The sequence below is a fragment of the Onychomys torridus genome, chromosome 17, assembly GCF_903995425.1.
Source record: "Onychomys torridus chromosome 17, mOncTor1.1, whole genome shotgun sequence".
In the NCBI taxonomy this organism is placed as follows: Eukaryota; Metazoa; Chordata; class Mammalia; order Rodentia; family Cricetidae; genus Onychomys; species Onychomys torridus.
Window position 1 is genome coordinate 16,251,992 of NC_050459.1, and position 72,089 is coordinate 16,324,080.

General features: G+C 41.6%; 2 protein-coding genes across 2 annotated transcripts; one reads left to right on the plus strand and one right to left on the minus strand.

Annotated features, from left to right (window-relative positions):
• Positions 1-17,195: 17,195 nt before the first annotated feature.
• Positions 17,196-19,591, minus strand: LOC118569169 (beta-defensin 106A-like). Its single transcript, XM_036166894.1, has 2 exons — positions 19,531-19,591; positions 17,196-17,371 (listed from the first exon to the last, which is right to left on the minus strand). Exons 1-2 carry the CDS (start codon positions 19,577-19,579, stop codon positions 17,196-17,198), a joined length of 225 nt encoding a protein of 74 aa, XP_036022787.1. The 5' UTR covers positions 19,580-19,591.
• Positions 19,592-22,039: 2,448 nt separating this feature from the next.
• LOC118597638 (beta-defensin 12) lies at positions 22,040-24,455 on the plus strand. The gene is made up of 3 exons (XM_036209251.1): positions 22,040-22,124; positions 22,477-22,518; positions 24,331-24,455. Exons 1-3 carry the CDS (start codon positions 22,055-22,057, stop codon positions 24,453-24,455), a joined length of 237 nt encoding a protein of 78 aa, XP_036065144.1. The 5' UTR covers positions 22,040-22,054.
• The last annotated feature ends 47,634 nt before the right edge of the window (positions 24,456-72,089 follow it).

Here is a 72,089-nt window from a genome sequence, read left to right on the forward strand (position 1 = left end):
CCACTGTGCCGAAGTTAAAACAACAGAATTATAGATTTCTTTTTCCCAGAAAGTCATCTCTAACTACAGGCTTTAGCACCTACTGACAAATGACTGCAACTTGGGGTTCTCATTTCCTCTTTTCCCCTGGATTCACATACACACATTCAACTCCTCATTGGACATCTGTGAAAGCTTTAGAGTTCAACACACCCAAAGCAATCTCTCCATGCCCTTTCTTGTACTGTGTGAGTAGCTTTGATTAACAGAACTCACCTCTACCCATTGTTCCTCCTTCTTCATGCTCACCAGTCCTGTGAACTCCATATCTACAAAGTCCTCTGATTTGTGACTTCCTCTCACCTGTTGCCTCAACTCTAGTAATGATTGATTTTCTTCTTCTCCTTCTCCTCCTCTTCCTCCTCCTCCTTCTTCTTTTTGGTTTTTTGAGACAGGGTATCTCTGTGTAACAGAGTCCTGGCTGTCCTGGAATTTGCTTTGTAGACCAGGCTGACCTCGAACTCACAGAGATCCTCCTGCCTCTGCCTCCCAAGTGCTGGGATTAAAGGCATGCACCACCACCACCCAGCTGATTGATTTTCTTCAACTTTAATGGCTGCAACCACCTCTTCCCTGGTCTCTTTGCTTCTCCTCTCTTGTTCATTCTTAATTCTGTTGTTAGGATGAGCATTGGAAGGCTCTTGACATCCTAGAGCACGTGCTACAACTTCCTCTTATTTAGCAGCCCATGGTTTTGCCATCTGTTTGCCTAGACAACATTGCACCAATCCCTACAGAAGCACACCTGCATTTGTGGGTCGACCTCCCTTGCAGGTGTGCTTAGACTCTCCCCATTTAATATTCTAACCATCCTTTCATGTCCCTATACAGTTGTACGAACTGTGACCTATGTTTAGAAATTTCTGCCCCCCCCAACTTAGCAAGTTCCTAGTCATCTTACAAAGCCTTCTCAGATTTCCCCAGGAGCTACTTCTTAATTCTCTACTACTACTGTCTAAGATACATCCATGTTAAAGCATAAATACCAATGTGTTATTTGATATATGATGACTCTTGTTTATGGCTGGCTATGTCCTCTGGTCTCCAGGCAAACTTTATTTATTAACATACAAATAAAATATCACCACAGGGTCATCTGTACCATGTCTCCTGAAACAATGATGCTCATCTCATCCCATCCATACTGTCACCTCCCATCATATTTACTCAATATTTCCCAAGTAGATTAACTTGCCTTGTTCTTTGGTGTTTCACTTACCATGGTAAGGGGGAGTGCACAGAGGTAAGCATTTCACTCTGTGATGCAATAACTGAGACCTATTTGTTCCTTGCCCAGGAAATTCTCCTTTGGGTAAACTGGGAGGTCAGTGGCTCGGTGGTTAGCAGACAGGACACTGGATAATCCTTTTGAAATTAAGGATATTTAAAACTCTCTGTTCAGTAATTCAAAAGGATGAAACATGTTTAAACAGTTAGTAGGGGTTGACAAGAGGCTGGGGTTGAATGAACTGTGAGGGTCACTTGTGTTCTTTATGTATGTATTTATTATCCACATGTGTTGGGGGGAAAGAGTGGCATGTGAAAAAATTTGTCCAAAAAAAGTGGGTCTTGGTACCTCACTCAACTACAAGCAGCTTGTTGTTGGCTTTTTATTCTTTTGCTCTTTTGGATGGCCCACCACTCAGATTCCAAATAAATCACACATGGAGGCTTATTCTTAACTATAAATCCCCAGCCTTAGCTTGGCTTGTTTCTTGACAGCTTTTCTTAACTTTAAATTGCTCCATCTGCCTTTTGACTCTGATATTTTTCCTTTTCTTACCTCTATATATCTTTCTTTCACTCTTACTCCCTGGCTGGCTGGGTGGCTAGGTGACTGGGTGGCTGGCCCCTGACATCCTCCTCTATGTGTTCTCATGTTCTTTCTTTTTTTCTTCCAGATTATTCCTTCTATTTATTCTCTCTGCCTGCCAGCCCTGCCTATTCTTTCTCCTGCCTTGCTGTTGGCTGTTCAGCTCTTTATTAGACTATCAGGTGTTTTAGACAGGCATAGTAACACAACTTCACAGAGTTAAACAAATGCAGCATAAAAGAATGCAACAAATCTTTGCACCATAAAAGCCAATGTTCCACACCATAAACAAATGTAACACATCTTAAAATAACATTCTAAAACAACCTCAACTTTTGTCTTGGACATAATAAACGTTCTTGACAAGATTTCCTAAGTCTAAAAATCAATGTCCTCTGTATAACATACAAGAGTGAAGAGGAATCCTTTCTCTTGGATAGCTAATGCCACCAGCACATCTGAGAACACACCTCATTGACTTCTCCCCGAAAGTCCCACTGGGAAAATGGGCTCTGTGCTCCAGGGCTTTGATGTCTTCTCGCCAACTCCAGACTTCCATACCCAAAGTGATGACTGCAGAAAGAATATGGTCCCCAAGACTAAGCCACTTGCTGCTTTACCTGTAAACAGCAGGACCACAAAGAGGAGGCTGACAAAGAAAGGAGGGATGTCAGTTTCATGGCTGCAGAGGAGACTGCAGGCAGAGGAGGGCTCCAGGAGGGTGTGCAGCAGCTGTAGGCTCTCTTACAGCTATGCTGGGAAAGTGGGCTGGGGCCCTCCAGATAGAGTGCACGCCCACAAATATCACCAGAAGACGTGTTGTTTCCCACACTGTTCCCAGAAGAAACTTTTGAGTCATGTGTTTGTTTGTTTCCTCTTTTCTCTCCTTTTTTAATTTATTATATTTGTGATTTAATTTTACACATCAGCCATGGGTTCCCCTGTCCTCCCCCCTCCTGCCCCTGCCCCTACCTTCCCCCCAGGCCCTCCCCTCCATTCTCATCTCCTCCAGGGCCAAGACTCCCCTGGGGATTCAATTCAACCTGGTGGATTCAGTACAGGCAGCTCCAGTCCCCTCCTTCCAGGCTGAACAATGTGTTCCTGTGTAAGCCTAAGGTTCCAAACAGCCAGCTCATGCACTAAGGAGAGGTCCGGGTCCCACTGCCTAGGTGCCTCCCAAACAGTTCAAGCTATTTAATTGTCTCACTTATCCAGAGGGCCTGATCCAGTTGGGGGTTCCACAGCTTTTGGTTCATAATTCATGTGCTTCCATTAGTTAGGCTATTTGTCCCTGTACTTTTCCAATCTTGGTCTCAACAATTCACACTCTTACAGTCCCTCCTCTTTCTCAACAGTTGGACACCTGGAGCTCCACCTGGGGCCTGACCAAGGATCTCTGCATCCATTTCCATCAGTTATTGGTTGAGAGTTCCGGCATGACTGTTACAGTGTTTGGCCTTCTGATCACCAGACTAGGTCAGATCAGGCTTTGTCTCCACCATTGCCAATAGTCTACAGAGGATGTATCATTGTGGATTTCTGGGGACCTCTCTAGCACTTTGCTTCTTCCTGTTTCATGTAGTCTTCATTTATCATGGTCTGTTATTCCTTGTTCTCCCTTTCTGTTCTTGATCCAGCTGGCCTCTCCTGCTCCCCTAAGCTCTCTTTCCCTTGAATCTTGCCCTTCATTACTCCCACTATTGTCCATGTTGTTCATGTAGATCTCATCCATTTCTCTGTCATTGGGTGATCCCTGTGTCTTTCCTAGGGTCCCATTTTCTAGGTAGCCTCCCTGGAGTTGTGTAGCAGTCTAGTCATCTTTGTTTTATATCTAGTATCCTACTATGAGTGAATACATACCATGTTTGTCCTTCTGAGTCTGGGTTACCTCACTCAGGATGATTTTTTCTAGATCCATCCATTTTCCTGCAAACCTCATGTCATTGTTTTTCTCTGCTGAGTAGTACTCCATTGTGTATATGTAACACATTTTCTTTATCCATTCTTCAGTTGAAGGGCATCTAGGTTGTTTCCAGGTTCTGGCTATTTCAAACAATGCTGATATGAACATAGCTAAGCAAATGCCCTTGTAGTGTGATTGAGCATTCCTTGGGTATATGCCCAAGAGTGGTATAGCTGGTTTGTTGGGGAGATGGATCCCCAATTTTCTAAGGAAGCACCATATTGATTTCCAAAGTGGCTGTACAAGCTTGCATTCCCACCAGCAGTGGAGGAGAGTTCCCCTTGCTCCACATCCTCTCCAGCATAAGCTGTCTTCTGTGTTTTTGATCTTAGCCATTCTGACAGGTGTAAGGTGGTATCTCAGAGTCATTTTGATTTTCATTTCCTGGATAATTAGGGATGTTGAACAATTCCTTAAATGTCTTTCAGCCATTTGAGCTTCCTCTGTAGAGAATTCTCTGTTTAGTTCTATAGCCCATTTCTTAATTGGACAGTTGGGCATTTTGATGTCTAATTTCTTGAGTTCTTTATATGTTCTGGATATCAGCCCTCTGTCAGATGTGGGGTTGGTGAAGACCTTTTCCCATTCTGTAGGCTGTTGTTTTGTCTTGATGACTGTGTCCTTTGCTCTACAAAAGCTTCTCAGTTTCAACAGGTCCCATTGATTGATTGTTTCTCTCAGTGCCTGTGCTACTTGTGTTATATTTAGAAAGTGATCTCTGGTGCCAATGCATTCAAGACTACTTCCTATTTTCTCTTCTATCAGGTTCAGAGTAATTGGATTTAAGAGGTCTTTGATCCACTTAGACTTAAGTTGTGTGCACAGTGACAGATATGGATCTATTTGCAGCCTTCTACACGTTGACATCCAGTCATGCCAGCACCATTTGTTGAAGATGCTTTCTTTTTTCCATTGTACATTTTTGGCTTCTTTGTCAAAAATTATATGTTCATAGGTGTTCAGGTTAATGTCAGGGTCTTCAATTCGATTCCATTGGTCCACATGTCAGTTTTTATGCCAGTACCAAGTTGTTTTTATTATGGTAGCTCTATAGTAGAGCTTGAGGTTGGGGATAGAGCTTTCCCTATTTGCAGATAACATGATAGTATACATGAGTGACCCCAAAAATTCAACCAAGGAGCTGATACAGCTTATAAACACCTTCAGCAACATAGCCGGATACAAGGTCAACTCAAAAAAAATCAGTAGCCCTCCTATATACAGTAGACAAACAGGCTGAGAAGGAAATCAGAGATACATCACCCTTTACAACAGCCACAAATGATATAAAATACCTTGGGGTTACTCTAACTAAGCATGTGAAGAACCTATATGACAAGAACTTTAAGTCCCTGAAAAAAGAAATTAAAGATGTCAGAAAATAGAAAGATCTCCCATGCTCATGGATAGGCAGGATTAACATAGTAAAAATGGTGATCTTCCCAAAAGCAATCTATAGATTCAATGCAATCCCCATCAAATTACCAACACAATTCTTCACAGATCTGCAAAGAATAATACTCAACTTCATATGGAAAAACAAAAAACTCATGAGTGCCAAAAGAATCCTGTACAATAATACAAACTCTGGTGTTTGTTTGCTTTCATGAAGTAAGTAATATTCCTGAATGCTTTGGGTGGCCTTGTTGAATAAGAGGATCCAGGAAAGTAAATTAAGATGAAAGACATGGAGAGGCAAAATGAATGTTATTAGCACATCACCAATTTCCTTAATTACTTTTCAGTGGCCTTAAAGGCATCAAAACAGTGATTAACATACAGCTACCGTGCTGATTCTGTATTATCTGTAGAACATGTTTGTTTCAGAGGAAAAAATATTGTACATGAAAATATAAGACATCCCAGCTAGGAAAGGCTCCAGACAGTCATAGCTGTTAAGAATTTTCATGGCTGCTCTTCCTTCTCTTGTTCAGTCTCTTTTCCTGTCTCTTTACTCCTTCTTTCTCCATCATCTTCTTTGATCCTCTCTATTTTCATTTTAAGTTATCTGAATTGTGGAGATTTGCCTGTGTAAGCAGTTACTGTTCCTTCTGAGTCTTAAGGATATTTGAGGACTGTGAATGAGACGAAGGCTAGCTCTGGCAGGCTAAAGCTAGGAGGAGAAAATGTTCTCTTCCCCTTATCTGAAGTCACAAGTTACAAATGCCTAAGTACACAGAAGTGGCTTTCTGCTGCAGAGCATGTTATTTTCAACCTGTGTTGCTTAAGCTTCCTTTATAAGTTAAAATTAGTGCAGAGGACAATGAGATAGCATCTGGCCAGAATATCACCTCATGAGACACTTAGAATAGCTGGAACATAGGGTGAGTGCCATGTTATGCCAAGTATTGTTTCAGTAAATTGCTTAAGAACATAATGTAAGATCGAAACATAAAATAAGGAAGTGGTTGGTAAGATTCTTTGTATTCACAGTGAATATAAGTCTGATACTGATAAAGTACAGCATGCAGTTGCATTTGCTGCCTTTGCTGTGCATCCCCTGTGTCCTGATTTCTGCAAGACCCTTAACCAGGGACCCCAACACACTAGACATTGATGTGAATTATCTTTATTTTTCCTTTCCTCTTTCATTCATTTTACTCGTTGGCACCTCTTAGTGATGCTGTTAGATCCAATTCAATTCTGCAGAAAAATGTCTTACAGTCGAGCCCATGTTTTGCTTGTAGTGATAACCACACAAAAAGCTCTTCTTCCTTTTCTTTTTCATCTTCTCCCCAGGCAGGTGCTTTCATCCTGCTGCATCCCCACAAGCATGGATAACCCAGGAAACAGGATCCAGACTAAACCAAGTAGCACAGGCTTTGGGTCAAGAGGTATCTTAGTCATAAAACATCCTATGTATTTTGCATGGAACCTGTACTTTCAGTTTTAAATGGGTGAGGTTATTAAGTATAGAGCAAGCAGCAATAAATGAGTAAAAATAAAACAAAACAAAGAACAGAAACACGGTAGAGCATTGGAGTAGAGACTTACACACCATCCAGCAGAAACTATCTGAGAAAGCCTCAATCATCAAAACTCTCAGCTGCAGGATGTGACCGAGGGAATCCCAGGCACAGCATCTCCTAAGACTGCCCCTCTGGTCCCCACTATTCCAATGGCTCCTTCAGTTCTGCTTTAGGACTTGCTCTGGGAATGTGAGGGTGACCCATAAAGATTTTAACCCCCACATAAATTCATAACCAATTGGAAAATTGATAAAGCATGCTAACTCAGGCCTTAGTGGATACTGAAGCAGAGGCCAATTCAATTTATGGTGATACAAAATTGTTTAAAGAGAAATCACAGTTTTAGATGGGAGAGTGGGATACACGAAACTAGTGAAAATTGGAAAGTGGTCAGCCTTCTGAATGGGGGTATGAAGCAATAATAGTTGCCAGGTCAGAGTGTGTTGTTGGCATTGATAGAGTAAAAGGAAATCAAACTAGATTTATATGACAAAGCTACCTGTAACATCAGAAACTCCTGGGAAGGGTCACTCTAGCAAAACTTTGCGAATGTGTCTCACCTACACAGACACTATTTTTTTTTTTCAACAGAGAAAACATCTTAGGCTATTTGTATAATTGAAAATACTTATCATGGAATAAAAGTAAAAGTAGGCAGAGAAAGAGATAGCAACCATAGGCATCTGAGGAAGCAAAAAGAATGCACAGGAGTAAAAGCCCTGAGAATAGGAATGCACGCAAGTTTAGCAATGTTACACAGTAAACAGTGACTTAGGTCTCTGGACATACTCAACACTGTGCAGCTGCAGTGTGGAGATGCTGCTTTGTACGTGACATCTGATTCCCTGACCCCATTAGATGGTGTGATGTAAAAATGAGAGACTTTAGTACTAAAAAGGATGTTATAAGTTGCATATCCTTGGCTTGGATTACAATATGTAACTACATAGGTGAGAAGATTTTCAATATTGTCACCTCTTTGTTGCCTCCCAGGTGGCATCTCAATTAATTCTAGAAATGTGAATGGGGGAAGGAAAAAGTCTAGAGTAGCTTTGCTTGGTCTCAGCAGTTTCTATAGAATCAAGGTTGGCTTTTAAAAAGTTACCCTAGAAGAGACTCACAGGAGAGTGAAATGAACATTGCCATGTGAACTTCCTTGTCTTGAGATTTCAGATTGCAATGTGCTAACAGAACCATGAACATTATAAAGAACATATCCATAAGGGCACATGGGGCATTTTGGGAAAAGAACTTGACGTATGTGGAAGACAAAACACAGATAGTAGAAGCCTCTTTGGAAAGGGAAGTCAAGGGGAAATTCTTAGGATAGCAGTAAGCAAATTTACAAGTTCTGGCTTGCAGAATTAGACAAAGGTGGACAAATAATATCAATGGGTGTTCTGTTTTTCTTCATTTTTCATGTATGCAAGGAGTCCAAGAATGAACCCTCTTTTCCACTATGAGTTTGATCTGCAATGATTTCAGCCTTCCTAAAAGCTCTGCTCGAATGACTCATAAAGGGGCAGAATAAACCCTCTTATAAGAATTCTAAGAAATAAGAAACTATTTTTAGGGACTAAAATCCTCCTGTTGTTATAAATTTAAATAAGTCTGTTGAAGCTGCCAATTCTAATGAAATAACCATAAATTTTTAGACTCAAAAACTGTCTTCAATTTCTCACCCACTGTTTTCTTCATTTCTTTTCTTTGTTCTCCTCTTATTGACAACAGATTTTTTTTCTCATAAAATATATCTTGATTATGGTTTCCCTTCTCTCTCTACTCCTCTTTGTTCCCCCCCACCTCCCATCCCATCTGGATCCACTCCCTTCATGTTTCTCATTAAAAACAAGCAGCTTCTAAGGCATAATAATAAAATTAATAAGATTAAAAAAAAAAAAACCTAACACATCAGAATTGGACAAAACAAGCGGAAGGAAAAGAGTCCAAGAGAAGGCACAAGAAACAGAGACCCACATGTTTGTCACTCAGGAATCCCATAAAAACATTAAAATGGAGTATATACATATGTATATATGCAAAGGACCTGTCTTACCCACCGTTTTAAGAGCAAACAGAGACTGACAGAGCAAGTTGCTTGTCCCTTGTGTGAACTACTGATGACTAGATCCAGCTGTGTTGTGGTGCACACCACGGTAACTCAGTGGACTTCCCAGGTAAGATTAAAGAGAAAGGGGGAAAATTCATTTAGAAAAGTATAAGACTTCATGGAAGTAGGATGGATGTGGCTAAGGGAGGCTGGGAAGAGGAAGGGTAGCAGAGGGGTGGGATAACAGGTACCCAGACACCAGCTAGAGGCATGGAATGAGCTCTGGTGTTTGATAGTATAGTAGGGTGACTGCAGTTTACAAAACTGAATTTGTGTTTTAAAAAGAACTAAAAAGAAATGTTCTAAAGTTTTCAACCACTCAAAAAATTCATGCTGAAAGAGAGAGAAATGCTAATTGCCCTAACCAGCACACAATATTCTATATACCTGATCCAATTAGCACCCTGTACTGACAAAAATATATACAATGTGTATGTTGATTTTAAAATTTATTTTTCATTTTTTTATTCTTCTTTCATATAATACATCTTTACCTCAGCCTACCCTCCCTCCACTTCTCCCCAGTGTCCCCCCCCCACCTTCCCTCTCCCCCAGATCCACTGCTCCTCCTGTTTCCCTTCGGAAAACAGCAGGCTTCTCAGTGATATCACTGGATGTGTATTGATTTTCAAAGAGTAATGATGTGGGAGTCACAGAGGTGTGGACGTAGTTTTCATGAGAATGGACTCATTCCTCTCTGTGGATTTGGTTCTTTTGACGTCCTTTCTTGTGACAGGGAAGCATGTTGACCTTTGTTACCTCTCAATAGTTAATGCGTTTTCCTCAGTGCTGGTCATGAAACAGTTCCACTCCCTGGGAAAGCCCAGAGCCTCACTTGTTTTTCTCCTAGAGAAATGTGTTATGCAAACGAAGCCTTGGAAGTCCTTATGGCTTTGTTAGTACCTTGCAGTCCCAGCTGAAGAGTAAGAAAATCCTATGTGAACATTTGCTTCCCTCATCTGAGTCTTAACCAAGACAAAATCTTGAGCCCAAGCTAAGACTGACATTCATGGTTTTCATTATTTATCAATTGGGAGGAGTATTTGTGACTCTTCTGTGGCTGTAACCAAATACCTGGTGAAAAAACAGCTCTTGAGATTTATTTTGGCTCACAGTGTGAGAGGCTGCATTCCAGAATGGTGGGCAAGATGTGCTAAACTCATGGCCAAGGAAACGTTCAGCTGGAACTTCCAGCATCTCAAAGGAAGTAGCAGAGAGCAAACTGAAGGGCCACCCTGACTGACCACTTCCTCCACCACAACTCTACCTCCTAGAGGAATTCCTACCAGCTGGGGACCAAATGTGCAAACACACAAACACACAAGCCTGTGGAGGACACATATAGGACCTGGATGAGGACTGCCAATCTTTAATTTCTCCTTTTCACCATTTCCTCCTCCCCTTTCCTCCTTCCCCATGTATAAATTTTAAACTGAAAAGCATACAGATTCAATTCTTCTCCTTCTCCTCCTTCTTCTTACTATTATTATTATTACTTTATAAAGTAATCACTTGGGGAATCTACTTTATTGGGGGAGCAAGATTTAAGATTTTAACCAAATAAAACATAATAAAATAAAAAATCATATCAAAGTTAAACAAGCCAAGCCAAAAGAAAACTAGAAGAGCCCCAAGAGAAGACACAAGAATCAGAGATCCACTCCCTCATGAATTCAGGAATTCCAGAAAAACCTGAAACTGAAAGCTATAGCATATATGCAAAGGACTTGGTACAGACCCATGTAGCTCTATTATCACTGCTTCCATCTTTGTGAGTTCACGTGAACTTTGTTCAGTTGTTTTAAAGGGCATTCCCCAGGTGTTCTCTATTCCCTAAGTCTCCCCGACTCCTTCCACCTTTTCTTCCATGGGGTTCCCTGATTTCTGAGGGAAAAGATTTGATAGAAACACCTTGTTTAGAGCTGTATGTTCCAAGGTCTCTCTCAGTTCTTCTTTTGGTTGACTTTCACTGGGATTGCTTCTGAGAGCTGCTAAGAATTGCTGCCTTTGGATCTGTATTTTTGGAGAAGATAGGCAGTGAGGCTATTGAGTTTCTTGTTGTGTACATAAGGCATTGAGTAAACAGCATTGTTTCCTGTCAATTGTGGAGCAATATGCCTGATGCCTAGGTTCCTTCTCTACTAACAACAAGATGATGGGAGTGTAATTCTTCCAGTGCGGATAGTGAGAATTCACTGAGATTAACAGAGAGAATAGACATTAGGGGATATAATCCCACTCCTAAGAAATCAAATATTTAAAGGGCACTTATGAGACAATCAGGATCATTGGAACCCTGGTTAATGATTAAATTATATTCTCATCTCATCTACTCATTTCCCACAAAGTGCAGGGGGCTGGGAAGGCTGACTCAGATGGACTATTTGTCTTCATTCTATTGTTGCATGTTTTATTTCATTGTGGAAAGAAATTTTTCTTATTTCTCATGCTAAGATGTTGGGGCTCTCTGTCAAGGTGCAGTTTAGATCATATGCTTTGGGGTCTGGAAGAGGCACATGGTTGGGAGGGCCTAGAAGAGGGCTGTCACTAAGCCATGAGTGGCCATGTCAGAGTAGGGGGCAATGAAGACAGAGGGAGGTAAGTGGTGATGAGGATGCTAAGTCCTGGCTCTGTGACTGGACACAAGTCATCTTACTGCCTAGAGATGGAGATGACCAAGAAGCTCTGTGACCTCAGAGGAAAAAAAAATGAAGCTTCGAATGATAGTGGACATAGAACAGACTAGACAGGGAATGTGGGCTTCAGGACACTACTGGACTGAATTTCACAGAAAGCTTCTGTATGTATTTACTCAAAAAGGAGAATGAAGGTTCAAAGAAGGAATATGAGGAACTCTCATTTATTCAGCAATGTAGGCACAGAAGCTCAAGCCAAAACCCGATTGCTGTAGTTCATAATTTACCAATGTATAATGGAAGAACACAGCATATACAGTAAGTAATAGATAAATCCTTGCTAGAGTCAGCCAAATTATACCAGGTCTGAGTCTATATAGCAGGGTGCACACCTGTACATCCAGAACCTTGGGTGAATGTGAGGGGGCTCACCATATGTGGGGCCACATTTTCTCACTCACCTGCACCCAATGTTATCTGCCACTCTTCTCCCAATCAGCTTCCCTTAAAGTGCATTTCTGAGTGAGGCACACAGACCTCTCTGTCCACAGCAATAGTTTTGCAAGAGCATGTGGTGGCCCTGGAGGAATGCCCATCCTTAGAGTTGAACTTTGACATACTCTTTTTTGTGTGGTCGAACAAACCTTCAGAGCCTGGGAAATCTGCTGTGTGGCAAGGGAGGAAAGATCATACAGATTATTGGAGTTAACACTGCTGATTTATTCTTGGCACAGTTGGATTTGTTGAATGATTCTGGATTGGTGACATTTCTGTTACTGTGACAAAACACCATGTCCAAAGGCAACTTAAGGAGGGAAGGTTCCTTGGTTTATGGTTCCATAGGAATGAGAGTCCATCATTGCAGGGAGCAGAGCAGCAAGTAGCAGGCATGGCAGCAGGAAGCTGAGAGGTCATATCCTTGGCCCTAAACACAAACAGAAAGAGCAAACTGGAAGTTGAGTGAGGCTGTGAACTCTCAAAGCCAGCTTCCACATGTACTTACTCCACTGAAGTAGCTCTCTCTAAACTTCTTCAAACAGCCCCAGCTGGGGACCAAGTGTCCAAATGCCTGAGCCTAGGGGGGACATTCTCATTGGAACCACCATTGACTCCAAGAGAGTTATTTCCCTTCACTGTGCTATAGAGTATCTGGGCTAGCTTTTATAGAAGGGGAATTCGTGCTGCTTCTAGGTGCACATAGTAGCACAGAAGCCAGAGATTGATAATGTCTGACTCTAACTCTAAAATCCCCTCAGTGGGTCTAAGCAGTAACTACTATTTTTGTTATCAATAAACTCCTTCTTCTAGTCAATACAATGTGTTCCTCTTTATCTTGACATTCTGACATGATAGGCAGTGCCTACTATCTTTGTTATCAATAAACTCCTTCTTCTAATCAACACAATGTGTTCATCTTAACCTTGACATTCTGACATGATAAGGAAGATGATCAAGCTTAGGGTGCAGAGCAAAGCTGCCCAGAAAGACACAGATGTAAGAGGGTACCTCATTTCCACAAGTCACCTGTACCTGTATCTGCCCTACAATGGAGAACAGTTAATGAGTCTCATCACCCAAAAGCCCAAGAGTAATACCTAAACAGGTTCCTAGAGGCTGCCTATGATGTCTAGGAATCCTGACTCCTACCTTGCTTAGTTTTCTTTTGTTTTCTCCTTAATCTAAGCTTCATTGCAGGAGGTAGGTAGGTCGGCTATGGTTTACAATGTTCCATGACTCACTCAATGAAGACAAAGAGGTAAGTGCTATGGCTGAAGTAGCTTGCTTAATCTCTCAAGATTTATTTTCTTCAGTTGTTGCTCCAACTTCCATCTTCTTCAGCCACATGTGTTCATGGCTGAGAGTTCCTTTTTTTATCTGGAGGAAGTAAAAGACTCATAACTAAGAACAGTACAGAACAATAATGCCAGGGTTGCTAGGGAGAAACAGAAGCAGGGGGAGGACATTCCCCAGCATGGGGAGGAGCTGGATTTATGGATAGTGTGTCTTCAGGATACTTAAGACATCCCAGGCCAGCATTCCTTGATGGCCACACACCAAGACACAGAGTAGGGTAAAAACTTTAGGAGGGCTTCAGAGTTATCACCCAAATGTCTAGGGGAGCGAGTTTTGCTCTACAGAAACCCCTCAATTATTTGTTTCTTCACCTAAAACAAGAACCAGGCTAGATGATCTCTAAGATGCTTTTAAATTCCAACACTTCATGATTCAGCTTCAATTGAACTGACGTTTAGTGGCTCCACATAAATTTTATTGAGGAGTGTGTCTTATAGAAGATAGTGGTGTGGGTAAATGGCGTTGGCATCCATCTTTCCCTAGAAACCTATGAATCAAAAATAAAGAAGTAAAAAAAAATGTACTGTGCCAAAGAAAAGTGATCTGGCACATGAAGGTTATGAATGCCAGCAGGAGTTGTCAGTGCAATTTGGGGATAGAAAGCACGTGAGATAAGGATAGAAATTACTGACAGTAAGCCCATGTTTGGACTTTTTCCAAGTAGTCAAGAAAACAGAGGCTCCCATTCCAACCCACAAGCAAAGCACATGACACTTAGGTGCCTGTCATTTGCCCTTGGGCAACATTCCAGATGATTTTACCTTAAGGAAAATTAATGGAGTATTTTAGAGAAAGTATAAATGCCTGACCTTGGAAATTGACATCCTTGAACAGTTAACTCTCCTCATTCTGGATCACAGATCGAACCAGCAGCACATTGCTCATATGCCTTAGCTGAAGGGAGCATCTGTGTGTCCTACAGAGGAACTGTTTATAACTGCCTCCCCATGCAGTCAGAGAGCAAACAACTGGAGATCACCAAATCACCTAGTTGAGGACTGCAATGAGCAAGAACTAGACAAATAGAATTGATTTATTCATTCATGTGAATAGCTTGGAGAGGTGGGATGAGGTCCAGAAGGCCTTAGGATTGCTGAAGGGAGACCCCAGAGCAGAGATGAGCACATGTCAGCACACACGCCCCAGCCCTGCTTTCATAGTGTTCTTATGTACCAACCCAGAAGCAGCTGGGGAGGTGATAGTGCTATTCATTCAGCAAATGTGCATCAGGTGGAGGCTGCCTGGTGTGCTATTCACAATAGACAAGTGGGAATTCTTAAGAAGCATTACAATGAACAGTCTTGAAAATATGTAGGGAATGGGTTTTATCTGCTTTGCTGTGTAAGGGAATGAGCCCCAGAAACACAATATTCTGGCTCATAGTTCAGTGGGCAGTGGCATTGTCTTATCTACTGCCTTTGTGGAAGAGACTGTTGGGTTGGAGAAATGATGTTTTTAATGAATATGCTCACCAACACACCAATATCTTTGTGTGTGTGCATGTGCAAATGCATGTGTAAAATATCCACAAATGAATGTTATAGCTAGTACAACAAAAAGGAAAAAGTCAAATGTATATAAGTTTAGAATAAATTGCTCAATACCCATGTGTTTCTATAGTTTCTGTAGTTTTCTTTATTTTTATTTTTTTTAGTTATATTTCAACTGATGACACAGGAAATTACTTTGAATTTTGTATTTGTGAAGATTTATTTTATGTCTTAAATAAAATCTATTTTGGAAGAAGGTTCTGTGGGCTGCTAAGAAGACTACGTTCTGAAGCCGTTGGATGGATAGTCTTTATGTAACTTGATTCATGGTGCAATTTAATCTTGTGGTTTCTATTTTTAATTTTCTTGTCTGGATGATCCATATGTTGGTAAAAGTACAGTGTTGAAGTCACCTACTATTATTGTGGATCTATCTGCCCTTTAAATCTTATAGTGTTCATCTTATGACATTGGGTGAATTAAAGTTCCATGCATAATTATTTACAATCATTATATCTTCTGGATTGTATATCTAGATTGTTCCTGTTATTGATATAGAGTGACTTTCCTTATCTCTTCTAATTTTGTTTAAAATCTTTGCTGTCATACTTGTCTTTTGTATATTTCTTTGTAATCCAATCACTCTCTCTCTTTTAAATGAGGGGTTAAAACTGCTAATGTATAGGGTTCCATTTGATAGGTATTCACTAATTTTATCCATATTAGACATCTACTGGCTTCTGAGTTATTGTAACCCTGTCTGATTCTTCTTTATGTCTCAATTCTTGATCTGTTCTTTTAGCGAGAGTTGTTCTTTCCTGAGCTTTTGTGTTTGTGTGGCTCTTTCCTTTCTGTGTACAGTATCCCTTTCAGTATCTCCTGTAGTGCTGGTTTGGTGACTATGAATTGCTTTGCTATATGTTTACTGTGGAAGGTCTTCATATTTCCTTTGATGTTCGAAGTTTAACCTTGCAAGATACCAGTCTTTGTGGGCAGTTCTGTTGTTTCAGGGCTTAAACTAAGTCATTTCCTGCTCTCCTAGCCCTTGCTGCTCCTGCTATTATTTATTCTGTTATCTGCCTTTGTAAAAATCCCTCACAACATTAAATGTCTTTTCTTTGTTCTAGTCCTGGTATTTTAAGTATGACATGATGTGGATAGGTTCATTTCTGGCCATGACTATTAGAGTTCTAAAAGACTCATATGCTTGAATGTCATTTCTTTCCCCAGATTTAGGAGATTGTCTTCTATAATTTTATTGACTAAGTTTCTGTACTTTCAGCCAATACTTTGATTCTGTCTTCTGTACCACAGATTCATGGGTATAATCTCTTAATAATTTCTCATGGGTTTTGAACGTTGCAATCATGAATTTTTATTGCTATGTAAATGCAATAATTCTTCAACTTTTCCGAGTATCCTTTCTTTTTTTTCCAGAGCTGAGGACTGAACCCAGGGCCCTGGGCTTGCTAGGCAAGTGCTCTACCACTGAGCTAAATCCCCAACCCTACTGAACTTTTCTTATTTGATTCGCTGAGCTTTCCTTTCTATGATTTCTACCGTGTTACTGTCTTGTTGCTTTTCAAAGTCTCTAGATCTCTGATGACTTTCTCACCCAACTTGCTGATATCCAACTCCAGGTTATGAATTTCCCTTTTTCTGCAATTTTCTGTTTATTTGAATCTGAAGTGAATTTATCAATCATTTTAAAATGTAGATTTGAGTTCTTTGCCATTTTAACCATCTTAATGTTTGAATTTAACCACTTCAGAGTTGTGAACTTTTAGAGGAATCATGCTTCCTTGCTTTTTCCTATTTTCCTTTTTCATATTTCTCATGTTTCTAACTTGTAATTTGTGTATTGTTGGAATGAGGATCAACTCTAGCTTTTACAGGATCACATTTGTGAATGGTCTTTTCTTGAGGGCTTAATCCCTAGCATCACTCGGGTGAAAACAAACCACCATAACAGCAATAACATCAAAACAAACCAGATGTAAAAATACAATTAATGCCAACTACTACATTACTGATAACCATAGAAAATAACTGGCATCATAGAAGTGGGCTGTTTCTTACTTTTCTGTGTGTACCCTCTCTGTTTCTACATGGTTCTTGGCTGTTGTATCACCTCTTTGGGACAATGGCCTCACAACAAAACTATAAAAGCAAGGACAGAGGAACCACAAAGTTTAGCCATTCTTGGACTTCTGAAAGAAGGAGTTGACAAGCTGAAGAAAAGCAGCCATTTATTTTTATTGAAGTATCTGCTTCCTGCAGATGCCACAGCCAAAAGACAAAGCTAGGGCATCTTTGATTCTCTATGAAGTCATGTCTTCAGCTGAGTCATTGCCTTTGATCCTTCCGCATGGCTGGACTATCGCACAGCACTTCAGAGTCATATGACAGAGAGCAATAAGTTCTTCATTTTTTTGGCAATAACCCGTGCATCTCCCATTAAGCTTGTTGCATTTCTCAGTGAAAAATGCATTCTTGGCTACACAAAAGAAGAAATCCCCCCGCCCAGATTAATTCTTTTCCAATGTGGCTAATTATTGATACATGACACCACCAACAGTCTCTTTTCAAGCTCTGGCTAAGCTTCTTAGTCCTCCAGTAGACGAGTTACTAGCAGAAACATTTTCTATGTGATGTTTCTGTCTTTCATCACACAAGGTGAAAGAGCAGAAAGGACTAGCTAATACCCAGATGGTTTTGATTGGGACTTTGGAAGACAGAAGCTGACATTATTTTATACAAATCTACTGGGAAAAAATACCAACTCAACTCATAAATACTTTCACAGACAGGAACTTGTCTAACATACTTTAAAAAGTTGCTGCTCTGTCAGAGTTGAGAACAAGACCTGAGAATGGGGAGATGGGCCATGATTGGTATTAAAAGTGGTAGTTATATACATAGGACAAAGGTTTAATGGAGTAGTCAGAAAATAAAGAGGCCTGTGGCATATCCAATGCACAATTATTACTTAATATTTTTCTTGAGATTCTAGTCCTTGCATTAGCACCTTGTCCATAGCATTCACAAGAGCAGACCACCGCCTATTACAAACAGACAATCCATCTTACCAGGATCAAAATCTCAAGTGTTTCTGACTTGAAGTATGTGCAGTAGAGGTATCCAATGTATAGAGATTCCATGTGATATGAATGCATGATGCTGCTAATACAAATTTATGCAAAACCTACAACCCAGAGGGTGACTACTCTCAGACATACTAGCCATTAACTACTGTGAGAATATCAGTTCACAAGTATTAAGTGGCCCACATTTCAAAGCCCCTTGAACTCTGGCTTTTGCTGCAGTATTCAATACTTTCTCTGCTTTCCTAACATAGTAAGGCTATGTCAGACTAGGACATAGCCTAGTAGTTCTTGTAGCATATCCAATTCACAGTGATGAACCAGCAGTTTTTGGAACAAAACATCTTTGCCTATAGCTTTCTGATGGGTCTAACTGGAGTTTCTGCACATGTGGTACATTTGGTACAATAATTTTATACTGGATAATCTTGCATTTATGATAATTATGTCATACATATGAGTGATCTTAATACCTCTCATCAGCCTCCAATGTTCACATCAGTGCCAGGAGGATGCATAACACACCACTCATCCACTGAGGGTCTAGGTCTCCATATCCTGATGCAGAATCCACTCACATGGATTTGTCATAACACAGACCCGGGGCACATACAGTAGCAACACACATAGGCTGGTACATCACTAGTACCCAGAGTAATGTTAGATTCTCTTTGACTCCCCAAAGTCCTTTTATTTCAGCTCCCTGGAATTAGGAAGAGTCCCTGTGCCTTAATGTTGGGGAGGATATAGTTACATCTTTTCAAACTTGCCAGAAGTGTGAGAAAGCACAGAGAACTTGAATGTAAGAAGGATAACTCACACAGCTCTCACTGTGCAACACAGAGTACCAATACTGCCTTGTCTGTATGTCCCTGAAAAGAACCCTCACCTATCTGACTGAGTCTCTGTCTACAAATATAGTTATATTTCAAACCAAAAAGAAAAATATCTCTAAATTAAAAATAGAACAGAATTTTCCTTAAAAGTACTGGCTATGGAGAACTAAATGCATTTTATTATCATGAGTCTACAACACAGCATCAATTTTTAGATATGCAGTTAACAAATGGCAGTCTCCAGTGTGTTCTTTTGTCTGATGCTATGATGGACATGGATACATAGTTCTATTATTTTCTTTTTCCACATCTTTTTTAAATATCTTTATGGCCTATTTTATTCAATATTTAAAACACATTTTAAAAATCTGTTTTTTTATTTTTAATTCCCCCTTTAATTTTTTTGTCCATTATTTTTGTTAATAATCATAAACTCAGGCATCAAAAAGCACCTCTCTTGATGTCCTTTAACTTATTTAAACAGCTTTTCACAGGTGCTCATGGAAAATGCAATGTATGAATACATGATTACTGATGAATAGGTGAGTCATTGTAGGAAAGTTACCTTCTGCAACAACTGTTCTCTTTCAAGGCCAACAGACCAAAGGTATCCTTACATACTAGGATTGATCACGCCTGGGCATTTGAAGGATAGACCTTGTGTCTGGGCTAGCACCTCAGATCACCCTCCCTATAAACAAGCTTACTTTCTTTACCTGGGCCCAGAAAGAAGAGAACAGCAAAGAGAAAGAAGACTGTCTTCATGACCTGGAGGTCTGTGAGGGGTCAGCAAATGTCCGTGGGAAAATGCAGCAACACCCACCTTTATACATTTCTCCAGACTGAACAGGGTCTTGATCAGTGAAGCTTATCAGAATGAGTGAACCCATGCCCTGCTGCATAGAGCTCACCTGCCTCAGTGGGTGTCACTCAACCTACAGTTGATTGTTGTTCTTATGGTTCTGGAAAGTTCCCAAGAAGGAAAATAGGCTCGAGAGGAGAACAGAGGTGGGCAGAGATGGATGAGTGGGTGCAGATGTCATGGGAGAAAAATCTGGAGTCCAGTCATTTGTATTGATAATCCTGACCATGTTCTCAGGTGTAGCAAGAGTGTAAGTATATGACAGTATTCAGTTAAGAACTGATGCACTGTGGTCAGGTGGGCTCTGAACTCCAGATTCAATTTTTGTGAGCTGTCCTCACTGGGCAAAGAAGTAACCTAAGCATGAACTCTGTTATTTGTTTTTAAATTCTGGACTTTGTTGTATGCAGCCCATTTCAAGTGTTACTTACATCATCTTTCATTATCTGAGGGCGTTTTTTTTTTTTTTTTTTTTTTTGTTGTTGTTGTTTGTTTGTTTTCATTCTTTTTTTTTTCAAATTTCACACAATATATTTTGACCATATTCTTTCCTCCCCCATAACTCCTCCCAGATCCTCCCCACCACCCAGCCAATTTCATGTTGTCTGATTTGTGTTGTCCAACTACCCTGGGCACAAGGCATGCCTTGGAATGTGGTTGATATACCCAGTGTCACTCCAGTGACAAAAACTGATTTTCCCTCTTCCAGCAGCCATCAATTACAAATAAACAGCTTCTCATCTGGGACTGAGCTTTGGGCCCACTTCCACTTCAACATACTTTATGTTGACACTTTATCTGGCTTAAACTAGTGCTGGTTTTGTGCACGCTTTCAGTCTCTGTGAGTTCATATGTGTATCATCAGCCTTAGAGTGTATGAGGCAGTTCCTTTGAAGCTGACTACTACTCCTAGTGCTTGCAATCTTCCCACCCCCTCTCCCACATAGAGCCTTGAGTGGAGGAGTGTGCAAAAAAAAAAAAAAAAAAAAATTCCCGTTAAGAGCTGACAGCTCCAAAGGCTTTTACTCTTTGCACATTGTACAATGTTGGAGGTCTGTGTTAACTACCATACAATGCAAGAAGAAGCTTCTCTGGTGAGGGCTGATGATCTATGAAGATGTCATTGGGTGGCATATTACTATGCTCACTTTAACAGAGTGGTTATTCAAGGGTATATAGAAATATGAATGTAATAGTAATAATCATAACTAGCCATTCTGCTAAGCACTTCTATGCCATATGCAATGTTCTCAAATGTCCCATGAGGCTTATATCATAATTCTAACCCAATTTTAAGGATAAGGAGGCTGAGGTTTAAAAAATTATCAATTTATCTAAGGTGGTCTACTTGGTAGGTATCTTTCTAACTATATAGTCTACATTTTTCGTGTGTGTGTGTGTGTGTGTGTGTGTGTGTGTGTGTGTGTAGAGGGAGAGGGAGAGAAACCCTGAGAATTTAATATAAGGCTTTATGTACACTAAGCAAACACTTTACCACAGTCCTCTTTCTATATATTTTAGATAAAATCTCACCAAAGTTATACAGGCCTTGAACTCACTGAATTAAATGTAGAGCTCAGACAAGATGTCAGCTTATGATGCTTCTGCCTCTGTCTCTGTAGCAGCTAGTTTGCAAACCTGTGACTTGAGGCCTACCTCTGCCTCCAAGACTGATGACCAGAACATCATGTAACTATAAGCATCAAGGTGGCAATAAACAGGACACAGTTTTGGAGAGTGACATGAATATTCCTTTTGATATCCATGTTTTTAATTATTAAAGATTCCTGTGGTTATAACTGGCCTGTGATGTGATGTCTGACAGGCACAGGATTCAAAGACAACTTAGCAAAAGGGTTGTTACTCCTCACATTCTCCTGAAACATTTACAAATACATCAATGAGAATGAGAAGGGTAAGTGTACACATCTGTGGATTGCCTTCCAGTCCCACCAGAGCTCTGTGTAAGCAGCATGAGCATTCAAAGTACTTCTGTGTTGGGATCATACCAGATCCCCAGGACATGCTGCAAAGGCAATACATGTGCTTTGAAACTCAGGAAGATATGGAGAACTATCATGATCCTCTCCCCTAAATTCCTGCAATAGAAGTGTGCATAGCCCTGGGTTTTACCAGTCTTGAACAAACATCCACTCCATTTACAAGCTGGTCAGGTGTTGAGGAATAAGACTTTGCAGGCTCCAGCAAATAACCCACTGCTCCAGCTCTTGATCCTGGCAAATGGGGCATGCAATTGTGCTTTCTTTATTGATTCACCTCACTGACCAAGAACATGACCCATCACTTTCAAATATAAATGCTTTCTTGTCCCCTCAAAGAAGTCCTGGTCCTGTGTTCTGGAGAATCTTCCCTCAAACATGGCCCTGAGCAGAGAAATGTTTTATTTTGCTTTTGCTTTGTTCTTCATTATAGTCCAACTGCCATCAGGTAAATAAATAAAAGCTGATGGGGTTTTGATGGGTGATGGGGGAAGATCATGAAAACCAATGGTTCTTCTATGTATCATCCTGAAATTGGAAGTAAATTTCTCCCCAGATATTTCTTGGAACTGTTCTAATGTATCCTAACAGCCATCTGAATGGAGCTTTCATTTTTATTTTATTTTTGCTTGGTATATTAGTCTTCCTAGTTCAGGAGTGTTCATCTTAAGACTCAAATAAAGATGGCAGCCATAACATCGGTAGTTGCTCATGAATCATGTCACATGTAGGAGGGTTTTATATAATGTCATTTCTTGCTTTAATATTCTTTCCTAACATGTATTTTGCTTGAAATTTAGGGTCCTGGGCGGGACTTGAGTATTCCCAGTCATTTCCAGCAGGTAACTGATCTCTCTTACCTGTACTTTCTCCTTTTCTCTGAGGGATGCAGTCCTAGTTAGTGATCTTTGACTGATGAAGCCGAGAGGGGGAGGGAGTTGTGAAAGGACTGAGTTCTGGTCCATTGGCTCCAACTTCTCTTACTTTTATGTTCATGACCATATTTAGATTTTTCCATTGACTTTCCTATTAACTTATGGTGCTTATGTTCAACCTCATCCCCCACCAACTAGCACTATCCAAAGACCATGGCTTCCTTCATCTTACAACCTAAATTGAATGAGCTCTGCACAGATGCATGCCACTGGATTAAGGAGGATCAAGTAGAATGATGAAGATGATTTAGTGATAAATCACCTTTTTTACAGAAGAGCTGTTTATAATGGTTAGCCACAAGCTTAGGGTGTGCACAGGAGGTTCTCTTCCATGGGAAGACAGCACAATATACACACAAAAGAAATATTAAAATATTCTTGGACGGCTGGAGATATAGCTCGCTGGTGAAGAATACGTGCCGTGCAATGACAAGGACTCTAATTTGGATTCCAGAACCCACACAGTCTTGCTTGAGCCTGTAACGCCATCACTGTGAGGACAGAACTAGGAGGTTCAATGGGACTTTTTTGTTATGTGCCAACACAGCTAGAAAAAGAAAGGGCTAAGGTTCGAAGAGAAAGCCTTCTTCAAAGGACTATATGCCTTCTTCTGGCTTCTGTGTGTGCACACACATGGGTGCATCTATGTCCATGCACACTTATGAGTGTGCCCCACACATAAACCTCTCTCTCTCTCTCTCTCTCTCTCTCTCTCTCTCTCTCTCTCTCCCTCCCTCCCATAGGTGTACATGTGTACACACACACACACACACACACACAATTGGATAGATTTAGACAATATTCCAGAGTGAGGAATATGGAAGTCATGGAGTACTGTCTTCTCTAGGCCTCAGCAAACACACATGGATTATGCTATTTAATCATTAAAGTACCCTTACAAATAAATACTCAACAGTACAGACATTATCACACAGTTAGTTTGCTTGGCCACTAGGAAAATTAAAAATGTGCACAGGTATTTCTAGTATGTCCCTCAGTTGAATAGGACTAGGTAAGTCAAAAAATGTATTGAAAATACACAGCCATTACTAGGCCCAAACAAGAATTGAAACTAAAAATTTTCATTCCAGCTTCAAGGATTTAAAACCACAAGCTATCCCTCTTGTTTTCAGCTAGTAAATTTTCAGTAGGATCATATGTGCATTTAACAGCTCTGAAAAATAGATATTATTCTATCACTTATACTAGAACCATGAAAGACAATAAACACCTGGGGGACATGGACGGTGATTGCCTCTGTTTTTAACTTTTTTCGACTCCACACCATGTAGTGCAGAAGCTATGGGTTAGTGCTTTTGTGTATGTGTGTGTGTGTGTGTGTGTGTGTGTGTGTGTGTGTGTGTGCGCACGCGTGCATGCATGTTCATATATGTGTGGAGGCCAGGGGTGGAACTTAGATGTCATTCCCCAGGATCCATCCACTTTGTGTTTTTAAACTCAGGTTGTCCACTGAATTTCCAAGATCCAAATGTTTCTGCTTCCCTAGCTCGGATAAAGCCTAGGGTATCAGACTCAGGTCTTCATGCCTACACAATAAGCACTTGACCAACTGAGACATCTCCAAAGCCTCTGGGCTAATTCTAGAAAATGCTCTTATAAGCATATATGCAAACCATATGCCTGTTTAGGTGGCCTTAGATATACTACTTATTCCCAGAAAGTTCCAGCGAACATCTCAGCAACTCTTTCCTGGCACAGGTGAATTTGCTGTGTGTGAGACATGCAGGCTCGGTCGGGGGAAATGCAGGAAGGCATGTCTGGATACTGAGAAGATTGCAGGAAAGTGCAAGCTGAACTTCTTCTGCTGTCGGGAGAGGATCTGAACACACTGACCAATGCTCTTTGGGCCTTAGACCCATACTGAATGGATGTCCAAGGCAATACATTCTGTGGCTTAACTGGGCCACAGTGGTCACGATTCAGTTCCCTTCTCATCTCCCCTTTGTATCTATGCTTTGTTTTATTTTTAAGATGATAAAAATCAAAACAGCAATGAATGCCTTCTGCTCAATCTACTTCTACTTTACATTTCCAGAATACTTGTAAGTTAAATCTGCTCTCCAGAATTTTCTCATATGGCTCAGGGTCACCTGAGAGATTAACTTGATCATTCTTATTAGTATTTGAAGAAATTGAGATGTAGGAAGGCTGTTGCCTAAGGGAAGCTAGAGCTGGGAGACAAGGGGTAGTGTGTATATTACCACCTCATTCTGTACATCTGTCCAACATACTAATTATCATGGGATTGTTAAGCAAATGATAGTGCCATATTCCTCTATGCTGATGGTATTCCAATTGTATAGAATACTCTTGATGATGAAATGTATTGTCCACTGATTATAACTATTATCATGTATTTTTAAAACAACTCCCATCTACTCTGTTAATGTCTATGGTTCTGAATTTGCATTGTTCTTTTTTCCTGCAAAAGAAAATGGTTAGAGATTAATTAAAATATTCATTTGCACAGGATATATGCAGATGATAAACTATAACTTTTGCCTTATGAAATACAATTTGTAGCTCCAAAAACTAAAGTTGAAAACTCTCAGCAATGGGGCTTATACTAGATCTGTTTTATGGGGGATATATGGACCTGGGCAATATTATACTCGGTGTACCCTGTAATTACGCTCTTCTCTTTTTCATTCCCTCTTGACTGAAAATTCAGCACTATGTTATACAAACTCCATTCCCCAGGGTCTCTGGCATTGGGCTGACTTTAGTAAATACCGTCTCCTGGAGAAATGGCAGATGGGAATAGAAACAGGGATATTTCCCTGCCAGAAGCTTCATTTCCATATTAAAACTACTGTTTTTCTGTCAACTCCCACCTGGTACTCCCACAGCAGATACAGCTCCTGCCAACCAGTGCCTGGGACACACAGCAAGATGTGTGTTTCCTATGGCTCATATAAATATCACTGACTTAAAGTCATCCTCAGTGGAATATAGCTAAGGACATGACCTTTTAGGGGAAGACCTCAGCATAAAGGGGTTTTAGCATAAAAGCTCTGGGAACGGGGTAGGGGTGAAATGAATTCAGAAGAAGACAATTAGAAAGACTTTCAGTCATTCAGGAAACTGCTCACTGCCTGTGAGAACATGCAAACATTCCTCTACAAAATGCACATGCCTTAAAATACTGTTGCTTTTTATTTTGTGGTATAACAGCACACTGTGATGTTAGCAGCTTAAAACAGTGCATGCTGTCTCAAACTACCTCAGGTTAGACATCTGGATCTGGTGTAGATGGTTCCTCTGCTCAGAGTTTCACAAAACTGACAACTAAAGCATTGACTCAATGCTGTCAGAGTCAAATGGTCCGAAGGCACGGTCAAGGGCCAACCTCATCGGTTCTAGCAACCAGAGACTCATTAGTATTCCCTGCTCACAGCTATCTCCGTCTGTGGTAGTCTCATTCTTCAAGATGAGCAAGAGAATCTCTCACTTCAGAACTCCCAACTTATTTTTTACATTAAAAAAAATGAGGCTGAGGAAATGAGGCTGTAGTTCCAGTTTACTATTGAAAATAAATTGGTATTAACACCAGATAAATTGTGTATGAACTACAGCATTAATAATAATCCAAAAGGCAATCACTTATAACAACTAAAATGTATAGCAATAAAAAATTAAGGAATTTAAATTGCAGTAAAATGCAGCAGGAAAAAAGGGTACCACCATAACCTTCAGTAGACAAATGGTAAAAATGATATAAACTTTACATTCAAAGAAACATTTTGGAAACAAATGCTAGACCAATGGCATGTAAAACAGACTTTCACACACACACACACACATACACACACACACACACACACACACACACACACACAAAAGAGAGAAAAAGACCACCACAACAAACAAACCTGTTACTAGAGACAATGATGTTTTATGACCGAAGTGTAAATCCAGCAGCTGAGATACAATATAAAAAAATAATACATACCTAACAGCAGAACCCTAAAATACATGAAGGGAAAATTGATGCTACTCAAAACTCTAATGTCCAGTCTTTTCTGAGATTCAATGAAAACCCTCAGCTGTGAACATCTGTAAACATGAAAAAAAAAAAAATCAAGTGACATGCTTCCAATATACAATGTCACAGAGAAAACATTTCCATCCCCCAAAGGATCATGCAGATAGCAAGGAAGAACAGGCCCAAACACAGACCAAAATCCAGCCTGGCATCTGGGGCACAGAGTGACTTGATGTGAACTCCAGAGGGTCTGGGTAACCCTTGTCTGTCTCCTGCAGCATGCACGGCTCCTTTTAGAGGGACCCACTTGATGAGTGCAGCCTTTTTTGGCAGCGTTCCAACATTGGTGGTATTTCTAACACCCTGGGTCTCAGCTTCACTCCCAGAGCTTTGTATAAAGCCTGTTCTAGGACTCTTTGCAGGGAATTCAGTCTGTGCCCCGCCCCCCAGGCTTTTCTCTGGAACCTTGGCAGAGGTCTCCACATCCCCGTTAGTCTTGCATTCTGCAAACCAACAAAACCAGGCTGGCAGAGATCACACAAGATCTGCTGTCATCTTGAGAAGCCACTAGGCCCTCTTGGATGGTGGCTGCAAAAGCTCTGAGAGCTTGCACAGCTGCACCTGGAGAGAGTTTCCCTAAGTGACCCCTTTCACACATGCTTTTCCACCCTGGGCCCTTCCATGGGAAGAAATCTCACTCTGGACACCTCCCCTGCTTTGCTGGTGCAAATCACTTATTGTCCCTTTAATGACACCAGTCTTACCCAGGAAAAGGAAAGGAAGTGACACCTGGGGTCAAGAGGAGACCCTGGATCCTGGAGAAGGTACACAAAAAGAGGCCAGAGCCCCTGAGTTTCTGAGCCTGAAGGGGGTGATGTGAGCTGTAAGCACCTCCTTTTCTGGATTTGTCTCTCCTAAAGCCTGGAGCAGGGTCACCACCTGAGAGTAGGTATGGGTGAATGGTGAGAAGAGAGCCCTTGTATTAGTCTCCTTTTCTATCACACAACTGAGCCTAGGTACTTTATAAAGAAAAGTCTATTTTACTCCCAGGCTGTGTCAAATCATAGTGATGGATCCTGGAAGAGGAGCGTGGATCAGAGCACAAGGCATGCTGGGCCTCAAGGAGCCAGAGAGCAGGGAGGGGAGGAGGGGACATTTCTATGATTTCATAATAAACTCTCTGGGAACAGCCAGAGTCCCCATAAGAACCATGTTAACTCCTCCTAAGGACAGTGTCCCCAGTGACTTAATTAACTTACACCAAGCTGCAGGTATTTTTTGGTTTTACTTTTGTTTTGTGGAGACAGAGTCTCAGCATGAGGTCCGGTTGGGCTGGTACTCAGTAGCCCAAGCTGGCCTGAAACTCCCTGTGTCCACTTCCTGAGTACTAGGACAGGTATGTGCCACCACAGCAGGGTTTTAAACCTGAATTATAAAGGTTCCATCATTATCTCACACTGAGGGCCAAGACTACCACATTAAAAATCACAGTTAACTCACCATACTTTCATTCCTTAACTCGACATTTCCTCTTCTCCAAAGTATACCCAACTTCGTTGCATCTGTGGAATCCTTTTGGCAACTCTGCATTTCCCAGAAATTAATTTACTATCAGTAGTGTGAGAATTGATGTGTCAGCACTCCACTCTGTTGGGGATGTTACTTTTTATTCTTCCAGATAACTATCCTGCACAAAACTCCACAGTGACTCCTTTGGTTTTCAGATAAAAATTAAAGCCATCTGTGTAGTACAAGTGCATATGGCTTTTCCACCATGAATAATTATGGAAGAAATATTAGGAGTTATACCATCTTCACAGCTTTACATATGCATAAGCCTGAAAGATTTAACAACAATTTGCATCTAATGGTTTATTTATTCATGAATCCCCCTAAGCAGTAGCTTTCCATGAGAAAATTAAACAACACTGATGTAAGAACCTAATGGAGAAAAGCAATCAAATTTGAGTTGGTTTCTTCTATGAAGTTTAATATCTATTGGGATATCTAATTTATTTAGACCTCTCATTTTAAAAGCCACTATACCAGGTATTAATCAACAACCAGTGTATAAAACTTATAAAAGAGTACATTTTACATAAAACTTTAAGGCAGGAGGAAAAGAGTAAATGGTTGTAGATTTTGTGGAAATGGGAACACTTGAGATGGAGAATGAAAGGAATTGGGAAAAGCCTAAGTAGAAGAGAACAGAATATTCCAGGCAAGAAGGCAGGGTTATTTCTCTGCCTTGCCCCCTAATAAAGACTTAGACAAAAACCTGATCTACTGGCCCACATGTTACTCAATGGGGCATGGAAAATAGTTCTCTTAAGGCTGTTGAATCTGTCTTACTCTAGTATCTCAATAAAGGAGCCAGGCTTCATGACTGTACCTCCTTCACCTCCTCTCCATTGATGCCTAGAGACATGAGAATCTTTTCCTTAGTCGTTGCTGGGCCCATTCTTCTTGTTCAACTTTACCCAGGTAAGAGAAAAATCCCTGGAGAGGTAGTGCTGGCAATTTAATTGGGATCTGTCTTTAGGAAAGCAAGCTAACTTCAGGGAAACCTTAGATTCATCTCTGTGATCTCTAACAGTCTCGGGCTCAACCAGGCACTGAGAGGAGGAAAAAAAGAATGCAATAATACTATCTTCGATCATCAACACATGCACACATACACAGACTTAGAAACTCAATAGCTTACCTGCTCCAGAACTCAGCCTATTCATATTGGAATTCCAGAAGGCAGTGTGTGTGTGTGTGTGTGTGTGTGTGTGTGTGTGTGTGTGTGTATGTGTGGAAGTGAGTTCAACGATCAGTAGAGGGCAGCACACATCAGATCCAGCTAGCTGAGGCTGAATCTTAATTCTGACCCTCACAAACTATTTGAACTCTGTGTTTACTTTTCTGCAAGTGGCAATAATGAAAGCGTTGTTGGTTAACTTTATATCTGGAACTTTAAGATCATATAATAATAGGCACAGTTTATGGTTGATCTGCCTACAATATTTTGTACTGTTTAAATTTTAAACTAAATTCTACTGCTTTTTAAGTTTTGATCTACATAAGACGCCATTAGAAACACAAAGAAAAAGCATCTTGTTGGAAAGGTTTGTTTACTGGAGTTAGAAAGCAGATTGGCACCTTCCTAGGAAGAGACATTTGCTTTCTGTATAAGCTAGCTGATTTGAACAGAGGAATGGCCTGTGTCTTTCTCAAATGATTACTAAGGGCATCACATATGATTTGCCGGGGTCTGAGCTCTGCACCCCCTCAGATTTAGTAATTCAGGATTTACTTTTGGGCTTAGTAAAAGATTAGTAGATAACTAACAGCGGCTCTCTTCCCCTAGCTAGGGTTGCATTTGCATTTTACAGAAGGTCCCTCTGCATAAAGCTGGATGGCCTGTGTGAAATTGACTGCCTTACCTTCAAAGAAAAGATGGCGGGGGGAGTCTGCCGGCTGACCTAATACCACTGTGCTGCAGAAAAAAAAAAAAAAAGAAACCCTGAATTCTCAGCACCACCTACAAGGCAGTCTCTGAACAAAGCTCTCTGGACTTTCTCTCATTGGCCTCCTCCCCAGTTTCCGACACTATGTCCTATAAACCCTACAACTCTCTTTTTGGCAAAGAGACTATGGACTGTATCATTGGCTGATGAAAGTAAGGAGACATATAAAAACAGGTAAGATGGAAGACCAGCTGACTTCTCCACTTCTCTCCCTAGCTTTAAGCAGATCTTTGACAACAGGTCTTCTTCCCCAGTGTCTGACACCTGTAATTAGAAGAAACTTGACCCTTGCAGTAAATGGGCTACCTGCTAGGCACCGATGGCTTCAGCAGTAGCCCAGCCACAAGTGTCGAGAAATTGTTTAGGCTGCCTCCCCTTCACTGCATGGCCTAGAACACAGAGTTCCATAGAGAACGGAGCTCATATCAAAATTCAGGTTGGCTATAGAGTGACTACATCTCACACAGGCTACTTACAGAGAACTTACATCATAGCCCAGGCAGACAGACCAGTCCTCAGTCAGAAGTGGTTAACTCGGGGCCTCAATACAGATGAGCCCACATTCAGTTTCTGACTTACTACGTTCATAATATAGACTTCTGGCTTTTGCGTCTCATGTCCTTAGCATGCCCATTAGAGAGTGTTCTGGATAAGGATGGAGCATTGAAGGCCATTTTAACAGGTGGGACATTTCTTAAGAGAAAAAGTGATCAGCTGAGTGGAAGGAGAGGTAAACTCAATCTGCTGAAAAAGGAAGCAGGCCGACACTTCCCCAAACTCCATTTGTGAGCCTGTGCACCTTCTCCCACAGAAAAATGGTATGCTCTGGTTTGCCCTATGCCCTAATTCGACAAAACTGGAAGGCCAGTGTATTTCACAGACCACATTTAGCGTGGAGCTCTCCTCCTGAAAGTAGAGATGCTTCCTCAGCTCAGGCTGCAGGCCTCTCTGGCCTGCCCCTATTCAGCTTGCTTCCTGCAAAGAAGAAGATAAAATAGAACCAAATAAAACTATTTTCTAAAATAAGACAGCATTTTTGACGTTTTAGAATAAGAGCTGGAGATGGAGAGATGACTCAGCACCTGAGCATTCTAAGTGCTCCTGCAGAGGACTCAGCTTCAGTTCCCAGCACCCACACTGGGCAGCTCACAACTGCCTGGTACTCGAGTTTCAAGGGATCCAGTGACTTCTTCAGGCTTCCTTAGGCATCTCTGTGTACATGGCACACAACATCTCACAATGACACACAACATACAGATACATACCAATGAATAGGCAGATCTTAAAATAAACAATTAGTGTTTTCACGAATTAGCCTGGTGTTAGTGCTTGTCTTGGTGGTATTACATTTCTTCTCGAAACTATGCCAGAAAGGACCATGTAGGCTCTGCCTTTATCAAAGGAAATTCTGTTTCAGATGAAACTGAGCATCTGTAAGTGCATTTATCCCTTCTCATTTCTCCCTCTTTCTTTTCTTTCTGTCAATGTCAAGTGGTTAGGAATGTAACGTGAACTTTCCCGTCACCACTGTTTTCAAGCTGTCTTCTCTTGTGGCCTGTAGAAAAGTCTCCCTTCTTTACAACAGTAGAATTTATCTCTATGAAGAAGCCTCCATTCTCTTCACAAAGCTGTCCATTGTCTCTGGCAGTCTAGGACCTATATACATCTTCTTGGCATTTTCTAAGATGTCTTCCAATGTGGTTCAGCCCTGGACTTTCCCATTCTTCCCATGTGCCTCTGAGGACTTCTGCTGCTTTTCTTCCCTTCCCCCACCCATTAAGTCTCTGATGGCTTTTCCCGATTCTCTTCTTGCTGGGACTGTTTCACCTGCATTTCCCCATCTTATTGCATGTGCTCCTTTAAGTCCTGTAGCAGGAATCTTAAAATGTCTTATTAATAAAATCAAACCTGAGGCTAGGTATTGGGGTGAATGCTGGAAGATCAGAGAAGCAGAACAAGCCACAGCTACCTCACCTCGTCAGTTCTTCAGCTAATCCTGTTTTCTCAGACTGGAAGCTTCTGAGTCCTCATTCAGAATGAATCTCAGCTGAACTGTGCTGTTCCAAAGCTGAAAAGCTTAACCAGCCAAATGCTGCTAATTTCTGGTCTTCACACCTTATATGCCTTTCTGCTTTCTGTCTTCACTCCCTGGGATTAAAGGCTGGGTTTCTGGGATTAAAGGCGTGTGTCACCATGCCTGGCTGTTTCCAATGTGGCCTTGAACTCACAGAGATCCAGAGGGATTTCTGTCTCTGAAATGCTAGGATTAAAGGCGTGAGTGCCACCGTTTTCTAGCCTCTGTATCTACTGGTTGTCTGTTCTCTGACCCCAGATAAATGTATTAGGGTGCACAATATTTTGGGGGAACACAATACCACAAAATCCCTACTCAACACTGTGGCTTCCATTCTCATGTGACACAATAGCACTTATTCTGCTTTTCTGAGCCCCAAGTCTTCCTCCTGCCCAGGGTGGGAAGGGGCTGACTTGGTTCCAAGAGGCTTACAGAATCCTTGAAGGTGACAGAACTACTGTGTATCTTAATTATGGAAGTGGTTGTATAATCATGTGTCTGTCAAATGGATATGACCAGCCCAGGCATGCACACACACAAGTGCACGCCAGCATCCACAAATAGGCACACATGTCCAAGCTGTGTCTTCACAGTATACATGTGTGCATTTGAAATAAGTTGTATGTTGGCATGAATTTATAACTAACACTGGGAGTTAACTACGTCTATGATGGACCTTTATATGATACAGTCATAAATATTTTGTAAATTAATTTGGAAGTGCTTTTCTTTTACTGGAATAAATATGGTTTTTCAGAAATTGATTATATAAGCAAAATAGCTTATAGGATTTTAGGAACTGGGGAGGGGGAAATGCTGTCTGCAGACACTGAAATTAGACACTATCAGTCTGAGAAGAAATCTCATAGATGATTCTTCTCAGTGTTTTCATTTTGCAGAGAAGTCCATGACTTCCTAGTGCCCTGGTAAAGCTCAGTGTCACAGAGTCAATTAGGTGCCAGTGCCAAAAGGACATCTTACTACCTTAATTCTAGTTCCTTGTTCTTCTCCCTGCATCCCACACAGGTTAATCTGTGCTGGTTGTCTCTGATGACTGCTCATGAGCTGTTATTACAGGTAGCAGTGCTTGCAAATAAAGATCTCTAATATTTATGAGTTCGCTTGAGACCTGTGTAAATCGTTCTTCCTTGTTGCCTGTTTAAATTGAAATGTTTCTTAATTACTTTGAAACATTATCAGGTCATACCATTCTAATAATTTAATCTGCTTTCAGCAACATGAATTTTATTGCTAATCTGTATTTGACTTAAGTGCAATCCTGGCCCATAACAATAAGAAACTTATCTGTGGTTAACTACCTGTCACAACCTCCATTGGTTGTGGATTGGTCCCCAGGAGGGAAGTGCTCGATCCTGCTGTCTCCCACGGTCAGAGATTGTCCATCATGGGGAATTACACAGTCATTACCATGCTCCTTTCTTAGCTCATATCCCACCCTACAGGGATATGTACCCAGGCATGTGTGCAATGATGCCCAATGGCTGGAGTGGAATCGCTGAAGACTCGTTTCACATAGATGATCAACATAGTGGATGTTCTCCCCTGTATTGCCCTCACACCTGCTAAGGATGAAATGTTAGCTGAAGGGTTTTGGAAGCTCATCAGGGAAGATGCCGTGGCCACAGGGAAGAACTTCTCACATAAGTGGCATTTCAACATCTGCCTGTGAGTGGAAGTTGCTCCCAGAGTGTTGCCTCCCAGGATCAGTGGCATGGACCACCACCCGGAGAGAATTGAAGAGGGAGCTTCTGGGGGTGTTTGTGAGCAGGCAACTGAGTGCTCTCAGGACCAAGAAACTATGAAGCAAAAAAAAACCTCTGCATCTGTGGTGTGTGTGTGTGTGTGTGTGTGTGTGTGTGTGTGTGTGTGTGTGTCTTTATGTATGTATTATGTATTATGTATGTATGTATGTATGTGGATGGCTAATAAGTGGGATGCCATTGTACATACTGTCATAGCAGACATGCCCTACAAGGCCCCAAATCAAGCTTGTTTGGCCTATATTTAAAGCAGTAGCTTTGTAAAACTTTAAATTTGGTGGTATCAGACATTGAGTCAGTGATGATAGGCCCAATTTCAAGGAATAAGACTGGTTTACAAAACTCAACCTGATAATATTATTTGAATTTTTTTTTTCACTTTTTGGCGGCTCCATTTTGATAACAGAATCCTCTAGGATAATGTGGTAATGTGTTCCCCCCAAATATTGTATGTTCCCCAAAATAAACTTATCTGGGGTCAGAGAACAGACAGCCACTAGAGACAGAGCCACAAATGGTGGCTAGAAAATGGGAAGAGTAAGCCATAGCAGAAGTTGGGCGGTGGTGGTGCACGCCTTTAATCCCAGCACTTGGGAGGCAGAGCCAGGTGGATCTCTGTGTGTTCAAGGCCATTTTAGAAACAGCTAAACATGGTGACCCATGCCTTTAATCCCAGAAACCCAGCCTTTAATCTCAGGTAGTGATGCAGAAAGTAGGAAGATAGATAAGCCATGAAAACCAGGCACCAGAGTTAGTTAAGCATTTGGCTGGTTTAGCATTCAGGCTTTGGAGCAGCACAGTTCAACTGAGATTCATGTGGCAGAGGACTCAGAAGCTTCCAGTCTGAGGAAACAGGATCACCTGAGGAACTGGCAAGGTGAGATAGCTGTGGCTTGTTCTGCTTCTCTGATCTTCCAGCATTCACCCCAATAACTGCCCTCAGATTTGATCTCATTAATAAGACCTGTTAAGATTCATGCTACAGGATAGTTTACATTACAAATGTTCAAATTCTTAACTCGCAAATTTTATTTCATTCCATTTTATAGTTTATATTCTGTCTTTCTATTAATACTTCCATTTTATGATACACAATTCTCTTGACCTCTTTCAGGCTGTAATGCAGGGTTTATTGGAATGGTAAGAGCTTTTACCTTGTCAAAGAAGAATTATTCTCTGACACTTATTAAAATGCCTTAAAGAAGACTTTTTTTCTGGACCATCAGCAATAGGTATGAGGGCCAGTGAACCAGTCTCTCTCTGGAGAGATGAGATTTTGGGGTCAAGTCCAAACACTGCACTGGAAAGTGGGAAAAGATAAGAAGAAAAGTAGAGGTCAATGAATAGAGAGTTACTGTAGGGAAAGAAAACATACGAAACGTAGATTCTGAATAACACAACTTTACAAGATTCTTAGTGATGAGAAAAAGCCAAGCTCAAAAGTCAGGTAATGGCGCCCTCTAGTGGAAAGGTCATTCAGTAACGCAACCTACACATGCTGCTTTTTTGGTATGGCTCTCCCACCCTCTTTTCACTCAAATGGCTCAAAAAGACTTTTACTGTCATGGATCCCAGTGTTCTGTCATTTCCCCCGTGTGTGTTACCTGCCCGTTAAGATATGTCTGTCCAGACAGTGAGGGACAAAAATGCAGGATAGTTAGCAATGCCTTCAAAGAGTTTATTGAGAAAAGAGGGGATGCTCCACTGTCCTTCTGGTTTTGGTGTATGAGTGAAAGTGGTCCCCACATGTCTGAGTTTGTCTGGTTTATTTTTTGTATCTTTCTGATCACGTACTGTAATTTTCTGTTCTTCTCTGTTGTCTGTTGGATTTGTGTTTTTAAGTTTTGTTGCAGAGATGGGAATCGAACTGAGCACAGCCAAACTTCCCCTAAGCTGCATGCAACGTTTTCAGGATTTCCGTGGAGGTTGACTGCTCCTGGCTGCCTCTACGCTAGCGCCACACTGAAGCCTGTTCTCTCTCTGCCCCTCTCACTGGCTTGCAGGAACCTGCTGTTTAAGTACCATTGGTCCATCAAGTACTCCTCTACGCCCTTCTGTTTGAGAACCTTTTCCTTCATTCTGCTTCTGAAGGATGTCGTTTTCTCGGTTGTCTCTCTGCTAGCCGGCTCCTGTCTCTGATCATGGAGCTCTGACTGTGGTAACTCTCTCACCGCTGGACTGGGGTGATGTGGTGCCCTGGTGGGCAACCCTAGTGGGCACCATAACCCCTGTTCTGCCGCCCGCTGTTCTCTGTGCTGGGCACCTGGCTTGCACCCAGAACTTCTTACCTCTAAGCCTTCTTTGTACTCTGCTTGCTCTGTCTCTCACTCTGATATCTTGGAATCGGTTTTGCAAGGATTAGTTATCTTTTGGGTATGGTTAATATCGAAATATTGTTTTATTGTGTTCTATTTGATTAAAAAGCTGGCTCTGGAGTTGGGATGTGGCCTCCCTTTTCTGACCCAAGCATGATTATTTAAAAATTTCCTCCAAAATTTCTGTTCTGGGTCAGAAGGCCATCTGACTCTGGGACAAAAAGAGAAAACAAAACAGCCCCAAAGAGGATACTATGTGCTTTTTAAAAAACCAAAAAACCAAAAAACCAACAAACAAAAAACAACTTTATGTACCTTAAGATTTGTAAACTAATTGGATATGGCTAAAACCCTATAAAACAAAAATCAGTAAAGAAAACAAAAACAACCTAATGCCAACATTTTCTGAGTTCCTGTGGATGTCTGTTTTTTGTTTGTTTGTTTTATTATCGATAGTGTTCTCTTTAATGTCCTCCAGGTTACGGATACTTACATTATTCTACAACTTAATTACTTTATAAGGAATACTTATCAAGCTTTTCAGGTTGTCTCCCTCCATCTGGAGGCACACACACTGGTTATAAAATAAAATCTTCTGTACAAAAATCTCTCAATAATAACTCTAGACATGCTTGCTTAAAATAATCAGAACTGGACTTGTTAAAAGTTAATGTTCCAGGCTGGAGAGATGGCTCAGAGGTTAAGAGCACCGACTGCTCTTCCAGAGGTCCTGAGTTCAATTCCCAGCACCCACATGGTGGTTCACAACCATCTGCAATGAGATCTGGCGCCCTCTTCCATATACATAATAAATAAATCTTAAAAAAAAAACCCCAAACCATGAATTGAGGTAACTATGGTAGAAAATATCTGTAATCCTAGCACTGGGGAGGTACAGGAAGTAGGATCACAAATTCAAGGCCAGCCTGGGCTACCTAAAGGGATCTTGTCTCAAAAAGAAAAATGAATATACTACTTTAAGCTATATACTACAGGATCTAAAATGATAATCTTCATTATCACCTGAAAGTTAATGTTCCTTCAAAAGAAGGAAATAAGCAAGGTTAATTGACCTTCACTGATGAATCCAGACACTCCTTCTACCTGGTTGTATGCAGTTAGGCCCTAATTGCATGAAGTCTAAAGGTTTTCTGGAGAAAATGGTTTTACAGGATAAAAACAAGCATAAGGATGGGGTCCACCTAAACAACAATGGAAAGACTGTTTTATATCCTGGGTAAGAACTCCAGACATTTTCTAACACTATTAGGAACAAATCTCTTATAACAAAGGCAAATTAATTTGTCACTGTTATGTCTCATATTATTTCATTTTTTAAAAAAAGGGACTTCTACCCACCTTGCTTGGTTCTTGTCGATAAAAGTTGTTCCCCCATTCGAGATCGTAGATGTTCAAAACTCTTGCTAAAATGTAAACTTTCTCTTGGGGTCTATAAGATCATTGGAGGTGTGGTGGCAGGGGAAACTATAAAATTCAAAAACATTAACTTGAATCTGAGCTTGCTTTACCCAGCAGGACTGCTCAAAGGGATGATTTAAACCCAAGCGTGGTTACCAGGTATTTGGAAGGGTCTACACTTTGGCTGTGTGGTGTGCTTTGATCTAGCAAAAAGGAGGACTTTGGTACCATCCCTTGGCATTGTTATAAAAAGTCCTTTTGAATAAACAGAAAGGAATGTTGGATATTGACCCAGGACCTTCTGTAGCTATACTGTGTTTCTTTCTCCTCTTTGCTATCTCTTTAATGTTTTCTTTTCCCTCTCTCCTCCTAAGGGCCCTTGAAAAGGTGGACGCTGTCCTCCCACATGACACAATACCCTGCCCCTAAACCTCTATTTTATCTAGGTATTCATCTTTGAGCCTAGGATATTACAAAATTTCTCACCCTTGATAATGCCTTAGACCTGTTTATGTCACCCATTGTAGTGCATGTATTTCTTATAACTTGTGTTTGAGACACTGTCTCACACAAGCTGACAGCTCAACAGCTTGGATCTCCTTGATGGTTAGCAATCTCCAGTGATTTACCTGTCTTGAGCTTCTTGGCTGGGTGAGGGCTATCATTCTGTAGCTTTTTGTCACAATGAACAAAGCATCTTCAACAAATGGTGCTGGTATATTTGGATGTCCACTCATTGAAGAATGCAAATAGAACCAAATATATCATCCTTCACAAAACTCAAGTGGCTTAAAGAACTCAACATAAATCCAGGTACACTGAACCTAATAGAAGGGAAAATGGGAAGTAGCCTTGAAACAAGGGCACAGGAGATCACTTCCTAAATACAACACCAGTAGCAAAGACACTAGGATCACTAAATGGGACCTATTGAAACTGAAAAACTTCTGTAAGGCAAAGGACACTGACAAGAATACAAAATGGCAGGCTACAGAATGGGAAAAGATATTCACCAACCCCACATCTAACATATGACTCATCTCCAAAATATATTAAGAACTCAAGAAACTAGACATGAAAACACCAAGTAATCCAATTTTCAAATGGGTTTAAACAGTGTTCTCAACAGAAGAATCTCAAATGGCCAAAAATGTTCAATGTCCTTAGCTATCAAGGAAATACAAATCAAAATGATTCTGAGATAGCATCTTACACCTGACAGAATAGCCAAGACTAAAAATTCTAAGGACACACTATGTTGAAAAGGATGTGGAGTAAGGAGAACACTCTTCCACTTCTGGTGAGAGTGCAAACAGATACAGCCACTTTGGAAATCAATACGATGGTTTCTCAGAAAATTGGAAATCATTCTACCTCAAGACTCAATGATACCACTCTTGGGCATATACACAATGGATGCTCAATCATACCACAAGGAAACTTGCTCAACTATGTTCATAGCAGCATTAGCTAGAATCTGAAAACAACCTAGATGGCCCTCAACTGTAGAATGGATAATGTGGTGCATTTACACAATGAAGTATTAATCAGCAGTAAAAAACAATGATATCATGAAATTTTCAGGCAAATGAATGGAACTAGAAAAAAATCATCCTCAATGAGGTAACCCAGGCATAGAAAGACAAACATGGTATGTACTCACTCATAAGTGGATTTCATGTAAAGCAAAGGATAACCTGGCTTCAATCCATAGCCCCAGAGAAGCTAGGAAACAATCAGGGCCCTAAGAGGGACACATAGACTGCCCTGGAAAGGGAAAATGGATGAGATCTCCTGGGTAAACTGGGGGTAGGAGAGGGATGTAGAAGGCAAACACGAGGGATCTGATTGGAGGGACTGGGAGTGGAATGGAGGGGGAGAGTAATGAAAGAGGTATCTTGATAGAGATGAAGGACATTACATACTCATCACAGTAAAGATCCACCAAGATGAAGTCTCAATTCTGAACATTTATGCCCCAAACACAAGGGCACTCACATATGTAAAAGAAACATTACTAAAGCTTAAATTACATACAAAACCCCATACATTAATAGTGGGAGACTTCAACACCCCACTTTCACCTCTGGACAGATTGGCCAAATTGAAACTTAACAGAGACATAATGGTCTTAACTGATGTTATGGCTCAAATGGACTTAATTGATATCTACAGAACATTCCACCTGAACAAAAAAGAATATACCTACGTCTCAGCACCCCAGGGAACCTTCTCTAAAATCGACCACATACTTGGCCACAAAGCAAATCTCAACAGATACAAAACAATTGGAATAACCTCCTGTGTTCTATCAGACCACCATGGTTTAAAGTTAGATTTCAACAACAGGAAAAACTACAGAAATCCTATAATCTCATGGAAACTGAATAAAGCTCAACTAAATCACCAATGGGTTAAGGAAGAAATAAGGAAAGAAATTAAGGACTTCCTAGAGATCAATGGAAATGAATACACCACATACCCAAACTTATGGGATACTATGAAAGCAGTGCTAAGAGGGAAATTCATATCACTGAATGCCCACATAAAGAAGCTGGACAAATGCTGTGGATATCGCTCTGTACAAATAAAATGCTGTTTGGACAGTGGCTAGGCAGGAAGTATAGGCGGGACAAGAGAGAAGAGGATTCTGGGAAGTAGAAGGCTGGAGGGAGACACCGCCAGCCGCCACCATGAGAAGCAACATGTAAAGACACCGGTAAGCCACAAGCCATGTGGCAAAGTATAGATTAACAGAAATGGGTTAAATTAAGATAGAAAAGGTAGATAACAAGCAGCCTGCCACGGCCATACAGTTTGTAAACAATATAAGTTTCTGTATGCTTTCTTGGTTGGGTCTGAGCGACTGTGGGACTGGCGGGTAAGAGAGATTTGTCCTGACAGGGCCAGGCAGGAAAATTCTAACTACAGATAAATCTCACACTAGTGACTTGACAGCACACCTGAAAGCCCTTGAACAGGAAGAAGCAAAGTCTCCCAGGAGGAACAGACGCCAGGAAATTACCAAATTGAGAGCTGAAACCAGTAAAATAGAAATAAAGAGAACAATACAAAGGATTAATGAAACAAAGAGTTGGTTCTTTGAGAAGATCAACAAGATAGACAAGCCCTTATCCAAACTAACCAAAAGACAGAGAGAGAGAGCATCCAAATTAACAAAATCAGAAAGGAAAAGGGGGACATAACAACAGACAATGAGGAAATCCAGAGAATCATCAGGTCATACTTCAAAAACCTCTACTCCACAAAACTGGAAAATCTAAAAGAAATGGATAATTTTCTGGATAGGTACCACATACCTAAGTTAAATCAAGACCAGATAAACCATTTAAATAGTCCAATAACCCCTAAGGAAATAGAATCAGTCATTAAAATCTCCCAACCAGGACCAGCCCCCAGCTTCCATCCACCTTGGAACTCCCATCTGGACCAGGGTGGATGCCTGGGTTATAGTCAGAGAGGCAACTGCACCTGGGTCCCACCACTTGACACAGGCCACCCCGGGAGGACCTGACCAACTTGTCCCCAGTTTCCTGCCAATCGGCGGGCCCTGCGGGAAGGCTCCCCTTTTCCAAGACTGCAGGCAGACACTGCAGTCTCCACACCCTGCCCCCACACCCGTCTGCTGGAGACCCCAGCCACTTCCTGAGAATCAGAGACCAGCCCCAAGCTTCCATCCTGCCCTGGAACTCCCATCTGGACCAGAGGCCAGAGGAACTCCCATCTGGACAAGAGGATCTCCCATCTGGACAAAATAAGGAGCCATCAGGGACTTCCCAAGAGACTCAGAGTCCAGGCCCCCAGCTCCTATCTGGCCAGCACTCTCATCTGGACCAGAGCTCCCATCTGGCCCAGAGCTTCCATCTGGACCAGAGAAAGGTGCCCTAAATCTGTCAACTCTCTCTGGGCCAAGTACACTGATAAGACCAAGAACGAACACAAGAGGAGATGGGCAGATATCAAGGCAGAAGTACATATAACAAAATAAAGAGCAATACAGCATCACCAGAACCTAGCCCTTCTCCAACAGCTAGACCTGAACATCATGGAATGGAAGAAGAAGAAGAAGAAAACAACCTTATAAGTAACATCATGAAGAGGCTAGATCCTTATATAGAAGAAATCAAAAATAAAGTAGAGGAACAGACAAACAAAAAATGGGAAGAACGCTATAAAAAACTAGAGGGAAGGACAATTAAAGCATAAGAAAACAATAAATCCTTGAATGAAAATCATGAAAAAGCAAGGGAGACAATCCAAGACCTGAAGAGGGAAATAGAAAAAATGAAGAAGACACTAGCAGAAGGAATGTTGGAAATAGAAAATCTGAGTAAACAAACAGGAACTTCAGAGGCAAGTATAACCAACAGAATGCAAGAGATGGAAGAGAGGATCTCTGGTGCTGAAGATACGGTAGAAGAAATAGATTCATCAGTCAAAGAAAACACTAAAACCAACAAAGTCATGATCCAAAGTGTCCAAGAAATTTGGGACACCATGAAAAGACCAAACCTATGAATAATAGGGATAGAGGAAGGAGAAGAATACCAACTCAAAGGCACAGAAAATATATTTAACAAGATCATAGAAGAAAACTTTCCCAACTTAAAGAAGGAAATGCCTATGAATATACAAGAAGCCTATAGAACACCAAAGAGACTAGACCCCCCAAAAAAGTCCCCTCGCCACATAATAATTAAACAACTAAATGTACAGATTAAAGAAAGAATATTAAGGGCAGCAAAGGAAAGAGGCCAAGTGACTTATAAAGGCAAACCCATCAGAATAACCCCCGATTTCTCAATGGAGACTTTGAAAGCCAGAAGGACCTGGACAGATATAATGCAGACACTAAGAGACCATGGATGCCAGCCTAGACTAATATACCCAGCAAACCTTTCAATCATCATAGATGGAGTGAACAAGACCTTCCAAGACAAAACCAGATTTAAACAATACTTATCCACAAACCCAGCCCTGCAGAAAGCACTAGAAGGAAAATTCCAACCTAAGGAAGGCAGATACACACATGAAAACACAGGCAATAGATGACACCACAGCAGTAAACCCCAAAGAAGAGAAGTACACACACACTACCACCAAAAAATAAAAATAAAAACAGGAATGAACAATCACTGGTCATTAATATCCATTAATATTAATGGACTTAATTCACCTATAAAAAGACACAGACTAACAGAATGGATATGAAAACAGAACCCACCTTTCTGTTGCATACACGAAACAAACCTCAAATTCAAAGACAGACACTTCCTAAGAATAAAAGGCTGGGAAAAGACTTTCCAATCAAATGGTCTTAAGAAGCAAGCTGGTGTAGCCATCCTAATATCCAGCAAAATAGACTTCAAACTAAAATCAATCAAAAGAGATGATGAAGGACATTACATACTCATTGCAGGAAAGATCCACCAAGATGAAGTCTCAATTCTGAACATTTATGCCCCAAACACAAGAGCACCCACATATGTAAAAGAAACATTACTAAAGCTTAAATCAATATATAACCACACACATTAATACTGGGAGACTTCAACACCCCACTTTCACCTCTGGACAGATTGGCCAAATTGAAACTTAACAGAGACATAATGGACTTAACTGATGTTATGGCTCAAATGGACTTAATTGATATCTACAGAACATTCCCCCCTGAACAAAAAAGAATATACCTTCTTCTCAGCACCCCAGGGAACCTTCTCTAAAATCGACCACATACTTGGCCACAAAGCAAATCTCAACAGATACAAAACAATTGGAATAACCCCCTGTGTTCTATCAGACCACCATGGTTTAAAGTTAGGTTTCAACAACAGGAAAAACTACAGAAATCCTACAATCTCATGGAAACTGAATAATGCTCAACTGAATCACCAATGGGTTAAGGAAGAAATAAGGAAAGAAATTAATTCCTAGAGATCAATGAAAATGAATACATCACATACCCAAACTTATGGGATACTATGAAAGCAGTGCTAAGAGGGAAATTCATAGCACTGAATGCCCACATAAAGAAGCTGGATAAATCTCACACTAGTGACTTGACAGCACACCTGAAAGCCCTTGAACAGGAAGAAGCAAAGTCTCCCAGGAGGAACAGACGCCAGGAAATTACCAAATTGAGAGCTGAAACCAGTAAAATAGAAATAAAGAGAACAATACAAAGGATTAATGAAACAAAGAGTTGGTTCTTTGAGAAGATCAACAAGATAGACAAGCCCTTATCCAAACTAACCAAAAGACAGAGAGAGAGAGCATCCAAATTAACAAAATCAGAAAGGAAAAGGGGGACATAACAACAGACAATGAGGAAATCCAGAGAATCATCAGGTCATACTTCAAAAACCTCTACTCCACAAAACTGGAAAATCTAAAAGAAATGGATAATTTTCTGGATAGGTACCACATACCTAAGTTAAATCAAGACCAGATAAACCATTTAAATAGTCCAATAACCCCTAAGGAAATAGAATCAGTCATTAAAAGTCTCCCAACCAAAAGAAGCCCTGGACCTGATGGTTTCACTGCAGAATTCTACCAGATCTTCAAAGAAGACTTAATACCAATACTCTTTAAATTGTTCCACACAATAGAAGCAGAAGGTATATTACCAAACTCCTTCTATGAGGCTACAATTACCCTGATTCCTAAACCAAACAAAGATGCAACAAAGAAAGAGAACTACAGACCAATCTCCCTTATGAACATTGATGCAAAAATACTCAATAAAATTCTGGCAAACAGAATCCAAAAACACATCAAAACAATTATCCACCATGATCAAGTAGGCTTCATCCCAGGGATGCCAGGGTGGTTCAACATACGAAAGTCCGTCAATGTAATACACCATATAAACAAACTCAAGGAAAGAAACCACATAATCATCTCACTAGATGCAGAAAAGGCATTTGACAAAATCCAACACCCCTTCATGATAAAGGTCTTGATCAGGAATACAGGGAACATACCTAAACATAATAAAGGCAATCTACACCAAGCCGACAGACAACATCAAATTAAATGGAGAGAAACTCAAAGCAATACCACTAAAATCAGGAACAAGGCAAGGCTGTCCCCTCTCCCCATACTTATTCAATATAGTACTTGAAGTTCTAGCCAGAGATACAAGACAACACAAAGAGATTAAGGGGATACAAATTGGAAAGGAAGGAGTCAAGCTCTCCCTATTTGCAGATGACATGTTAGTATACATGAGTGACCTCAAAAATTCAACCAAGGAACTGATACACCTAATAAAAACCTTCAGCAACATTGCAGGATACAAGATCAACTCAAAAAAATCAGTAGCCCTCCTATATACAGTAGACAAACAGGCTGAGAAGGAAATCAGAGAGATACATCACCCTTTACAATACCCACAAATGATATAAAATACCTTGGGATTACTCTAACTAAGCATGTGAAGGACCTATATGACAAGAACTTTAAGTCCCTGAAAAAAGAAATTGAAGATGTCAGAAAATGGAAAGATTTCCCATGCTCATGGATAGGCAGGATTAACATAGTAAAAATGGCAATCTTACCAAAAGCAATGTACAGATTCAACGCAATTCCCATAAAATTACCAACACAATTCTTCACAGATCTGGAAAGAATAATACTCAACTTCATATGGAAAAAAAAAACCAGGATAGCCAAAAGACTCCTGTACAATAAAACAACCTCTGGGGCATCACAATCCCCGACCTCAAGCTCTACTATAGAGATACTGTAATAGAAACAGCTTGGTACTGGCATAAAAACCGACATGTGGACCCATGGAATCGAATTGAAGACCCTGACATTAACCTGCACACTTATGAACATATAATTTTTGACAAAGAAGCCAAAAATTTACAATGGAAAAAAGAAAGCATCTTCAACAAATGGTGCTGGCATAACTGGATGTCAATGTGTACACAACTCCAGGGAGGTGACCTAGAAACCGGGACCCTAGGAAAGACACAGGGATCACACAATGACAGAGAAATGGATGAGATCTACATGAACAACCTGGACAACAGTGGGAGTAATGAAGGGCAAGATTTGAGGGGAAGAAAGCTTAGGGGAGCAGGAGATCCCAGCTGGATCAAGAACAAAAGGGAGAACAAGGAATAACAGACCATGATAAATGAAGACCACATGACAACAGGAATAGGCAGAGTGCTGGAGAGGTCCCCAGAAATCCACAATGATACATCCTCTGTAGACTGCTGGCAATGGTCGAGAGAAACCCTGATCTGACCTAGACAGGTGATCAGGTGGCCAAACACGTAACAGTCGTGTTGGAACTCTCATCCAATAACTGATGGAAGTGGAGCAGAGATCCTCAGGACCCAGGTGTAGCCCCAGGTGTCCAATTGTTGAGAAAGAGGAGGAAGTGTAAGAGTATGAATTATTGAGACTAAGGTTGGAAAAAGCACAGGGACAAATAACCAAACGAATGGAAGCACATCAATTATGAACCAAAGGCTGTGGAGCCCCCAACCTTATCAGGCCCTCTGGATAAGTGAGACAACTGAATAGCTTGAACTGTTTGGTAGGCATCCAGGCTGTGGGACTGAGACCTGTTCTTAGTGCATGACCTGGCTCTTTGGAACCTTGAGCTTACACAGGGACGCTTTGCTCAGCCTGGAAGGAGGGGACTGCCTCTACTGAATCCAACAGGTTTAAATGAATCCCCAGGGGAGTCTTGGCCCTGGAGGAGATGGGAATGGAGGGGAGGGACTGGGGGAAGGTGGGGGCGGAGGCTGGAGAGGGAAGACAGGGGAACCCATGGCTGATGTGTAAAATTAAAACACAAATATAATAATAAAGAAATTGTAATGTGATGTGTTTTGTGCTTAGAAAGGGAAAAGATAGGAATTAGGGTTTTTTTGCTTCAATACAACGTAAAGTCTAATGTGTGTCTGTCATAATAGTGAAATTAGCTGGCTGGTTTTAGCATTACACTTTTTCACATCAACATCCAATGCAGTGCCTGTACTTTTCTGTAACTAATGTGACTGAGACAGTGTCTCACAATGAACTGAATCTCAGTAGCTTGGATAGCCTTCCTGCCTAGACAGCTTCAGAGATTTACCAGTACCACCCTCTACCATCATGAGTGAGGGTTGTCCAAGCCACATGGAATTGTGTGTGTGTGTGTGTGTGTGTGTGTGTGTGTGTGTGTGTGTGTGTGTGTGTCTGTGTCTGTGTGTATCTGTGTCCACAACCAACAGCACATCAGGAAATTCATTCTGTTATGGCCTGAAACTCTCAGAATGATACATTACGGACTTTTGACTAGTTAAAAGTGTCTGAATGAGCATTGATAACCCCACCTCATGTTTTTAAGGCCATTGAGAGATAGGACAACATGTGGGCCTCTCCTTTGAAACTAGTACTGTGTTGCTGAAAGCTTTGGCCTGATAGATATCCAGGAATCTAGGTACATTTACCACAAAGTCTGAAAGTCTGGGGATTCTAGTTCAGAGTATCCTGAGAGTAGTGCACTGACAAGTACCCTAGTTTTGTCTCTCTTACTGAACTAAATGTTCAACAACACAGAGTTGCAGCAGGCATGATGGTCTGTAACATACACACACTCACATGTTACACAAACATTTTCTTAGACCCCTTGTAGACAAAGAACTGCCCTTTTTTTTTCAGCGCTCCATTGGCTACCTGCTGGGCTCCAGTACAAGATTTGCTCCTAGGTGAGACAACTCGCCGCCCCTACCCTCAACTTAATCTTGGTATCCATCTATAAGTCCAGAACATTGGAAACTTTCTCACAGATTCTATTCCTTGGCTTTTGCCTCACAACACCTGTTCATGTCAACACATAATTTCTAAGACAATAAAATTTTATTTTCTTAGAAGTTGTGTCTATGCATTAGTGCTTTTGCACCTAGGACATGATCATTTTTGCACCACATGTGGTCCTATAATAATAAAAACCCAAGTGATATCTGCCCCATTGCTTCAGGTGTAAGATACTAACATTATGCACAGCTACTTCCACTTTTGCTAAGACCATTGAATCATCGGACCTCTGTAGGCATTTTGGAAACACCTGGTATGTTTAGCCAACCCTCTGTCCTAATTGATTTCCATAAACAAACATACAGTAACCACAAATATGAAACTACCATGACTGTCTTAGTAATAAGTACCCGTGTCTGTGATAAATAATTAGATAGAAAGAAAAAGGTTTGGAGTCTGTGTAAGTTGTGAGGGTCTTTGAATGTGTTCTAAACGATATAAAATTTTGAGGATATGAATGCTTCAGTAAATTCTGAGGGTGGAAACATGGTTTAGAGTATATGAATACAAATTGTAAGGATATAAGAAAATGATTTAGGATGTGTAAAATAGAAAATGTTTCAATATTTTCCCCCTTCTAGGTTATTGACATACTAAGATTTGAAAAGTTCAGTTATACATAGTCATATTGATCAATGGAGTTCTGATAAGCTGTTGCAGCACTGAATACTTACTATTTAGTCATGAGCTCAAGATTTTAAATTTCCTCTGGTTGTCTTATAAATATAGACATAAAGGTGCTTCTCTCTGGGTTAAGACATCTCTGTTCAATCTGTATGTATCCAGCTCTCTGGACAGAGGAAAAAATAGTTCCTGATTTTTAACTCAAATCCATAGCTTTTTCTATGACTCAAAGGCATAAATCTACTTCTGCTGTCTTACAGATACCTGCTAGCTGCTTTGCTTACAATGTAGATTTTAGTAGAGATCACAAACAGTGGTAATGTTCATGTATCTAAAATATTTATCTCATTTTCAAAATTAAAATTCATGAATGTACAGAGAAGTGAGTTTTAAGACTTAGTTCCACCTCTCATGGTTCAAATGGACTCCAGATAAGAACAGTCTAATTTCCCCACCTGCCTATCCTTGATGATGGTCTCTCTCTCTCTCTCTCTCTCTCTCTCTCTCTCTCTCTCTCTCTCTCTCTCTCTCTCTCTCTCCCTGGGCTTGGAAATCCTCCTCTCCCACAACTATCATGAGAATGGGCCTAACAGTACCTAATATCTGAATTTCCTTTAAGTTCCCAAATTTTAACTTTTGTTCCTAGTCCAGTAATTGTATAGAAGATTTACAGCCAACTAAGGACTGCACACTGCTGCAAACACACCAGCCTCAGTGGTCCTTCAAATCTAGCAAGCCCTGGATTTGAAGCCAATGTAAACCAGATGCTTCTGACTAAGATTCCTATCAGATTGAATCCAGCTTTGGGCCAGCATTCCAGACTGCTCCAAAGCTATCTACACTCCTCTAGCCTCAGATGGTCCAACAGAACCAGGACAGCAAACCAGATGGACCCTGCTCACTCCAAGCATTGAACTAGCATTCCAGCCTTCCTGGGCCTGACGGTAATGTCCTATTTCAGATAAGAAGCAGTTACAGAAGTACTACATCACTTCTTATTTAAGAAAAGTAGAATTTTAGGTTAAAGGGAAACCAGCTCTCCTCTACCAAAGGAACCATTTCACTTTCACTGTGAAAAGAAACAAATTGCTCTCCTTGATGCTTATTAGCATAAGAATGTGCTTGCTGGCTTCCACACCCCTTCAGTATTACAAAAACCTGTTAAAATCAGAGACTTACAAAAAGTTACTCAAGATGGGGGCTGGGATATGATTGCATGGAGGCACATCTGTAAGAGATTTTCCCTTAATTTGAAGTAGGAAGATTCATCTGTAATCAGGATCTTTGAGGCAGAAAGACACCCCTCTAATCCACATCTTTCCAGCTGGGAAAAGACAACGCCTAATTTCAGAGCACTAACCTTATGGTTGATACTCTGGGGACAGCAATTCACCTTTGGAAGCACAAGTGGAACAGAAAATGGGTGGTTCTAAAACACATCTTCTCCCTTTGACCTCCAGACTATGCCCTTTGTCCCATCACTCAGATTGTCAAGATTAAACTTAGTGCACTGCCCAGAAGTAAAGCTGTGCTTGCTGTGCCCAGGCAAGGCTGCTGGCCTCTATTGCTGTGGATCTGTGCACACCACATGTTCTAAGCAGGCTTCTGAAAAGTTTCTTTTCTTTTCTTTTTTTTAAAAGATGTATTTATTTATTATGTATACAGTGTTCTGGCTGCAAGTATCTTTGCAGGCCAGAAGAGGGCACCAGATCCCATTACAAATGGTTGTGAGCCACCATGTGGTTGCTGGGAATTGAACTCAGGACCTCTGGAAGAACAGTCACTGATCTTAACCTCTGAGTCATCACTCCAGCTCCAAAAAGTTTCTTGGCTCAAGCAGCCCTCTATCCTGATCACTCCTTAGTCACCTCTCTATTGAGAAAAATTTGCCTGGTTTAAACAGTGTGAGATGGTACAACCCCAGATCCCCACACCAGACTGGTAAGATCAAGCAGTCAAATGTCCTCACAACCCAGTGCAAAAGTGGGTTCAGCACAGTGAACCAGCAAGGCTATCGGGTTTATGCTTTGTATCAACAAGAGTGTATTGTATATCAGGGTCCCCATGGAGGGAATTGTTCACATGTTTGAACTATGTAAAGACTTAATGGCATGTCAAAATTAGAGATTTATAGACCAGTTGAGGTACAGCCAGTACATTGTTAGGGGTGCTGGCTAGTTAGGGGACATATCTCTCTGGACCAGAGGCATTTGGGGAGTGCAGGGTTGCCCATACTGAGGCTTTGGGGCCTGTTGGGGCGAGAAGATATCAACACAGCTTGGAGAAGTTTAGTCCTTAAGACACCCTCCCAAGTCAACTAAGCATCCAAAGTTGTTTGTAGTGAGCCTCAGTATGGAGGACACTAAGTGTGGTCATTTAGGCTGTGACTCAGGTAGACCCTGACTTCAGGAGCTCCTTTCCATATCAAGTGAGGAAACCTCAGACAGGGGAAGGTGTCTTGGATCCTCTCTAAAGGGTTTAAGATGCCAACCCAAAACTTAAGTTGGCCTCTGGGTGCTCAGTGCAATCCAGCATGACTGGGGCATAGGGGCTTTTGTGCCATCTGACTAGTGAGGAATCCGCATCCATATCTCCAGCCAGCCTCCTGTCATCAGAGCACCATCTTTAGTGTGGTTTCTTAGTGTTTGTTAGTTTTTGTTCTTGTTTTGCTCCCTAAAGAAAGGCGGAAATTTGGCTTGGTGTTGGTGACACATGCCTTTAATACCAGGCCAGGGGAGGCAGAGGCACATGGGCATCTGTGAGTTAGAGGGCCTCCTGGTCTACAGAGGGAGTTCAAAGAGAGCCAGATCTACACAAAGAGAAACCCTGTCTTAAAACTCCACCACCACCACCACCACCAGTACCACCATGACCACCACCACCAATAATAATAATAATAATAATAATAATAATAATAATAATAATAATAATAAACATTATAATAACAATAATAAGGCAGAAGAAGAGTACCGGTAATATTGTAAATTTAACAAAAAATGATTAAAATTATAATATTTAAACAAAATGTCTTAGATGATTAGTGTTTATCATGAAGTTTATTTAAATCCTAGGCTAGGGTACTAGGGATTTACTTTGTGTTATAAACTGGCTTAAAATACTTCAAAAGCACTCCTACCTCACAATCCAAAAGAATAAGATGAATGTTTAGGTAGAAAACACTAAGCAGATGCTACTTTTGTGTTTGTTTTGAAACAAGTTCTCTTGTAGCCCATACTGACTGTACTGGTCCATTTTGTGTTTCAATTTGACACAAGCTGGAGTCATCAGAGAAAAAGGAGCCTCAGTTGAGGAAATTCCTCCATGATATCCAGCATTTTCTCAATTTGTGATCTATGGGGGAGGGTCCAGACAATGGTGGGTAGCACCTTCCCTGGGATTCTGGGCCTGGGTTCTATAAGAAAAGAAGCCCAGCAAGCCAAGGAAGGCAAGCCAATAAGCAGCTCTTCTCCATGGCATCTGCATCAGTTCTACCTTCAAGATCCTGCCCTGTGTGAGTTCCTTTCCTGACTTCCTACAGTGGTGAAGAGCTAAATAGAAGAGCAAGATGAATAAACCCATTCCTCCCAAACTTGCTTTTTTATTCATGGTGTTTCATCTCAGCAGTTGAAACCCTAACTAAGACAAGTTGGGACCAGTATCCTGGGGTATTGCTGTTACAGACCTGACCATGTTTGGGGGAGGATTGTGCAAGGACTTTGGAACTGTGGGCTAGAAGAACCACTGAGTGTCAAGAGCTCAGTTGGTTGTTTTTTGGGAACTTGGAATTACAGAATGCTAAGAACAATTCACAATATGAAGGCTTGGCTTGAGAAGATTCAGAGGGAAGTTTAAAGACTCTGTCAGATCCTTTTGATTAATTAAGTTTTTGGATCTGGTTAGCTGGGGATGAAAAATCAGCTGTGATTAACAAGATATCAGCACTACTGAGTGGATCCTTTGCTTTGCTGGCATACTTGCTGCTGCTCAGCTGGGGCTAAGAAACTGTGGTGAATAGAAAGAGACCTGAGTGACTGAAGTGAAGTGATCTGGGAAGTGTTTCCTGAGAGCTTGGAAAAGCTACATTGCAGAGGGAGCCGAGGTTATACCTCATGCACGCATCCAGACTTGGTAATGAGTAAGAATCACCCATGTGGTACTGGTTTTGAAGGCATGAAGGGGTCGTGGGAAGCAGGTCAGTTTTGACACTGGGAGAAACAGGAGAGACCATTGGTGGGGGTGCAACCTCACAGGCAGGTGAAGACCCAGGACTGAAGGAGTCATGCCAAGAAGTTGAGGCTGAGCACCATGAAGAGAGCCTATGTTTGAAAGGGCAGCGTAGTTGCAGGAGAAGACCCCAGCATTTTGGAGATGCCAGTGGAGCATGGGTTGACCTCCAAGAACAGCAGCAGCAATGGAGTGGAGTGAGCTGGAGCCAAGAATAGAGGTGTGTGTACTGTAGAGAGCTGAGTCTGAGAAGTGTTACAACTCTTTAGAAGAGTCTAGAGATCGTGAATAGATCCCAGACATTATATGGTTGGAATTTACTTTGCTTTGATTTGATTGTGACTGTGCCCTGATTTTTCTCTTGAAGAAAGATAGCACTTTACTGGAGCCCCACTCAAAGGAGTTGAGAGACTTTGGATTTTAAAAGAGACTGGGTATTTTAGTGGGACTGAAAATTTAATGTGTTTGAATTTGTAAAGACTGTGGACCATTTAAAGTTTTCTTTTTAGTATGATATTTGGGGCATGACTAAGAAAGGATGCTTTGCTGTCTCAATAGTTATCTATTTGTGTGTCAAGTTGACAATGGGTCTGTTGTACTGGCTGGTTTTGTGTATCAACTTGATACAAGCTAGAGGTATCAGTGTAAAGTGCTTCAGTTAAGAAAATGCATCCCTGAGATCCAGCTGCAGGACATTTTCTCAATTAGTGTTCAGTGTGGGATGGTCCATCCCATGGTGGGCTAGTGACCCTGGGATCTATAAGAAAGCAGGCTTAGCAAGCTGGAGACAGCAAGAGAGTAAGCCACAACCCTCCATGGCACCTGCATCTGCTCCTACTTTCAGGATCCTGCCCTGTTTGAATTCCTGTGCCAACTACTTCACTGGAGAACAGCAATGTGGAAGTACAAGCTGAAAAATGCTTTCCTTCCCAACTTTCACTTTGGCCATGAAATTTCATTGCAGCCATAGAAACCCTAACTAAGACATTAACCTTGATCTGGTTCTCTACCTGGCCTGGTGTGAGGAGTGTGGGGCAGGATACAGTTAGAGATGGCTGCCAAGGTGCAGGGAGAGGGAATTAAAAGAACAGGAGAGGGAAGGAGCAGAGTAAGGATGGTAGAATGGACACAGTGTGGGAGAAGGAGAGAGTGTAGAAGGGGGAAGGGGGAGAAGGAGTATAAGGGGAAGAAAATAAGAGAGGGGCATAGGTGGAAGATAGGGGTGAGGAATACCATTTCTTTTGGATTGGGAAAACTTCTATCTACTTATTCATCTCAAGAATAATCTGATAAGGACTCCCCTCTGAGAGCTAACTTTCTCTCCCTGGTCTATCCAGCAGATTTCCTGAGCTGTGACATTAGTCCAGGCAGGATGCTGGCCCAAACAGGACTGAGAAGTTCCTTCCCAAGGTGTTCACAAGATCCAGTCAAGGTCAGGAGATACATCATCTCATCTAATCCAATTGGCAGATTCAGATAAAACTAGATCTTGAGGTGTGAACTTTCCTCACATGGCAAGAACAGGTGGTTAGTGAATGACCACCACAGACTGATCTCATTTTTTAGACTTAGCAAGCATATTCAAACTGGGTCTTAGGGACTTGAAGTTGGAACATTCTGGGAATATTTCACTTTAGGAGTGATTAATGCTGTCAAACTCTGTTGAGCAAAATATTTAAGTGAAATACTGTTACTATCCCATCATAATCTTCCCAGGGAACACCACAAACACTGTAAAACACTTCTATGTTCTATACATTCCCCTCATGAACAATCTGAGTCTCAGGTCTCCCACCTGAAAGCTAACTGTCTCCCTGTGTTCTACTCAGCAGGTTCTGTGAGCTGTGGTTTCTGGACTCACACACCTGGCAGGAGGCTGCTTACTGATGCTGGCTTAAAGGAGAATGAACAATTGCTTCACAGGTAGATTACAAGGTCCATGATCTCATCTAATTCAATTTGCAGATTGAGGAGAAACCGGATTTTGAGATTGTGAGGACAAGTACCCTTAATCCGGAATTGAAGAGGAAGGACAAACTTTCTGCTGAAAGGTTCCATGTCTTCATTACCTGTCAAGAGAAGTTCCAGGGCCACAATGGACAGATTTTTCAATAAAAATTCTGTTCCAAGCCCTGCAATGTATGTATATCAATGTACAGATGATCTACAGTGAAGTAATCAACATAGTGAGTCAGGAAAGGATGTAGATGGCCAAACATTGTAAATGCCTTTGGGTGTCTGTGCTTTTGAGAGACATATCATTAGATATCACATTTTTTATGTGGGCATTGAATGTGGAACTCTGTAAGACTGGTAAATGCACAGCAAACATTCATTCTGGCTACTTTGAAGCCTAATCTTGGTTATCTAATCCAATTAGTTTTGCATATTAAGATATTCCTCTATGTCAAATGACCTTCACATACAGTCTGTTTCCTCAGTGTTTATCAAAAGGGGGGAAGTTAGCATTTGACCAACTCACCCACCAAGCACATTAATGGAGGAGCTCCACCCTCAAAATTTCTCTAATTACTAATAGAAACATAATTGTAGTGCCATCTGTCAGGAATACATAGTAAGAATCTATGGGGCAGGAGTATACCTGAGAGGGAAGAGTGGACACCAGGAGATACATTTATAGAATGAGATAGACATAGGGATAGAGAGAGAGAAAAAATAATAGAGAAGTGATAGAAGTGGGGGAGAGAGAGAATTTCTTTTTGAAAGGGTTATTGATTTCCTTTGGTAAATGTGAGAATATATCAAATTCCTATAGACATTAAATTGGAAAATACAGGAACATTCAGGAAAAAATGTGATGCACTGAAATCATGATTTGAGAAAATAATGAGACTCCTAGATATTATGAGGTCATGAATTGAACAATGTGTGATAATATAGGATTTGGAAGCAATGAATGAAGGGGGTAAATTATGAAAACTAAATACCTCAGTTTAAACCAAGAAACTGAATGATGAAGTGATTAGTGTTCATCCTAGAGTTGTATCTACCAGTAGGATAACATGATATAAGGGGCCACAAGCACTGCTGCTACTCTATGTTGTTGAACATACTCTTGTTTCAGTAAAAGAAGGGCTAATTTAGGGTTACTCTTACTGCAGTACCTTCAGGATACTCTGAGCTTCAGTCCCCAGAATTTCAAACCTTGTGTAGGTGTCCCTAGATGTCTGGATGTCAATCTGGCCAAAACCTTGAGTCACACAGCAGTAATTAGGAAGGGGAGTCCTATATATTTCCCTCTTATTTATGGTCTTAAGAACACAAAATGGGTCTGTATGCACATTGTACAGATATATGGGATACCTGATGCAGTAGGATGAATGCCACTTGGGCTCATGAATTTTTATTTGACAATAGGGAAGAAGAAAAATCCTGTGTCCTCAGCCCAAGAACATCCATGCATAGACATAATTTCTAGAACAATTTTATTGCTGAAAGTTGAAAACTTCATGTATATTATGACAACTAGTAGAGTTATGAACATTAATGTTATTGGATGGATCTACTAGAGGTCACTGAAAATGACAGAGAAGAGGACAGGTGACGTTTCTAAGTGCTTCTCAGTGGCCCACTTCAGAGTCTTTAGTCCAGAATCCACACTGAGGTGAGTCTACTTGCATGGAGATCCAAGTCCAGCCATGAGAGGAGTGTTTGGTGTTGTAGCCATTTGGAAGTGAACCTCACAGGTTAAGGTCATCTCCCTCATTCATTCTGGGCTGATACATACTGGTCCACTGGGATTCTTTTCACTACTGAAGGGTCCATCATGTAGTAATCAGGATGTTTGTAGGCATTCTGAGCAGGGAGGTGACATTTTCTTACCAGGTGGAGGCCTACAGCCCATCCCAGTCCTCTGAATTGGAGGAGATCTGAAGGTCCTCATAGAAGACAGTCCATGGGATCCATGAGTATGTTTGCCCCTCTTCAATCAGGTAGTGAACTCAGAAGTAGGTGTCTGCTTCTCAATTAGAAGACCTGGTCCACTGTCACAAATATGAAAGTCCACCAATCTCCTTGGAGTCTGGTGAATATAATTCTCAGAGGTTGGCCAGTGACATGGGCAGTCAATTGCTCCTGGGTCTTAATGCAAGCTCTGGCTGAGAGCAGAGCTGCTCTACTTTGAAGCAGCAGTGTTTGTTAAGTGTTCCTGGGCACATGGGCTGCTATGTTCTTGATCCTTTCATTTGCCTTTTTTAGAACAAAGCTTTCTGCAATGGCCTGGGACTTACTCTCATGGAAGGAGGCCTTGGACACAGTCTTTACATTGCACTCCTCCGGTGTTTTCTAGGAAGTGGCCCTTAGTTTCCTTAGGAGATTCTGGTTCAGGTATGGTAGGCTCTATGATGGTTTATTGCCTAAGGCCCAGAAGCTGACATTGGGAATTGTCTTTTTTGTGGAGGACAGGATGCTGGCTGGGTTGTGTTTGCCTACTGGCCTCCTAGTCTTTTGACTCCATGTGTAGCACTTGACCAATTCCATTACTTTTAGGGACAGCAATGGGACATTGATGTGGAAGATTAATTGATAAATAAAACACTGATTGATCAATAGCCAAGCAGGAAGTATAGGTGGGACTAAGAGGGAGGAGAATTTGGAGAACATGAAGGCAGGGGAGACCTACCAGGGCCTCCTGGACAAGGAAGACGTAGGGTACAAGTAAGCCATTTGCCATGTGGCAAATAACAGAGTAATAGAAATGGGCTGAATATAAAAGTAACAGTTAGACAATGGTAGGCCTGAGCTAATGGCTAAGCAGTTTAAATAATAAAAATATGTGTTTATTTTATAAGTTGGATGTCAGAATAACAGGGTTTGGTGGGGGCTGGAGAGAAGGTCTCCAGCTACACATTGATTTGAGGTTCCTCGTTTCTTTTGATGCATTAGGTTTTCTGATGCTTGTTTCTGCCATCTGGGGCTGTACCTCAGGGCTCCCTCTTCTGGTGGGAAAATCTGTGTGTGGGGCTTCTTGGTTCTCAGTGTTTGAAAACCTCTGCATCTCCAAATCTTCATATTGGAATCCTATCTCCAATGGGACACTTTTCAGTTTAATAATGATTAATTCTCTCAAACTCTCTTCAAGGGTTTATTTCTTCAGTGAAAAAAGCCCAACCTCATTCACATTCTTCCTTGAACATCTAGACCTATTTCAACAAGACTGACTCTCCCAATTATTCCTTAGTAGTGCCACTCAATTATGACTAGTCATTCAAATATTTGCTTCTATGGGTACCATTCTTATTCAACCTTCCACTGTCTTCAGTTGGACAATATGGGGAGCAAGATTGAAGCTGATAGCCATGGAAAGTGCTGGACTTGATGTAAATTCAATTCTCTTGTGTAAAATTAATGTTGTAATGTTTAGAGAAAAGAGAATAGTAATATCAGTGATTATTCTAATGTTGGTTCTGATACCCACACTAGGCTTGCCACATATCAACTTTCTAATGTAAAATTGGAATATTCCTTTACCAATCCTCATACCTCAGACTCCAATGAGATAACATTAATATTTAAATAATATTAATATTATTTCGACCACACGTGGCCAATACTACCTTTTTGAATGTTTGTGAGGCAATATTTCTAGGTGCACTTACTGACCTTGAGGGAGTTGTCTAAGTACAGTGGATTGAAGTCCAGACCTCCTGCTGGATTTTTCCTGAATCACCAGAAAACAAATAGTTGTAACCTATAAAATTTAATTGCTTGACATGTGAATAATACCAGGTCTGCTAATCCCACCACACTATCATTGTTTCTGTGTTTCAACCTCCCAACCATGTTCAAACCAGTACTTGTGACTTAGCATTGCATCATTGTGGGATTGTTCCACTTTAAGAATGATTAATACTATCAATGTATGTTCAATAAATTATTTTTTAAATAAAATTGTTGTGATGGTAACAGAATTTTATCAGTGGTCCCAGATTCATTCTGAAATTCTTTTATGTTTCTTTTTTATCATTTTTTTTTTGGTTTTTCGAGACAGTGTTTCTTTGTGTAGCTTTGTGCCTTTCCTAGAATTCAGTGTGTAGCCCATGTTGGCCTTGAACTCAATGAGATCCAGCCACCTCTGCCTCCCCAATGCTGGGATAAAGGCATGCACCACCTTGCTAAAATACTTCTATTCTTCTAACCACTCATCTGGAGAAAAATCTGATGACTCCAATCTGAGAGCTAGCTGTCTCCCCTGTGGTCTATCCATTGCCTTCTCTGAGTTGCACAAACTGGACCCACACATGAAGCAGGAGACTTCTTCCAGGAGCCTGGCTGAAATGGCACTTAAGTGCATTGCTTCACAGGTTCTTTTCCAAATACCAGTCAAGGTCTTGAGATTCTGATATTATCCTTAGTAGACTTCCTTTTGCATTTAGATTTTCATTAATGTCAAAATAATCTGCAACCCACAGTCTGTTTCTTTAGTATATATTAGTAAGGATGGGGCCTAGTTTGACTAACTGTACCCAGCACATTAACGAAGAAGCTATATCCTAATAGAAATATCTAATTAGATACAATGGCATTTATATAATGTCATCACTCAGGCCTGAATTACTTCCTGAGGTATAGTCAGCACATTAAGTCCACCAAGTTGACACAATCACACTGGATTTCTTCAATTCCTGCAGTACTGAAGCCCAGTTACTCCTCCTCCTTCCTTTCTAAGTGCAGTAAAGAACATTCACACCACAATGTTACTTGTTTCCTCCTCCCTCATTATATTACCTTTGCTTTTTGCTAGATCAATCCACTGCTTTAGTTGTTTATCTACTATGTTCATACTGATGTTGTTGCTATTTGTGGGTCTGCCTATGGGCACCTCCTTCACTTATGTTCTGGGTTCAGTTGATAAGACACTAGGTCAGGGCATTCTGGGCACATGTGCATCCCAAGTCCTTGCTCTCTTGCAAATAGGATATGTGCAAGGCATTCAAGGAGAACATCAGAACCTCATTGAAGTCTCCCTGTTTCTGTAGTGGAAGGCAATCCTCAACTACTCTGAGGGCTGGATGACATCCCTGGAGTGGAGAAATCTCCAGATCAAGTCACTGAGCAAGCACATTCCAAAACGAGCTATGCCCAAAGAACTCTCAGATGAATCCAAGTATCATTGTTGGAGTGCTATCAGTAGGGAAATCATAGTGAGGATCTAAGTGTCAGTGAGGGAGTCCTGGGAGGGGAGTGTGGACAAATAAACACACACACACACACACACACACACACACACACACACACACACACAGAGAGAGAGAGAGAGACAGAGAGAGAGAGACAGAGAGAGACAGAGAGACAGAGAGAGAGAGAGAGAGAGAGAGAGAGAGAGAGAGAGAGAGAGAGAGAGAGAGAGACTAGCAGCCCTGCTGCTACTCTCTATTTTGAACACTCTCTTGTTTCTGGAGTGAATAGGTAATCAATTGTAAGTATAAGTGCACATCCTCCAGGAAAGCTTGAGATCGAGTCCCCTGAGATTCATTCCTTGTGTTATACCTGTACCTGAATATCTGACCCAAGAATTCAGCAACACAGCAATTGTTTGGGAGGGGAAGCCTACAGATTGTCCTATCTTTGTAGGTTCTTCAGATCACAGGGTGGGTGTGGGTGTGCACAGTGTCTGTCTGGCACACTGATGAGGTAGGGGAAATGCCATTTAGGTATGTTTATTGATATTGAACCTCAAGCAGTGTTAAAAAAACCATGTTCTTGGCCCAAAAAGAATACTCTGCATTGGCATCACGTCTAGGAATTTTTATTGCTGAAATGGATAAGGTCACACAATATGACAACTAGAACCATTTTGTACATTGAGTTAATTGAAAAGGCTCTAGAGTCCCGGGTGAATGCAGGACTTGGAGATGCAAGTCCAGCCATGAGAGGAGTGTTTGGTGTTGCCGCCATTTGTAGGTGAACCTGACAGGTTGCAGTCAGTTCCCTAGTTGATCCTGGGGAGGAAGGAACTAGTCCACTGGATTGCTTTTCAACCTTGAAGGGTCCATGATGTAGTTTTCTGGAAGTCTCTGGGCAGGGAGGTGGCATCTTCTTTCCTGGTGGTGGCACACTCCCCTACACTGTCCTCTATGCTGGAGGAGATCTGAAGGTCCTCACAGAGGACTGTCCATGAGTGCTTGGAGTGTGCTCACTCCTCCTCACTATCCCCAGAAGTGGTGGAGATCTGAGGGTACTCACAGAGGACGCTCCATGGGGGCTGGAAGTGTGCTCCATCCCCTTTCTCCTGAGAGGGAGGTGTCTCAGGAGGAGATGTCTGCTTCTCACTGGGAAGATCCCAATGCATTATCATGAACCTGGAAATTCAAAAATCCCCATTGAGCCTTGTGAATATCATTCACAGTGGTTGGCCTTCTACATGGGCAGCACATGGCTCCTGGGTCTCAATGGAAGGTCTGCTAGACAGCATGGCAGCTCTATTCCTGTGCAGCAGTGTTTGCTCAGTCCCTGTGCTGGGCTCCTGGCCTGCAATGTTCTTCCTCTTTTCCAGGGCCTCTTTTCTTCCAAGGCTTTTGACAGTGGTCTGGGACTGACTCTTTGTGGAGGAGGCCTTGGAATCATTCCTTGCACTGGACTCCTCCTGTGTTTTCCAAAGAGCGAGTCTCGGTTTCCTTGGGGGTTTGCCCTAGGCTGTGTGGGGCCCTGTGCAGGTTTCTTTCCTGGGGCCTAGAGGCTGAGGTTTGGGGTCTGTCTGTCCTTGTGGAGGGCAGGATGCTGGCTCAGGTTCTTGTCTATCTCAGCCTGGCTTGTTGTCCCTGAGTTCTGGAGAGACTGGCCCCTGTGAGGATCATGGTTCTCTTTCTTCTCTCTGGCTTCCAGAGGCTGTGGCACTAGGAGCCCATGGCCACACTTGATGGGGCACCTCCTGCTCCTTGATCTGTGCCCAAAGTCCCCACATTCTCTGCATTTCACCTGTGAGTGATAAAGGAGCTTTCAGTGATTCACAAAAAGGAACCGGGGACGTCTCCAACCTCAGGCCCTGTCAAGGTCCAAATACCCTTCAGTGTTCTCTCTCCAGAGAGACACACACTACAGAATGGCTAGTAAGACAAAACAGGTGTTTATTTTTACCTACATTCCTCAAGCATTCTCAAGAGCTGCCAGGGCGATGATGGTGAGCCTTCCATCAGCCAAAGGTCCACTCTTTGGAACAGAAGCTCAGCTACTTCCCAGTCTCCCTTCAGGTCCCTCAGCCTGCCCACTTGCTATGGTCAGGATCACAGATCAGTGGGACAAATGGAATAGGGCCAGGGCTGGAGACTCCACATGACCCCCAGATATAGGCACAACTGACTACAGAATGAAAATACCATTCAGGCCATAGCTCTCCGCCAATAGATGTTACCAGGTGCCATCCAACTCCATAGTTCTGGGACAACCTCTGAAAGGACTACCCTTGCCCTTGGTTCAGACCTACTGCTTTTTGTAAAATCAAGTATGTCAAGCCAGAATATGCTTACTGTCCTTCAAAGCTCACCCTGAGATAGGCTCAGTAATCCACCGGGATAGGAGCCACCCAGCACATACTCTGCCTGCCTGCAATTAATACCATTCTCCTGGCTTAAAGCCAGATCTCAACATTCTTCTCTGGTGGATATCCCAGAGCACAAAGACTCTGTGACGCAGCCCCAAGTCATGTCTCACCTATCCCCAGTGGCTGTTGATACATATAAAACTCCACTTACCCTAGGGTTCTCCTCTTGCATTTGGGGAACCTTCAGAGCCATGTGCCCACTTGGCTGACTCTGGTCTCTTTGGGCTGGAATGTCCCTGGGGTCCGGAATCAGCATGCGTTTGTGCTGACTCATGGCTGAATGGGAGTCAATCATCTGGAGCTGATGGCTTGGATTTGCTGAATGGGAGCAAAGCAAAGAGCTTTAATCGATGAAATGAAACTTGATGACATCACAAAGATATGGGGCTGCTAATGGCCATCACACAGTGATCCCCTTTCTGTGTATTGATCTCCCAATCCTATTCAAATAGACAGGGATGTAGGTCCTGGAAGTGGAAACACTCTTGGCCCATCTCCTCCTCAGAATGATTAATGCCATCGAAAGATATTCAAGAACCTCATTTGTAATGATATCAATTGATAGTACTGACACCTACACACTCAAACTCACCTCAAACTCAGGAGCACCCAAGGCCAGTGCTCATACCATCTACAGGAAAGTACTACAACCCAGTGAATCTGGACACCGGGTAGAACACCAACAGTCCACGCCTCAGGGTGGCTGTGGTTTACACAGACATGTCTTTAGACATTCCACATTCTATGCATGGAGAAAAGGTGGAAATCTGTCTGGCTAGTCCCAGCACAACAAACCTTCATTCTGGCCACCTTCACACCTAATTCTTGTTATCTAATCCAAATAGATATGCAATGTGATACTTCTTAATCTCCAAATGACCTTCAACCTACATTCTGTTTCCTCAGTGTTTATCATTCTGGAGGTGGATTTGGCACCAGATCAAGACACCGAGCAAGCACATTCCAAATGGAGCTATCCAATAAAGAATTCTCAGATGACTCCAAGTATCATTTTTGGAGTGCCATCAGCAGGAGAATCATAGTGAGGATCTAAGTGTCAGTGAGGGAGCTCAGGGAGGGAAGTGTGGACATGTAGAGAGAATGACACGCCAAAGAACACACACACACACACTCTCTCTCTCTCTCTCTCTCACACACACACACACACACACACACACACACACACACACACACTACAGAGAGAGAGAGAGAGAGAGAGAGAGAGAGAGAGAGAGAGAGAGAGAGAAGAGAGAGGGAGAGAGAGAGAAGAGAGAGGAAGAGAGAGAGAGAGAGAGAGAGAGAGAGAGAGAGAGAGAGAGAGAGAATAGCTGCCCTGCTGCTACTCTCTATTTTGAACTCTCTTGTTTCTGGAGTGAATAGGTAATCAACAGTAAGTATAAGTGCACATCCTCCAGGAAAGCTTGAGGTCTAGTCCCCTGAGATTCATTCTATGCGTTATACCTGTACCTGAATATCTGCCCCAAGACTTAGCCACCTAGCTATTGTTGGAAGGGGAGGCCTACAGACTGTCCTAATTCTCTACATCCTTCAGATCACAGGGTGGGTGTGGGTGTGCTCAGTGTCTGTCTGGCACACTGATGAGGTATGGGAAATGCCACTTAGGTATGTGGATTGTTATTGAAACTCAAGTAGTGTTAAGTAACCCATGTTCTTGGCCCCAAAAGAATACTCTGCATTAGCATCACATCTAGGCATTTTTATTGCTGACACAGATAAGGTCACACAATATGGCAACTGGAAGCATTCTGTACATTGAATTTATGGAACAGACTCTAGAGTCCAGGGTGAATGCACACTACTTGCTTGGAGATGCAAGTCCAGGCATGAGAGGAGTGTTTGGTGTTGCTGCCATTTGTAGGTGAACCTGACAGGTTCCAGTCAGTTCCCGAGTTGATCCTGGGAAGGAAGGAACTAGTCCACTGGATTGCTTTTGAACCTTGAAGTGATGGAGTACTTCTGTAACTGCTTCTTATCTGAAATAGGACAATACCGTGAGGCCCAGAAAGGCTGGAATTCTAGGTAAATGCTTGGAGTGGGCAAGGTACATCTGGTTGGCTGTCCTGGTTCTGTTGGGCCATCTGAGGCTAGAGGAGTGCAGGTAGCTTTGGAGCAGTCTGGAATGCTGGTGCAAAGCTGGGCTCAATCTGATAGGAAACTTAGTCAGAAGCATCTGGTTTACATTGGCTTCAAATCCAGGGCTTGCTAGTTTTGAAGGATCAATGATGCTGGTGTGTTTGTAGCAGTGTGCAGTCTTTAGTTGGCTGGAAATCTTCTATACAATTAATGGACTAGGAACAGAAGTTAAAATTTAGGAATTTAAAGAAGAATGACATATTAGGAACTCTTAGGCACATTATCCTGATAGTTGTGGGAGAGGATGAGTTCCACGACCAGGAGAGAGGGAGAGAGAGAGAGAGAGAGAGAGAGAGAGAGAGAGAGAGAGAGAGAGAGAGAGAGAGAGAGATCCCATCACCAAGAATAGGCAGGTGGGTAAATTAGACATTTCTTATCTGGAGTCCATTTGACCCAAGAGAGGTGGAACTAAGTCTGAAAACCCACTTCTCTGTACATTCATGAATTTTTACTGTTGAAAATGAGATAAATAGTTTAGATACATGAGCATTACCACTGTTTGTGTTCTCTACTGAAATCCACACTGTAGACAAAGCAGCTAGCAGGTATTGGTAAGCTAACAGCAGCAGAAGTAGACTCATGCCTTTGAATCATAGAAAAAGCTATGGATTGAGTTAAAAATCATGAACTATTTTTCCTTTCTCCAGAGAGCTGGATATATACAGATTGAACAGAGATATCTTAACCCAAAGAGAAGCACCTTTATGTCTATATTTATCAGACAATGAAAGGAAATTTAAAATTTTGAGCTCATGACTAAATAATAAGTATTCAGTGCTGCAACAGCTTATCAGAACTCCATTGATCAATGTGACTACAGATTGTCCTATGTTTCAATGGTCTTAGTAAAAGTGGAAGTAGCTGTGCATAATGTTAATATCTTACACTTGAAGCCATGGGATGGATGTCACTTGGGTTTTTATTATTATAGGACCACATGTGGTGTGAAAATGCCCACATCTTAGGTGCAAAAGCACTAATGCAGAGACACAACTTCTAAGAAAATAAAATATTATGGTCTTAGAAATTATGTGTTAACATGAACAGGTTTTGTAAGGCAAAAGCCAAGGTGTAGAATCTGTGAGAAAGTTTCCAATGTTATGGACTCATAGATGGATACCAGATTAAGTTGAGATGTAGGGGCAGAGAGTTGTCTCACCTTGGAGGAATCCTTGAATGGGAGACCACCAGGTAGCCAATGGAGCCCTGATAATAAGGCACTCCTCTGGCCTTTCTCTGCCAGGGGTCTAACATAATGAGTTTGTAACATGGGAGTGTATGTGTGTGTGTGTGTGTGTGTGTGTGTGTGTGTGTGTGTGTGTATGTGTGTGTATGTGTGTGTTACAGACCACCATCCCTGCTGCTACTCTGCGTTGTTGAACATTTTTTTTTCAGTAAGAGAGAGAGAAATCTAGGAAATCTAGGGTACTTTTCAGTGCACTATCCTCAGGATTCTCTGAACCAGAATCCCCAGACTTTCAGACTTTGTGGTAAATGTACCTAGATCTCTGGATATCTGTCTGGCCAAAGCCTTCACTAACACAATACTAGTTTCAAAGGAGAGGCCTACATGTTGTCCTATCTTTCAATGGTCTTAAAAACATGAGGTGGGGTTAACAATACCCAGTCAGACACTTCTAAATAGTCAGAAGTCCTCAATGTAACATTCTTAGAATTTCAGGCCCTAACATATTTCCTGATCTTCTGCTTTTCATTTTGGGCAAACACACACACACACACACACACACACACACACACACACACACACACACACACACAAATCCATGTGGCTTGGACAAACCTCACTCATGCTGGTAGGGTGGTAATGGTAAATCTCAGAAGCTTTCTAGGCAGGAAGGATATCCAAGCTGTTGAGATTAAGTTCATTGTGAGACACTGTCTTAAGCACTTGAGTTACAGAAAATATAGGCACTGCATTGGATGATGATGTATAAAAGCATAATGCTAAAACCAGCCAGCTAATTCCACCATTATGACAGACTCACATTAGACTTCACATTGTATTGAAGCAACAAAACCTAATTCCTGTCTTTCCTATCTTTTCCCTTTCTAAGCACAGTTACACATAGTCAAGTCATATCACATTACAGTTTTTTAAATTTTTCTTTTTTATTGTATTATTCTTGTTCTTTCTGGATTAATTCACTGCTTTAGTTGTTTATCCTCTATGTTCATACTGATTTTCTGGTCTTGTGACTTCTTTTGAGCAAGTCTGCCTGTGACATTGATTCAATAATTGGGCCTGGAACATTGTAACTAAGTCCTTTCCATATGTCATGTAACACCAGACAATTTACATTTTCACTTTCAGTGAAGGTTTGTCTAAGTTTTACAGAGTGAACTTGAATCAAGATATATAGGCAGGACACAAATATATCTTCCTCTACCCTAAAATCTACCTAAAGACCTAGTTTTTTTTTATTTACAGAAACTCATATTATTAGGGTATTTCATAAAACTAAACCATGAAGTCACAGAGCCACATATGAAAATTATATTTTATTAATAATACCGGTGATAAAATATTTCTCATTTCCCATATAAAATACAAGTAAGAATGGGGTCAAGTCTGAAGCAATATGACAGTATGAGAGCTTTGCGGTCAATGGGCTAGTTAAGCACAGTGTTACCTCAACCCGTACACACATATTGCAGTGGAAGCCAAGACTCTGACCTTCTTGTCATGGCCTCTAAACATATATATGCCTGAAAAACTCCCACCCAATGCAAAAGCATTGGCGTGCTTGGCCATCTACATCCTTTCTTCAGACACCACACTTAAGCACTTCCCTGTGGATGATCTGAACACTGATATATAACTATTGCTGTGTTTGAAATGGAAATATCCTTTGAAAAATCAGTCCAAAATGGTCCTGAATCTTCAGGAACCAGTAGTTTAGTTCTATTTTGCAATCATTTGTAGCTTGGTTGATTACTGACACTGAATGGCATTCATGCTTTTCCTCTATGAATAGGTAACATTTCCACCACAAGAACAAGCAAGCTAGGCAGTGCAGGTGTATGCCTGTAATCCCAGCATGTGGGAAGCAGAGGCATCCTAACCTCTGAATTTGAGTCCAGCAGGGTCTACAATGCTCACTCGAGGACAGTGAGGACTATGCAGAGAAACCATGGGTCAAATACATTAAAAAGGACACAAAACCATCAAGAGCAGAGTTTGTGGTCTTTGAGCTAATGACATATTTAGCAAATATATGGAACCTGTGTGACCTAAAGTCACAGTGAAGCTGGTGTACTGCACTGCAGTGTGAGGATCCCTGAGAGGATGGCAGTCATGGCCCCTGCAGGTCCCACATCAAAGTTTTCCAGTAGCCTTTGATGAACACCTGAAGTCTCAGGTGCTGACCTTCACTCTTTTTGTTTCAATGTCATACAAGTTCAAATGGATACAAAACCCAGGCTTTCTGTTCATTCAATAACCTCACCACCAAAACAGGGTTGGGAGTTCATAATTCCTTGAAAGAAAGGACTCCAGATAAAATACTTATTGGGTGGTAAGCTAGGGTCTTCATCTAAAATGCCAATGTGACCACAGCTTTCACTAAGCACTTAAATAATAGTCAGTACAATTTACATTAATGCTAAAAAAGACCAAAAAAAATATCAAGGGGATGGAGAGATGGCTCAAAGATTAAGAACAGTGACTGCTCTTCTAGAGGTCCTGAGTTCAATTCCTAGCAACAAGATGGTGGCTTACAACCATCTGTAATGAGATCTGACACTCTCTTCTGTATACATGATAAATAAATCTTAAAAAAAAAGAATATCAAGTAACAGATTTTAGTTGGTCAAAAAATTACAATGAATACAAGATCCATACAAAGTGTTCTACACAGCAAACCAAATCAAACCAAAATCCCATACTCATATCCAAAGATTACTTGGGATTAACTAGTCGAGGAAACCTTGGCACTTTCCTACATATCTACACTCTCCTTCTTAAGATCAGAGGAAGGAGAGGGTAGGACAGAGAACAAGAGTGAACATCATTGTGTAGGGTGAGATAGTTGGGTCTGACTGGAACACAGGTCCAAATTTGCTCTAAAGGGCATCCAGCAGGTCACATTTGATCACAGGTCCCAGGGACAGTGAGTAGACTAAATAAGACCTAGCAAACATTCAGTAGCCTCCCAGTAGGCTTGTTCTTCTTGTGCATAAGCCTTGGGTTCCCTCTATGACTACCAAAGTGTGCAGTGTTCAGGGGTCTCTTCATGACAGGAACCTGGAAGGATGATGACAGTGATTCTATGCCAGATCTAGGCAATTCTTCCAATAGTCAATTCTGAGTGTGGACTGATGACTCACAGCTGTGTGGCCAGAAAGACTGTCTTCTATTATCCACAGATTCTAGTGGCACATGAACTAGATTTCAATATCTCAGTCAGGTAAAAGAAAATTTAGGAATACAGTGGTAGTTTCAAATGACAGTGTGGCCTAACTTATGGGGGTTTAAAATAGGTTTCATTTGGCAGATATAGAACCAGGAAGAGCACATCCATGAATGTCTTCTCCAAATATCTATACTTTGCAAACATGGAGGGGTGCCCAATAAGAAACACAGACCGAAGAGGTCGCTAAAAGAAACAAGGATCATAAGAAATAAAGTGGAAAGAGGAGAAGGCAGGACAGGGAATTAGAGCTCCCAGGTCACAAGGTCTCCAGAAAACAAGGACCATAAGATAGGATGAGAGAGTCATGAAAAATAGATAGTCACCCCACAAAGGTAAGAGATGGGCAAGGGCAAGGGTAAGAGACTACCAAGAGACAAGGTACCTGGTCCCATCACATAGGGCAGTAAAAGTGAAAAAAGATCCTGCCACTACATTATGACTTCAGCTCAGAATAAACCTATAATAACAAAAATTAAAAACCCTTTTACAGATGCTCTATCCTGTCCTTGCCTCAAAAACATTCATATCAACACCCACTGTAGCAAATAAATGCTTGTATTTTAAAGAAATTATGGGCTTGAGACAATGTCTCACAATGACTAGGAGCTAAACACCTTGGAACTTCCTACTGGTTAGCATGTTTCAATGACTGACCTTCATTGAGCCAACTAGGCTGAGTGAGCCTTATCTTTGTGTAGGTTTAGTCCCTAACCAAGAGCAGCACAGGTAACTCTGTATGGGCAACGATGCTGTAACCTCCACTCTGTGATTATATAATTCATTACCCCCAGGGTTATACACATGCTTTGATTTCCACCTGGGTCTAAATTGAGGTCATTACACGATGTCAAAATACACTGTGCTGAAGAGGAGTTTTATATGTGTCAGCAGCCACTGGGGCTAGGTGAGCCATGACTTTGGGTTTTGGGACAGAATCTTTGTGCTCTGGGCTATTTACCAGAGAAGACTGTTGAGACCTGGCTTTAAGCCAGGAGTACTGTATTATTAGCAGGCTGGCCAAGTGTGGGCTGGATGGTCCCTATCCAGGTGGATTACTGAGCATATCTCAGGGTGAGCTCTGAAGCACAGACACCATATTCTGGCTTGACATACTTGATTTAACAAAAAGCAGTAGGTCCTAAGCAAGGGTAGACCATTGTAGGCTGTACCAGAAGTATAGACTTGGATGGATTAAGTCTTGGTTTGTACTTTATTGGTTTATCATATATTGGTTTATAGTACTTCCGTTTCATTCACTGATTGAATGATATATTTTTCTTCATTTATATTTCATTTGTCTATATGTTGGTGGTAATGTCAATTGGCTGATAGCTATGTCCTCAATGGTATTTCCATCCTGAAGTCAGTTGTGCCGATATCTGGGGATCATGTGGGGTCTCCAGCCCTGGCCCTGTTCCATTTGTCCCACTGATCTGTGATCCTGACCATAGCAGATAGGCAGGCTGAGGGACCTGAAGAGAGACTGGGTATTAGCTGAGCACCTCTTCCAAAGGAGTGGTTCTTTGGCTGATGCAGGGCTCACTAGCTTTACCCCAGCAGTTCTTGAGGATGCTTGACCATTGCAGGTAAAAATAAACACCTGTTTGGTCTTTCAAGCCATTCTGTAGTATGTGTCCTCTCTGGAAAGAGAACACTGATGGGCATTTGGACCTTGACAGGGCCTGTGTGTGGGGAGGTCCCCAGATGCCATTTGAGACTCACTGATATCTCCTTTGTCACTCACACGTGAAATGCAGAAACTATGGGGCCTTTGGCCACAGATCAAGGAGTAGCAGGTGCCCCATCAAGTGGGGCCATGGGCTCATAGTGCCACAGCCTCTAGGAGCCAGGGAGGAGAAAGAGAACCAGGATCCTCACGGGGACCAGGCTCTCCAGAACCCAGGTACCCTAAGCCAGAGAGTCAGTCCCAGACCACTGGAAAAATCCTTGAAAAAAAAGAGGCCCTGGAAAAGAGCAAGAATGTTTTACCTCAGGTGCCCAGCACTGGGATTGAACAAACACTGCTCCACAGCAATAGAGCTGCCCCGCTGTCTGGCAGACATCCTGTTGAGACCCTGGAGCCATATGCTGCCCATGTAGCAGGACAACCCCTGAGAATGATCTTCACAAAGCTCCATGGGGATTGTTGGACTTCCAGGTTCATGATAATGGATCAGGATCTTCCCAGTGAGAAGAAGATATCTCCTCCTGAGACTCCTGCCTCTCAGGAGAAAGGGAATTTCCTCTGTGAGGACCTTCAGATCTCTACCACTTCTGGGGATAGTGAGGAGGAGGAGCATATTGCAAGCACTCATGGATGGTCCTCTATAAGGACCTTCAGATCTCCTCCACCACAAAGGACAGTGATGGACAGTGAGCCACCACCAGGCAAGAATATTTCACCTCCCTGACCTGAGACTTCCAGAAAACCACATGGTGGGCCATTCAGGGTTGAAAAGCAATCCATTGGAATACTTCCCTCCTCCCCACTATGAACTAGAACTGACTGCAACCTGTCAGGTTCATCTACAAAGGGTGGCATCACCAAACACTCCTCTCATGGATGGAGTTGCATCTCCAAGCAAGTAGCTTGCATTCACCCTGGACTCTACAGTCTGTTCAATAAACTCTATGTACAAAATGCTTCTAGTTGTCATATTCTCTGACCTTCAACATTTCAGCAATAAAAACAATCCTAGAAGTGATGCCAATGCAGAATATTTTTTTGTTCGGAGAACATGTTTTTTTAACACTATTTGAGGTTCAGTAACAATCCACACACATAAGTGGCATTTCCCCTACCTCATCAGTGTGGCAGACAGACTCTGTGCACACCCACTCCCACCCTATGATCTTATGAACATTGAGAGATAGGACAATCTGTAGGCCTTCCCATCTAAACTATTGCTGTGTGGCTGAAGTCTTGGGCCAGATATTCAGGTAAACATATACCAAAAGGAATCAAACTCAGGTGTCTAGAGCTCAGGCTCTCCTGGAGGATGTGCACTAACACTTACCCTTGATTTCCTGTTCACTCTTTCAAGTCTTTCTGTAGTGTGTGTTCTCTCTGGAGATAGAACACTGATGGGCTTTTCCATCTTGACCAGGCTAAGGTATAGTGGTTCCCAATTCCTTTTAATACTCACTGATCTCTACTTTGTCACTCACAGGTGTAATGCAGAGACTGTGGGTACTTTGTCCACAGATAGAAAATCAGGAGTTGCCCCATCACATGTGGGTCTGGTCTCCTAATGCCACCACCTTGTAAGCCAGGGAGTCCAAAGAGAACCAGAATCCTCTGGGGCCCAGGATCTCCAGACCCCAGGGACCATAGGCCAGGCTGAGAGAGACAAAAAAAAATGAGCCAGCATCCTGTCCACCACAGAGACTATCAGATCCCTAATGTTATCCCATGGGCCCCAGGAAAGAAAACTCTGTTCCCACAGAGCCTGGGCTGAATCCCCCAAAGAAAACAACGTTCACTTTCTGCAAAACACCAGAGGACTGCAATTCAAAGACTGTGTCCTAGTC

Bases quoted from the DNA above. Each gene is read 5' to 3' on its own strand.
- LOC118569169 (XM_036166894.1), bottom strand. From the start codon at position 19,579: ATGAAGACAGTCTTCTTTCTCTTTGCTGTTCTCTTCTTTCTGGGCCCA. The intron at 17,372-19,530 runs GTAAAGAAAGTA...TCTTTTGTGTAG, and splicing joins TCTCTTCTTTCTGGGCCCAG to CCAAGAATGCATTTTTCACT.
- LOC118597638 (XM_036209251.1), top strand. From the start codon at position 22,055: ATGGCCCTGAGCAGAGAAATGTTTTATTTTGCTTTTGCTTTGTTCTTC. The intron at 22,125-22,476 runs GTAAATAAATAA...CTTGAAATTTAG, and splicing joins TATAGTCCAACTGCCATCAG to GGTCCTGGGCGGGACTTGAG. The intron at 22,519-24,330 runs GTAACTGATCTC...TTCCTGGCACAG, and splicing joins TTCCCAGTCATTTCCAGCAG to GTGAATTTGCTGTGTGTGAG.